At 38.1% G+C, this 71,879-nt stretch overlaps 2 protein-coding genes across 4 annotated transcripts; one reads left to right on the forward strand and one right to left on the reverse strand.

Annotated features, from left to right (window-relative positions):
* The first annotated feature begins 7,375 nt into the window (after positions 1-7,375).
* LOC127064316 (uncharacterized) lies at positions 7,376-55,357 on the forward strand. 3 transcript variants are annotated; one of them, XM_050995247.1, is made up of 3 exons: positions 7,376-7,739; positions 50,571-50,608; positions 54,107-55,357. In XM_050995247.1, the coding sequence occupies exons 1-3, from the start codon at positions 7,649-7,651 to the stop codon at positions 55,040-55,042; spliced, it is 1,065 nt and encodes a 354-aa protein (XP_050851204.1). In that variant the 5' UTR covers positions 7,376-7,648; the 3' UTR covers positions 55,043-55,357. The 3 variants fall into 3 exon arrangements, with proteins under 3 accessions (XP_050851204.1, XP_050851206.1, XP_050851205.1); XM_050995249.1 differs by lacking the exon at positions 7,376-7,739 and adding an exon at positions 32,634-32,747; XM_050995248.1 differs by lacking the exons at positions 7,376-7,739; positions 50,571-50,608 and adding an exon at positions 52,945-53,114.
* Positions 55,358-57,030: 1,673 nt separating this feature from the next.
* LOC127064321 (glutamine amidotransferase-like class 1 domain-containing protein 3, mitochondrial) lies at positions 57,031-58,944 on the reverse strand. The gene is made up of 4 exons (XM_050995260.1): positions 58,699-58,944; positions 57,760-58,049; positions 57,518-57,681; positions 57,031-57,388 (listed from the first exon to the last, which is right to left on the reverse strand). The coding sequence occupies exons 1-4, from the start codon at positions 58,852-58,854 to the stop codon at positions 57,174-57,176; spliced, it is 825 nt and encodes a 274-aa protein (XP_050851217.1). The 5' UTR covers positions 58,855-58,944; the 3' UTR covers positions 57,031-57,173.
* Positions 58,945-71,879: the final 12,935 nt, after the last annotated feature.

Below are 71,879 nucleotides of genomic sequence, written 5' to 3' on the forward strand. Positions count from 1 at the left end.
ACAAGCCATAAGCGACCGGCGTGGTGGTAACGATCTTTAACATCGTGCGGAAACGCTATCGAGACACGCGATCGATATTCTCGAAATGTAAAAGAAAAAAATCGAGAAAGAAAAAGAAAGATAGAGAGAAAGAGAGAGCCTGTGAGTCGATATACAAAATATCTGCAAAAAATGACGGATATGTCGTTGTTCGTTTCGTGCTATTAAATTTGCTGGCTCGCGAACCTCCGTTAGACATTTTTCTTCCACCTTCCACCCCTTATCCACTTCCAATTCGAACGTAAATATCCTCCGACTGCAAATATCGTATCTACGTACATATAAAAGCTCGAGACAAAGGTAATAGTAAAAGAAATATGCTATTCTCGCGAGATCAGAGACGCAAGGAAAGAGGAGAAGGAGAAGGAGGAGGAGGAAGGGGCGGAGATAAAGTGGAGTAGGGGGAAGGTATAAAACCAAGAGCAAGAACGATTCGTGACTCCGATAACCCCTGCATGATTAATGAATCATTGTCGTGGAGAGGGATTGCATATGATTATAGGAGGAAAGGAAAAGGAAAAAGAAAAAGAAAAAGAAAGAAAAAAAATAATGCGATTCACGATGCAACTGTATTTGCTTCTTACCTTTCGTTAATGTTATACTGCATAAACGCATAATCATTATTTCTTTTCTCTCTCTCTCTTTTTCTCTTTTTCTTTCTTTCTCTCTCGTCATCATTGTCATCGAAACGAAGCAGGTACGATCGATCGAAGGAACGATCGAACTGAATCGAGTGACTATGTGTATGTGAGAGATCGAGAAAGACTATTCTGTACGCTTCTGTCAACGATATTGCAAATACTCGACCGCACCCACGCTTTAACTGACAATTTATTACGTCCACCTACGAGAGGTTGATCTTGAAACACGGTTAACGGAGGATCCGGAAACGTTCGGTGTTCGGTCCTGATTGTCAGCGTAAAGGAATCTCATTGCAAGGTCTCTCCTGAATAATTAATGAGAGATCTTATAAATTTATACGGGATCGAGAGACGTTAGTTATCGTTTAATGTTCTTCCGGGTCGATGCTCGATAGGATTTATCGAATATAAATAATATATGTATGTATGTATGTATGTATGTACATATATAGGTATTTACGATCTCACAATCGAAAAACAACGAAGGAGTTTGTAATCAATCCTATTCATCGATCAAAATAAGACGTTCGACGTTAATGATAGAGAAAGAAAAGTTGCTGATGATCGATTTATAGAGATAAATGATTTATCAGATGTTTCTTCTCATCCTCTTTTTATTATATTTTTTATCTTTTATCTCTCTCTGTTTCTCTCTGTTAAGTACATACACACACTTTTTCTATTATTTTTTCTTTTTTTTTTTTGTTCTTTTTTCGCACAAAGAAACAGGATTGTCACACGCAATGAATAGTGTCGCACGGTTCTTTGACACTGCACTTTCGTGGGTGTGAACACACAAGCTTGACGGACGTATAAATTAACGGTTCTCTTTCTTCTACGTTCAAAGATATATAACACGCAAACGTGATTCCCCTTCCTTTTGAAATCTCTACAATAATCGTGCGTGTCCCTTTGGATCGTGACATTTTTCTCTTCTTTTCTTTTCTTTTCTTTTAAGTTTCTTTTTTTCCGATCTCTTTTTCTTTCCTTTCGTGTAGATAAAAAAGTGATGAAACAGAGAAGGAAAAGGAGAGATTTAGATTAGAAATAGAAATGTAATAGAGAATTCATAAAAAAAAATACAATAGATTGAATATTATAGGTGTGGCTTAATACAGACTTATACCCGATAAATTCGACAAGTAAATACTGTTCGCACTTTCACACGATCACCAATGTTACCATCGGTGCAATCGCAACTTCGTTACACGAGTAAAACAATCAGGAGCATACTTTTGCTTTATACATACATACATGTTAGTACCTACGTGTCTCTCGTAATAATCGCGTGAGCTCGAATTCCAGTTGATTTAGCGTGCTATTTCTTTTTATTTTCTTTTTTTCTTATTTTTTTCTCATTTATCTACATTATATATATATATATATATATATATATATATATATATCCAGGATATATGTTCATAAGGATAGATTATGGAAATTTATGTTAAGGACACGTCTTTACAGGATCCCTTGAGATGCGTTTGATCTTTTTGATCATAAGGAGGTAGATTGTGAGACGTGGATTATAAACGCGACTAGGCTCATATAATCGATATCTATAGCGAATCGACGAATAAGCTATATTAAAAGACGAAGTAAAGAGGTGAACATATATTTATGTCTCTCTCTCTCTTCCTTTTTATTTCTCTTTCTTCCTCTTAAAGGAACACTAGGCGCATGAAATTACAGCTTCACGCTTTCCGCAAATTAAAGAGCATTAGACATTAAGGAGACGCACTTCATCTCGGCCCGGTAGAAGTAAGAACTACCGCAGGTGCCTCTCGTAGATGGTCTCACGACTTGCGAAATCATTTCGAAAGGCACACTAAAGGTTTCACATCACAAAGAAGTATTGCGATCGTTTCGTTCGAATCGAATTTGCGAAAGTGATGCAGAAAATATCTTAATAAAATATTATCGATCGTACTTATGTGAATAACTTGGACTATTTCGCTTATTTAGGAAGATATGGCGATACGATTGGAGGTTACTCAATGAATTCAAGTGCAATACTAAAATTTATTGCTACGAGCGATACGCGTTATCGCGTTAAAGAAATCGAACATACATATGTAATATTCATGGTTAGTGGACTATCTTCGGTGGTTCAGGAATGGAATCAGGAAAAAATTGACCAAACGAACAACTCTTAAGAATATAGAAAGCGTTTCGATCAATGATTTTTGCGATAGCATTGAAATTCAATTCGAGATTTAGTACGTAGATATTGGTACGTAGATACTTTCGAATAACAACGACGAACGACAATAATTCGTAATGAAAATTTCAAGCTAATTCACGTTCATTATTCGAAGACAGTACGTTTTAATTTTTTTTTTATTATAGCATAACGAAACGTTTAACAAGCATTTAGAGCTACTTCATCGTCACGATAACGTGATTGCAAGGTATATTTTTAATGCGTGGAATCCGTGTACTATTCGCGAATTAAATGCTGGTATCGCTAATGGCCGTAATGATCGTAATAAAAGAACTGCGTAAAGACATTTGTACCTTTCGCGCTGAAAGAAATAGCAAATTGATCTCCCTCGATGACGCTCAACGTTGAGATTGTTTTTGACGTTATCGTTCGATACATTATTCAAGAGAACAATGATTGTTTTCCGACTTTATATATATATGATGTGAGTTATTGTTCGGAAGAAAAATCAATATAGAGTATCTATCGTCTATTAACGTAAAATAAAACGCGAGTTATTAAGAAAACTCGGTTACGTCGTCCTTCATAATCGATCGTACGAGAATACAATCGAGAATACGGCGATGATCTTTCTATGATCTTACGTAGAAACGCGTCTCGAATTGATCTCGATAGGAATGGGCATGAAACGGATAACGAGCTTATTATTCTCGTTCATGTCTTAAAAGATAAATTGTAACTTTCTATAACGTTAGCTCTTCGTAAGAGAGTTGTCCTGTTTCTTTTTTCTTTTTTCTTCTTTTTCCTCTTTTTTTCTACGTTAATTAAGACCAGGGTCAAGCACTTTGACAGTCACACGAACGCATCTTGCGAAAGTACTGTTGCTCCTTCATAATTAAGAAGAAGAAAAAAAAAATGTATGAACGACCGAAAGTTAGGAGTGGGAAGAACGATAGCGCGAGGATCACAAGGATTTCATCATTTCCCGTGATACTGCTAATTATTAAGGATGTTTGCACCACCTGAGATTAATGCGTCGAGCATCGAGCATGCCTCGTATTTATGCTCGAAGCTATAACGAAAAGAAAAGACGAAGCGAGAGAAATAGAGAAAGAAAAAGATAGAAAAAGAACGAAGATATTGCGAGGCAAGATTAGATGAGATTAGATCAAACTTTCCAAATCGATTATTATTACTTAATTAACGAAATAACGAAATAATTATTAAACTCTATAATCATTATTCTTCGTTTTTCCTTTCTTTCGTATTTTATTAAAGATAATGATCTACGATCTTAAACTTAGAAATATATATATATATATATATATATATATATATATATATATTTTTGCTTTACCTTTCTGAAAGATGTTTGAATGAATGTACGATAATCTTAACGTCTCTCGATGAGAAGATATCATCGTGGACATCGTTCACTCGAGGCCAAACAGATATTGCGATCGTAAACTTCGTGCTCGATTTACTTTTCATTTGCATGAAAGAGAGAGAAAAAGAGAGAGAAGAAAGAGAAAGAGAAAAAGAAAACTTGTCTCTATGGAGATCAAGGAGATCTCACGGTTTCGTAGCAATCTGTTGTAGTTTACTACAAGCTTAGAGAAAAATAAAGAATGATTTCATAAAAAACAACGACGGAGTTACTTTCCCGTGAAATCGATCCTTCGGTATAGAAATCACGATGATCGTTCTTAAAATATTATATACCATTATGTTGCATACACGTTCAATGATAATAGATGAAGAGTATATACCTGTCTCGTTATTAAGTATGCTGTGCCATCTAATCGACTAGAAACCACATTGAACGAGTGTCGTGGGTGTGATAGATCGAACGAGATTGATCTAACACACGACACGATCGTATCGTCGTTGCATCAGTAAGATCATCGCATCTTTCATCGTGTCCTGTATACGAACACGACCAGTTCCAATTTACACGTCTTACTATATATAGTCGATTTACTTCTCGATATCGACGATACTGTAGATACGATGACGAAGAATCGATGAACAGTACGACGAGAACAATGCTAATGATATATCTAACTTTCAAAATATATACGATTTTTAATATTCAAAGGCTGGATTCATTCTATCTGATTTATATATATCGATAAATCCGTGTAATTGTGAGTTCCTAAGATTTATGGTGGGTGTTAACGTATGGTTAATTTTCAACTGGAAGGTCAGCTCCTTCCGTAAACTGTGATTGTGTGTATGTGTGTGTTAAAGAGAAAGAGAAATAGAAAGAGAAGAAACGAATCGCGTTTTATATGCGGAAACGAGAGGATCGAAGGATCCTTCGTTTGATATTTAAAAGGACAACGAGTCTACCTTCTTGATAATATTTTACAAAGGATAGACTACTTGAGAGAGTATACGGGACCGGTTTGATCGAAACGACGAAGAAGGCGAAAACGTTCTACGAGGGTTATTCTACGTCCGGCTGATAATTAATGACACAATTAAAAAGTTCGAACACTCAGTGCGAACGATCGAGTTCAGTCTACTCAAAAAGGAGATCATCATCGACAAATCTTAAATAGAGGATCTCTGACTGGATCTTTTGACTATTTCTATTCACGTATCTATCCCTTTCTCCGTCTCTTTTATTTTTCTCTTTCTTCTTTTTTTACTCCTTCTCTTTTTAGCCTGAAAACGTTGAAATATTCTTGACATTATTGCACGTTCAGAGCACGAAAGTGACCCATGGAACGTAGAGCAGAGCGCGACTTTTACGAGTTAGAGAGACCGCTGGTAACCATAGTAAGTCCCCGTAAGACACGCGTTAAGCAATGCAAAACGTATTCTCGAGCGAACCGACTCGGGAGGATCGCTGAGAAATCTTGCGAAACGCGACGAACGAATTATGTCCAACGAGCGTGGATAATGATCTCGAGCGTAATAATGCTTCATCTCTCTTGGGTAAAGAACGAGGCGCGGACAGTGATTCGAACCGACTATCCTGAACCCCAAACGTCACTATTGGATGTTGTATCATATTCGTGAGCTTAAGTATCAAAGAGGAAGCGTCAACTATTCGAGTGTTAACGAGTGTAAAACTCGAGTGTTCTGAAATACGCTTCGGCCAATCGATTACACAAGCTCGAGTTTGACCGAACGTTTCCGGTCAAGCGAAATTATTTCTTGAACAGGACGCGCCAATTCCCTGTCAGTTAAGTCGAAACACGAAAAGACGTTTTTGAAGTTTGATCGAGGAAAAAAATCGAGAGTTTCCTTTTCTTTTTTTCTTTCCGATCGTTCTCACTGCAGAACTCTCTGTAGAAAGACCGGTCTGTTTTCTGGCCCTGAATCGTCCAACATCGATCGTAACTCTCCAACGATTTTACACGATACATCGATTCATATTGCCATCGATAAGGCCAGTTACGATAAAAGTCGATCGAAACGGACTATCGAGTTACTTGCGTCAAACGCGTTATAAATTGTTCTCCTTGTAACGTACTATTTTTTTCTTCCTTTTTCTTTTTTTTTTTTTGCTTTTTTTCTTCTTTTTCTCTATCTCTTTCTCTCTTTTTTCATTGAACCGTCGGCTGCTTTTATCATGCATATTTCTAATAAATTGTGGGGATATCTTATCGGCGGATCGCTACAATACTATCTACGCGTGCGATACAACGCTACTCTTTTGTAAGAGAACATGATAGTATTTTTAAAAGCAGACTAGTAAATAGTCTACACATTTGGGAGTAGAAGATCGATAATAGATCGATGACAACTTCATTGTTCGCCCGATGAAAGGAGAAAGGTGCTGTCCATAAAACAACGATATAGATTTGCGTAGCGTTATGATCTTTATTATACTTTAGTTACGACGAATGAACGTGTTCGTACAAATCGCACGTACAACTCTCTCGGTATCCTGGGAAATTACCGGTATAAATTGTTCTTGACATTTCCTATGATATTTTAACGCAATAGAAGAACTATTGTTTCATGGCCCATCCTTAAGTCTCGAGGAAAACGTAGTCCTATTATTATTGAGCTAACTGTACTGTAAAAGGCATCGTAGAAAGTTATTTCCACGTTCTTCCGTGAAATCAAGCGGGAGAGCTTGATTATCCGTTTGAAAATATATTGGAAGAGAAGTTTTCAAACATCATTCATCATTTCTACGATAATACTTTTACGCGCTTTTTTTTTTCTCTCTCTCTCTCTTTCTTCTTTTAATAGTCCTCAATGGCGTTGTTCAAAATGAAAATCTCGTTGCTGTATCTTTTCTTTTCTTTTTTCTTTTTTAAGCGTGAATTTTTAAGAGCAAAAAATCTTTAAGGATCGTCGAGGGAACTTTAGTCTCACATTAGAATGGAACGCCGGGAATTTCTTGCGACAATGACAATAGATAATGGAAGTTGTAGTATAATACGCGATGGTGGCTTTGCGATGCTCGCAGCTCTATGGAATCCCCCTTCCAGAAGAGGTGCTTTCCTGCGCGCCGTATAAAACCGGTGAAAGCGCCAGTCGGCCCTCCAGACTACCGCACAGTACGACAGCGACAGGAGCTCAGCCGTGGTAGATTTCACGAGGCGGACATTAGATTAACACAACAATCGTATATAATTGTAATAAAATCTCGGAAAAAAGCGTGATTTGAAAGAACTAGCCAAAAGGAACGAAAAAGAAAAACAAAAAAGAGAAGAGAGAGAGAGAGAGAGAGAGAGAAAATAGAATTATAATATCATAGAACAAATATCGAACGTGCTTTCGTGTCTATTCGTTTCCGCGATTTTTGTGATTAGGCTAGCTTAGGATCAGGTGTGTCATCATGAAGACTATCCTTTCGAGGACTTTGATCGTCGCTGTGATTCTTGGGACAGGAGTAGTGGGATATCCTCCACAGGAGAGACTTATGCCAGGTAAGCTACGAATAGTTCGTGATTTGTAATTTTAAATAGAAACACTTTCGAGACCATTCTCACGATGTTCTTTAACTTTTTTTTTTATTTTATTTCCTTTTTTTATCTCATTTTTTTATCCTTTTTTTTTCTTATTTATTACAAAATTATTCCTCGCTTTTTAGAAAATTGATCCCACGTGATAAAGAAATTTCATTCTCTTATACGTCAATAATAACGAGTATAATTTATTTTATTTATCGATCAATAATAACATCGAATGACATTTATAAAATGAATTTTATTACCCTTTACTTGCCGTTTTCTCTGGTCAATGAAAACGCACGGTTGGCTTTGGCTCGTTTATCGTTGTCGATCCTAAGTCATACACTGTCGATGAATTAAAGTTCACGGCTATCACTTGCACAACGTGTTCCTATAGTTCGAAGTTGGACGGGCCGTTTCCTACGGGCTTTGCCATACGTCAATTAAAAAAATATACTTACGACTGCTCGTCGATGTATTGTTTTCATTAACCGCAATGATTTTCTATGAGATAACATAAAAGTTTCGAAAATAAATTTGTCTTTATCTCAAATTAATATTTTCTTTCACATGGCATACTTTTAACGAAAGTAGAACGTTTCCTTTTGCAGGATAACTAATCTTAGTAATCACGGAGAATGTAAGTACCTTCTCCTTCATGAAACGTGTCAGTATTTAAAACTTCTGTAGTTCAAGCGTATCCCGTAGATATCACGTTTTAAACTCTCCCTATGATCTTTGCAATCTCTCGGGAATTGATGAAACTAAGGTGCACTTTCCTTAGCCACACCTTTCGAATCTTTCATTTCACGTTGGTTAATGAATAATTAGCGAAAGTTCCGTACGTTCTCAAAGATCGAGATTGAAAAACTTGAATGTGTACGTACTTGTATGTGTGCGCGCGCGCGCGTGTGTATTGAGTTCTTTTTTTTCCTTTTTTTTCCTTTTTTTCTCTTCGTCTTAAAATCTTTCTTACAACATCAATTTATTAACGCGATACAGTTCGTATTTCTCCGTATACGTACAAGAGTGATATCGAATCGAATCGAATCGAACGTCGAAAGGAAAGAATTTCTTCTAAGATAGTCTAGAAATAGAATACCATTGATCGTCGATGATTCACAATAATGAAGAATCCATCTCGGTGTAGTGCCTTTAATTGCATCGATTGCACCGTGAATCGAGGAAGGTTAAAAAATCATTAAGGAGTTACGGAATCTATTATCGATTGATAACTTGGAAATTGATAAACTTATTGAAGACATTTGTTTGAAAAAGATTTCTTCAATGGATACATACAAAAAAAATAAAAAGAAACAAAAAAAATCACGTACGTTTGCTTGTTTTTTATTTTCATTTATTTGCGATATTACAACTTTCGCGTTAACAATACGTAGATAAAAGAAAATAATAATAGATTATTTTTAATATAAATAATAATAGTTATTATTTTTTTTCTTATATTTCCACAAAAAGACTTTCGACGTTCATTCGTTCATATTTCGCTATTTGTATTTGCTATTCAACTCGGTCGTACTTTCTCAAAGGAAGATAATGGAACCATCGTGATCGGAGCCGCGGAGAAATGTGAAGGTCTTTCGAGCGCAGCACGTGAACGTGCGAGATGATAGTCGAAGGAAACTCGTGAGTTTGCACACGCGTATGCACACGAACAATCTTCCTCCTACAATCGCAAAAGAAATGTCGACAGTTACGAAGACATATCTACGTTAATAGGTGCGAATAATTGACTTGGTGACGACGATGTGGAGCAATAAAGGAGAAAATAAAAATTAAAATAATAATAATAATAATAATAATAATAATAATAATAATAATAATAATAATAATAGTAATAATAATAGTTTAATTTCTTCGACGAGCGAGAGCACCGGAATCACGTGTGGCACGTGAATACACGTGCTTTTGCACGTGCCGCCTTTAAGGTCGCAGTATACGCGAAGAATCGAAGAGAGCTACGAGAGAGAGAGAAAGAGAGAGAGAGAGAGAGAGAGAGAGAGAGAGAGAGAGAGAGAGAGAAACAGTACGTTGTTAAACCTTTTCCTCGTACGGATTAAACCATCGAAGGAAAAGTCACGTGCTTGTGGACTCGGCCGACCGTCTGAAATCACGCGACCAGAGTCTTGTCAATTATCGACGAAGCTCGTCTTCTTTAGCCGTTATACATCCGTGATGTGGTCCATGAAGGCCACGACAAACTCGTTTCTACGGGTAACATCTTCGTTTTTACCTAGAAAGGACATATATTCTGTCCCGTAATTCGATATGTTGTAAAATGTTGATATTTAAATTATTTTATACATATTCTCGTAAAAATAATGAAGTACTTTTATCTTATCAAATTGCGTTATAATTATTATTAATAAGATATATATGACATTGACATTGACCGAGCATAGATTGACTCATAAAAAATGACGCACACAGATACACATACGCGCACAGAAATAATTGTTAGCTCGCCGGTCTTTGCTTTGGAGAAAGCGTTGTTAGAAATGACACATGGGAATAATTGCAAGATTTATATTATAGCGATTTTTGTTGTCCATGGTACAGCGTTGAAAAGATCGTACTTACATTGCACCAACTATACTTCCCGTCATTGACACTGATTCTGTTCCTTGTCCTGGCACGTGATATCTAATTAACTGGTTTTACGCGGCGACTTCAATAATTATGGGGGCGTGAAGTTCAGTTTTACGACATTCGTCCATAATATTATACATGTCTATTTCTTTCAAGATTTTATCGATTTCGATCCGATCGATCTTTTTGTATATAATATGAAATATAAGGTATTTCTTTATCTCTTAACGAACCTATTTCAATCGGAATATCTAAAGTTGTAACTAATTATACGAAAATGCAATATCAAGAGATTCCCGTAAAACGTCCATTTATATTTTCTCGTTTATAACGAAACGCGTAAATACATACAGAATACATATTAGAAAGATCACATATTAATTCCATATTTATTAGCCTGTTTCAGTACTTAGCGATCGTTCGATCAAGTTTCCGTGGTTTTTCCTATCCAGCTTGCGTTGTATTATACGTCGAAAGGAATTCACAGAAATTCTCGTTAATTAACCCGCTCATTGTTTTTACGATAAAACGAAATCGACGACAGAAACGAGATCGAGTTCGATCTTCCGGTATCGATTTTCGTGGAACACGAAATGTCGTATGTCCTAAGTAAAAAAACAAGAAGAAAAGGAAAAATTCAATTTCTAATGCGATCGTCGTGGGAATCATGTTGATTTAAACGTCAACTTTCGAGCGACAGTTCGAGCGTCGAAAGTGTTATTAGAGTCCGCAGGGCGTATGTTAATCGTAGCAAAGCGCGACGTTATAAGAGCAGAGTAACCCCTAGAGATTCGAATCCAGCTTCGAGTCGAGCAATTAACAGTCGTCGAGTCGTTAAATCGTATCACGTTTTGTACGCCGATATATCTCGTAATTTCGAGATCCTATAAAGATAGAGATAAAGAGAGAGACAGACAGAGACAGAGAAAGAAAGAAAGAAGGAAAGAGGATGGGGGCGAAACGGCACACGTCCGGTAACAAACTTTTTCGATCCTTTCATAAATAGAAACATTCTTTGCGACCAATTATGAACCATACATTAACCAGTGCTCTCCATATATCGCCAAAGGCAACACTCTTTCTTTCCTTCGAGTTTCTTTTTTTATATAGAAAAAAAAGAAAAAAGACATAAAAAAGAAAGAAAAAGAAAGAAAAGAGAAAACACATAACGCGTATTATATCTTGTCAACGTAACAATGATACCTTAGCAATATTTTAAAAATCTACGCTCGTATTTTCTCGTTAAAAAGAAAAATGTTTGCTCAAGTTGAAAGTGGTTACACACATATACCCACGCATATTATTGCGCACGGCTAATCCTCGCTAATCCGTAATATCACGGGAATGAAATACCTAAGTTGAAATTCGCGGATAAGAAATAGCTAATCGGGTCGAACGTTTTTAAGTAATTAAATGGACGTGTAGTAACAGAATTTAATGATTTTCGTTTCGGTTATATTACGGATTGTTAGGATATATTGCATGATCTATCATGCATCCACACGTAATAGATGTGGTTGTTTCTACCCTCGGGAGTCTAATAGAAATCCAATGGACATATGTAGGACATCGAGCTATCTTTCTCTCTCCCTCCCTCTCTCTCTCTCTCTCTCTCTCTTTTTCTTTCACGTTTCAACGAACGTGCCTTAGATTTCTAGCGGCTTCTGACGTTCGATCAACGTCGATCTCGACGTTTTCCTACTGTCCGGTAGTTCTCGATCGCGCTTTCGGGCGAAAACTGAAAGACAACTACGAGGTGAGAACGCTCGTGAATGTTTTTCAGTGATTCGATATATGTATGTACCAATCGTATATCGATCTTTGTCGTCGTCTTAGTGAGCTCGATTCGCGCCATAAAATCGCGTTCTCCCTCGTGCACCATTATACAGAATTCACGTGCTCGAGAGCGTGGCGGCCGGTGCACCGTTCTATGCACGTGACGCACGGTGCAACGTGGTCACGTGCTCACGCAAGGCACCGGCCTTTGCTAGTGTATAGCTCGAAAGGGAACGCGATAGTGTCGCGACGGGTTAACCGCGGAACGCTAAGTGTTTCCTTCCTTTTCCGACTAGCCGCAAAGATTTCTTACCTTTCTTTTTCTTTTTTTATTTTTCTTATAGATAGCTAGGTAGCTAGATAAGTAGGTAGGTAGGTAGGTAGGTAGGTAGGTAGGTAGTTAGCTAGGTAGGTAAGTCGGTCGATAGATAGATAGATAGATAGGTACTTGTAAATCTTTAACTATGAAGCATGACCGTGATTAGTACAATATAGATATATTTGTCTACACAAATGGGAATATTTATTATAGATCCTCATAAGGTATATAAGATTATATGACAAATACAGTAATGACAAATGGTATTAATGATCAATTGCAAATTAAGTCGCATTGACATCACGAAAAAATGTTTGTTTCTTTTTTTTTCCTTTTTTTTCTTTTATTTTTCTTTTCTCCAAAGTCGTCAAGAAAATTCAAACGAGATTCTTTTCTTATACATATCTCTCTTTTTCTCTCTTACTCCCTATATTACTCATATATGACATTTTTATATAAGAAAAACGAGTTGAAGGCATTAGGAAGCGTACGTAGTTCAAAGTGTCGGCCAAGTACGTTATAAGATACGAACCGAGCGAGTCCGTTTTCTAGGTCGGCCTTTACAACGCGCCTAATAAGTAATTACTTTTATTGAGCGCTTAGAGAAAAGCCGACGTTGGGCTGTTCAACGATCGGAATGCGGTCTTATTCCCTGTCGATCGTCTAAAAGCAGTAAGAGTTCGAGCACTATTTCCGAGTCGATCTTTCTTTCGTTCGTTCTCGAAACGACAATTGATTTATTTCAGAAAAAGAAAAAAGAAAAAGTTAGAGATAGAAAAAGAAAGAGAAAGAGAGAAGTAGACAGACAGACAGACAGACAGACAGACAGATAGACAGAGGCAGACAAGTAGAAAGAGAAAAATAATAAATATGTCATTTTTATCCCCTCGAGATGAAAACTAGTGTAATTTTAATTATATACCTATATTCGCTAGCGTTATGTTACGTCAATTTCAACGACGAGTTTTCTAAGAGAGCTTAACCATTTTCGGTGGTGAGAACGTGCTGTCGCTTCGTGAGACATGATATGAGAAAGAAAAAAGAAAGAGAGAGAAAGAGAGAAAGAGAAAGAGAAAGAGAGAAAGAAAAAAAACCATCGTTCACCTCTCGCGATCAGAGTGAAATTGAGAGATTACGTGGGATCATTCCTTGTTCGTCTTCTTCGTATAAGACGCGTTCACCATCAAGGAACTTCCCGATATACAGACTTTTCTCCCTTTACGTTACTAACTTCTTGTCTTAGTCGTCAGGTTAGGCGTTGATCCGATTATATGAGCGGAAATTACTCAAATATGTGTTGACCCGATACGATCGAACGCTCTCTTTAAACCATTTTCGAACGTAAATAAAGAGGGAAATGTATCATGGTTTTTCGTGACGTTGGAGTTCGATGTTCCAGTCATCCTTGAATGCAAGGATACGATCGTCACGTGCTCAACCTGAACAAAGAGGTGAAGACGACAATGAGCAAGCTGTTGAGCATTCGAAAAATTCGCACCCACGGTCTTTCTCTCTCTTTCTCTCTCTCTCTTTCTTTCTTTCTTTCTTTCTTTCTCCCTCTCTCTTTCACTTTCGACACGACGAAAGGATTCTCTCTTTTTTTTTTTCATTTCTCTTTCTCTCTTTCTCTATCTCTATCTTTCTCTGGGACATCTTGTAAGACGACATTCCATTGTGAAAAGATAAAGAGCGCGAAAGGCGATAACTTACCAAATTTATAAGCTGATGATCGTGGGCGAGTATCAGCTTGGATGAATCGAGTTACGAAAACAACTTTAAGAGGAAATTTTAAGATTCGAAATCAAGAATAAAATTGGTAGAAAGTGTAAGTCTTAACGTTCGCTATCGAATTAGGGAGAAATGATTTTACGAGCAGAGTAATTATATCGGTCTTTAATGAAAATTAACGAGCGGCTATAAACGCGTAAATGTTTTCTTGTTCTTTTTTTATCTTTTTTTTTTTCTGTTTGTTGTTACAACGAATACGCGAATAGAGCGAGTAATAAATTTTGCTACGTAAATGATTTTTTTTTATGCGGCATACGCACGCAGCATCTTTCATTAGTTAGTTCGATATATTTAACTACTCGCATTCAGGTTTTAATTAATCTATGGATTGAAAGAATCTATTAGGAATAATATCACGAATCGATTAGATTCTAATCCTCGGATTTTCCACGATCGTTTAGTATCAATATTACGCTATGGATCGTTGTTCTCAGAGATGCAGCGCATTTACCTAATGAATATTAATTAATTTCTGGTAAATGCTCGTTCGTCTTGCTTATAAAATAACCGCAAATAAATCGTCGGTTGACCGAAAGAAAACCCATAAAATAAGTTTGATTCAGTCAACGATCGAATACTTTTACCTGTTCGGAAAGCGAGTACGAGTGACAAATCGTGCTTCGTTTTACGACAGTTACGATCGTGATTCGTGGTCGATTCTCGTACACGTTTAATTAGTATTACTACTTGGTATAGTCGGGTTTCCTTGACGATGGTTTGCAACTGTCGAGATTAATTGTAAGCATCGAAAGGCATAAGCGACAATCTCGTGGTTGTAGATATCTTTTTCTTCTCATTGTTTTTCGTAAAGAGCGAATTATTTCTAGGTCAACGAACGTTGGCGAGCGAACGAACGAACGTACGTAAGTAATACCTTTTAAGTGCTGGAAAATCGTTTCTTATTTCTCAATTAACTCGAACGGATATAAGGAAAGAGAAAGAGAAAAGAAGAATGTTCGAAGCGATCGAGCGGCGGTGGTGCGGTATATATTGCTTTTTGTTCGTTACAAAGGCGTCGCGCATTTCGATGGTGAGAGGAAAAGGAAAATATGTGAGAGGCGAGAGTGTCCCGCGTGAGAGACATGAAAAATGGTTTAACAATAAGAAGAAACTTGGACGTGGTTTTCGGATTAAAAGAAAAAAGAAAAAAAAAGAAGTGGACGCTCTTTTCCCTCTTTCTCTCTATCTCTATCAGTTTGCAGATCTTAGGATAAGAAAAAGAATAAGCTAGAATTATTTTTATCTTTAACGCTTTGTGGCCACGAAACCGTAAAAATATTTCTCTAAATACATACATACCTCCGTACTTCTCGACTCCACGGCAAGATACTTACTGGCAAGTCTAAGCGAGTTTCTCTCGAGAAGTTTCAAGTTGTTTTGATCGTATATTTTTCTTTGTCCTTTCTGATAACAAGGCAAGGTCGTGTTCTTCGCGAATTTACAAGTGTTTCCAAGTAAGAGTTTAATAGATTGTTTTCCTAGAAGGGAATAAAGAGCTACGACAGTTTTTATTTTCGTGAAGGTTATTGTGCTGTGTTGTATGTTGTTTATGAAATGTGTCGTGTGTTATATGTTGTTTAAGAAATGCGATCGTTTATATACATTAGGTACGTATGTAAGTATGTTGTGATCATAGTTCAAATACGTCTTAAATCAGTTGAAGGTCCTTAGAAAGTAAAAGCCCTGTGGATATCGCCAATTTATAATATCATTTTCTCTCTCTCTCTCTCTCTCTCTCTCTCTCTCGTTTTTCTTTATCTGTATAGAAATGTCGAAACGTTAGCAGAATTTCTTGAATTACGAGACGATGTTATTTTAATGTACAAAAACAAACGCAGCATTAAAATGTTCTCGTAGCGTATCGTATTATAACGTAATAAATTATGTTAATTTAGGTGTTACTAATTCGTTCGTATATTTCGCATATAAAAAATTTTTAACGTAAATGGAAATCGATAATTTATAAGAAGGGTTATACACGCTCATTCATTCGTTGTAATTGAAACGATCTCGTTATCGCGACCCTCCATTATCTTCCTCCGACTATGTTAGTAAATACGATGATATAAATTATCTTTGTACGAGTATCTCTTGACATGATGAGATGTTTCCTCTGGCAAAATGTTCTCGTTAAGAGCATCCATGAGAAAATCTATACCGTTGAAAATTTATTAGAGGAATTTCTAACAGGACCTGCAACCTTTCGATTTGAGCATAATATCTGTTAGTAAATGAAGCGTAAACGAGTAAGGGTATTAGGTGCGGGCGTGCGTACGCAAATAGGTACATTTGTATGATATCGAATCAGAGCGATAGTACAATCTACTTACATACTTATACACACATACACACACATATATATATATATATATATATATATATATATATATTATATGTATATATGAGATATAATGCGCGGCTAATAATTATAAGGACGGTCCACGTACGTATTCCAAAACTATGACAAGTGTTCATAATTTAGGAAAGAGAAAAGAAAATTCGTCAGATTCGGAGAAACGTTTTTATTACTACATGTTTGTTTTTTTTTCATTATTACGTACAATCCACCCTCGAAGTTACGCTCGCGTATTACGCCACATCCTATATATTTCTCGCTGTGTACAATAAAGCGCCGATAAGAAAAAAAGCATCCGTTGTCTCAAATGGAAAAACTAAAATCGTTCTTTCGCAAGCACACAGTTAAAGCGGCGTCGCGTTCTCGGCTCTATCGTATTTTTACCCTTCCGTTGCTTATTTATTACGTACACGGAGAACGTTCCACGCGCGTTTGCCACCGTGGGCACGCTTTTATTCGCTCTCGCGGACTTGATCGATCGTAAATTCGAACACAAGGTGCTTCGAATGCGTTCGACCGTGCCAGATTTGTCCGCTTTTATAAAAGTTCATTCTTCCCCCTCATTTCTTTTTCGATTTTATCTTTCGATCGTTAGAACGTGAACTTTTCATTATTTTCTTCGTTATTACCGTGATGAATCGGCACTTTCTTAAAGCATGATACGTGCTCCAACTACGATTACATGTATAATTACTCTGGCGCGTGATTACGAGCATTTTTTCTCTCTTTCATTTTTATTTGTTTTTTTTTTATTTTTCTATCTTTTTTTTTATATTTCTTTTCTTCTTTTCCGTACATGTAATTATTAAAAGCAACAAAACGAAATATTGAAGGAGGAGATAACATAAACGGAAAAGAATCGGAGAATAAGTCGCAACGTAGAAATCACATGAAGATCAGCGGGAAACTACGACGAGTTGAGCAAGTCCAACAAACATTGCTACACATAGTACTCTCTTGTAATTATACGAGGATATAGGCTCCGGTTTCAAGTGTGTCTAGAGCCCGTCGCGCAATAAAGTATCATCGAGGATTTATAACGGCTTGCAAAACGATCAACGCGGATAAGCTTCTTGGAGAGTATCGACGTAAGGAAAGAAAAAAAAAAATAAACGAAAGAGAGAGAAGAGAGAGAATCAGGAGGAGAGAAAAAAAAAGAGAAAAGAAATGGATTCTAATCTTCTAGCTCGTTAGTTCTACCGAAGTAGACCGTAACGTCGTCTTAATTATGTCGTCAAGTGAACTCATCATTCTTCTGGCATTAATTAATAAGAGTAAAAGGGGGACGATTTTAAGACACGTCGTTAACTCGTACAAAAAGAAAAAGAAGAAGAAAAAAAATATCATTGAAAGTCACGTGACATGATTCGTGACCCGCGTAATCCTTCTCACAGCTAAGCAGCTAATTGGCAGTAATGCCGAGATAACAAAGTCGCAAACGTTAGAACGCAAATCCTTGCTATATCAAAGAGATGAGAGAATATCGCGTGCCTCTTCACAGTTGTAACTTCTATGGCGTTTGTTAACACGAAGAAAAAAATATGGCACGGCATGGCACTTCGGGTCGTTGCATCGAATGCCGTGAGCGTCGTGAACTTTAAACGTTCCCTCGCGAGTTCACCAAGTCCTTGAATCGAATATTTCTTCGAGCTAACTATTCGTGACTCGTTTCTTTCGATGACCGTCTGTAAAAGTCATCGCGATCTAAACACCTTCCACCATTTCTCTTTCACATTCCTTTTTCATATTTCCTTCTTTCTTTTTCTCTATCTCTAATGATTCGATTTTCTCTTTTTACAGGACCCTTCTACTCTTTCGATTAAGAGAAAGAGAGAGAAAGATTCAATAGGAATATATATATATGTATAGAGAGAGAGAGAGAGAGAGAGAGAGAGAGAGAGAGAGAGAGAGAAGAAGGAACGTCGAGCACGCTTATCCTCGTTCTCAAGCACCTTTAATTGGCTCGAAGGATAATACCACCACCGTGATATGTTTTGCCTAACGATCGGCATTTGTACCTACTCGATTCATCGCTTTCCCATTCGATTCAAAGATTCGAAAGATTCACCGATTTTGGGGAGAAAGAAGGAACTTGTCTATTTCTCTGTGTCTTTCTCTCTTTCTCTCTCTTTCTCTTTCTTCCAACAAGAGATTTACGTTAGGCTCGTAGACCTTACATAGTACTTTAGCAACTCGGTCCTTGAGTCGAACCTATGGAATGTCATGCACGTTGCATTGTTCGCAATTCCTGTCTCCTCGAGGGAACCGTAAAAACTATCTAAGAGATTTATGTACTCTCGGTTAACTCTAGCCCTCCTCGCTTGATCGACTATCGATCGATACGCTCGACGATCCTCGCCGATCGGATAGATCAAAAAGAATCAGTATTGTTCAGGAAGGATTTCAGCGTTCTTTATCAAAGCCCACGTCGGATAAGACAATGATCTGAGCCGCTAGAGATATCGAAAGTCTTTAATCGATATATACACAGATATATATCGTTGGTCTTTTGTTATGTCTTGCAGTCGATCATGATACAGTACCATGTTGCAAAGGTACATTTAAAAGGGATATTAGACGAAATCTTTTTCTCTACTTCTAATCGTGATAATTGAGATATTTAATATCAATGAAAAAACAAGGTACAACGAAACGATTCCTAACAAATGCATACATATATTTAAATAAATACTTCATCGAATATTTTATCGATTTAACTGAAATTATTTTTAATCGGTCTGTGTATGTTTTAAGGTTCATTCGCGCGTGACACCAAAGGTAGTAACAATCACGAACTCCGTAAGCCACTGTTTACAGTTAAGATAGTATATTAAATAGTAGCCGCCTTTATGGTATTACGCTTATAAATCAGACCTCCCACACTCGTTACACTCGAAGATATTATAATTCAATGACTAAAAATCCGACCGTGTTAATCAATTTACGAATAAATTCTCGCTAAAGGAGCGTAGCAATGGCGCGTGACGATATTCTTGGTTAGAAACGTAATCGCGTTTGTTCAAACGGAAAGTAATAGGAATAAAAAGGAAAAGAAATAAACTGTGCCACCGAGTCACTATGATCACAGTAACTTTTTCTATTTTCCAAACTCGTAACATTTCTTTCGAAAGTAATTTCGGCATTGCGACGAAAGCGATCGAACTTTTTCTAACGAATAAAAGCCGACGATAAGTTCACCCAACGAGCAAAATACGATGGATCGATACCAGTCTTTCTATCGATAAAAAGTCGTGCGTAGTTCGGTTTCGCGAGTCTGAAATCGAAGCCTATCGTAAAACTACGTACTTAGAAGTAAGTTGTGCCACCGATAGGAGCGACCGAACGCAACGATTTATCTCGTAAAATCTTAACTCGCTTTCGTCGTGTTCTCCTTCTTTCGAATTTCGTTGGATACAGCATTGATCGTTTCACAAATTCTTCAACGGATCGCGGTTTGGCCAGCGATCGAATTTCACTGGGGTCTCTCTCTCTCTCCTCTTGCAAGCCACGTTATCGTTCGGTGGAATGATTTATCGTGGTGGTTTTCAAGAATGGCGTGGATATCGATCCCATCGAATCTGATCATGGATATCTATCTTCGAATTCTTTATACTCAAGCGATAAAGAATCCAAACGTACATACGTATGTACATACGTACTTACTTACGTTCGAACGAATGCGTCGTGTTTTATACGAAAGAAAAAAGAAAGAACCATGTGAAAAAAAGAAAAAAAATAAATAAAAGAGAGAGAGGGAGAGAGAAAAAAAGAAAGAAAACACAATGTCCAAGAGAAAAGTTACGTCTATGTAACGTCATATCTCTTAAGAGTAAACCGCGTTTTATTTCTCAACGGCGACTTCGTGCTTCGCAGGACAAGTTTTTTTTTCTTTTTTTTTTTTTTTCATTCGCCTTCTAAACTCGGGAGTCAGGGACCATTTCGGTATCGGAACGAAGTTTCAGCAATCGTCGGCACGTCCAACGCTTACAGATGGATAGATACGTTCGTTCGAGCTCTCGACAAGAAGAAAGAACGCCCACCGGTCGAGCTAAGGTACGAAGGAACGAACGTTAGACCCGCCACCAATCCTTTTTCCAATTGGTAGCAAACGTCCCAGATCGAGGAGGCACGTGATCGATCGATCACGTGCGACACGTCGGAGGTGCGTGTGCGTAAGCGCGTGCGCTTTCCTGCACGCTCTGGTGAAGGGTTCGACGAACGTGTGCCACGATCGAAATACATCGGATTTAATCGTATTAATTTAATTTCATGCTAACACCTAATACGTGAGCTTCAATAAATTCGAAATAATATTTTCCGAAAATATGAGATTTACCTTTGAATTCAAGCATGTATAATCGTTTTGCAATTATCGCGTACGTGCCACCGATGGTGGTGTGCCACGTGATCGTGAAGGATAGAAATAATAGTCGGTCAGTTCGAAAATGATACCACGATATTAACTTTGTCTTTTTTTCTCTTTTCCTTTTCCTTTCTTTTTCTTTTTTCCTTCTTTCTTTTTCTTCGTTCTTTCACTTTGATCTCACGAGGCCTTGAAAGTTTACGCATTAATATATCTTAAAAAAAAAATGCAACATAATTTTCTCTATGAGTAAGGATTTATCTTTAATTTCGAACGATCCCCTTCCACAATCGTAAAATCAATTAACGAGTAATTCCCTTAGAGCGATCACGTACCCGTACAGAGACGAGGGCTTAATGAGACCCTTCGAATCGAGACAAGAGGCCGTGGCGTTTACATCCAAGCGGATTTACGTACCAGAACAGAGCATACGTCGCTCAACGTGTCATAGTTCGAGAATGCGAGTGCACATAACATATGTACGTGTACGTTCAATCCGAGAAGGGATATCGTGGTTGGACTGCTCCTACTGTTTGCATAAGACTCGTTAGATTAATGATCTTCGCATTGGACGTCTAGATACGTACAGTTAAACGTAAAATTGCAAGATATTATTAGAAACCATAATCGAATAAGGATTGGACAGTTAAGAAAAATGAGGAACTTTTTTGCTTTAACATATTTAAAATAAATAAATAAATATGTATAATATATATATATATATATATATATATATATATGCTATCGATTCATACTTTCAATAAAACCAATAGTTATATCTAAGCTTGAGCTTAAAAAAAATTTTTAGAAATCGAGATACACGGATTATCTGTATATAAAAGGACATTTTTCACACCGATCAGAATAGCACGCTCGGATAAACTTGCTTTTAATTGCTACCTAGAAAGATCTCATCGAGCGATTCATTCCTGTTAGCGCAATTCGGTGATAAATCTTAACAGCCATTCCTTTATTTTCGTTTAAGTGCTGCGACGTAGTCTGTATTTTTCTTTATTGGACGAACACATAAATCGTTTCGCGGTGTCTCGCCATGGTACGTAATAAAAATGTTATTCATTCGTCAAATTTCTCGACGACTAAAAGACTCCTTCATTTTTATAGAGCCATAAGACGATTGGTAGTTCATAAAATATATCGTACCTATGTTATTTCATTATTGTTTCATTTGTTCGTCTGTCGTACAATAAAATACTTACGAAATCCCAATGAAATTTCAACGTTCTTGGTCGAGTCCCATAAGTTTCTTATAGAAGTTCCAAAAGAATCCATGTGTTTTCTCTCTTGGTACCTCCCATGAATTACCGTTAAAGAAGAATAGGCACACTGACGGCAGCAACGTATATGTATTTATGTGGTTTCACCGTAGATACAAGAAAGAGATATGAACTGTTCGATTTCCGGGTAGGTTGTGTACCGTCGAGCAAGCATGCGAGATCGCGCAGAAGCAGAACGCGACGTTATAATTCGCTCGTAAAATTCTCAGAGCCAATCGTCTTCCCTTTTATTTCTCTCTCTCTCTCTCTCTCTCTCTCTCTCTCTCTCTCTTCCTTTATCTCTTCTTTCTTTTTGACCTTTCTTTCTTTTCGACTTTCGTACGAAAAAATGTCAATATAAATATAATATAAATTACACATTCGTAGTATCGTGTCAGATTCATTAGTAGCTTTCTCGAGTGGGTCGCGCAAAAGCATTTGACCTTACTCAAGGAGAAGAAAGAAATGAAAATAAAGAGGAGAAAAAATTTGTTTATATCTGCACGGTACGATCTGACTCTTCGGTGAAATCTTGCCACGTGTACACGTATGTGTATATGCATGTGTTTATGTATATACATATGTACGTACGTACTTACCTATCTACTTAGTTCTTTCATAGCGAGAAATCCGTTCGTATCGCGTAACAGTGATCCGTAGACTTTCCATCGCTAATATTCCGATTATTTTTATTCCTAGGAAATAATTTACGATGGTTAATAGGAAGAATCTCTTACGTCCGGTTAGAATAACAGAAATAGAGAGAGAGAGAGAGAGAGAGAGAGAGAGAGAGAGAGAGAGAGAGAGAGAGAGAGAGTGAGTGTATGAGTGAGTGAGAGAGAGAAAGAGAGAGAGAGAGAGAAAGAGAATGAAACAGAGAGATAGAAGTTTTGCTGGCAGTTATTAGTTTATTTCCCGTTAGTTTGCGTTTGCCTCTTAGAACTGTGCGTTTACCACGTCCGCAAGAAACACGCCCGATATACCGACCCGGATGTAAAATTCACTCGTTGCTGTTATAACCGCCATATTAGTATCAAGCGAGAAACTAACGTCTTACTAGTTATTATTGTCTTGAAAGAAATCCGACATTTTTCTCTCGATTTCGAAGATTAGTTACAGAAAAGACAGTTTTAGAAAAAAAGATATGTTTCAACGTGTACGACTTCTCGTGGGTGATTCGTACGAGAAAAAACACGACAGACAGATGGAAACCGAGAAATATCTACCAGATATTTCAGTCGTTCTCTCTCTTCTTAATCTTCTTCTTCATCTTTTTCTTTTTCTTCTTCTTCTTCTTCTTCTTCTTATCCTCTAGAAAATTTCCAATCTCATCGTTGCGATCACGGAAAGCAGATGGTAAGATGACGACGATAAAATCGATCTCCTCGTTCTTCGTTTGCATTTCTGAGTTCTCGAAAGTGGTCATTAAAAGTGATTAGAATATAAAGTCAATCGGGGGAAAGATTGGTAGAGGAAATTGAATGTATTTTTTAAGATTTCGAGATTGCTCCGGAGAACCGAAAGAAAGAGGAAAATCTCATTTAGTGCAATCTCAGTCGTAATTCAAGGGGTCATTATCCTTCGTGAAATATCCTAGACGATTAAAGAAAAATTGGGAATTCAGGAGACGTAAATAAGTAAGTAAGTACTTATCTAGTGAGTTCATTCCCTCTTGAAAAGTAGATATGTACCTTTCGAATGGAATGATGGTATTATAAATAGTGAAAAGTAGGTGACTTATAAATCGTCATGATGGACGCGACACAATGTATGAGACATTGCTGGACATTAATTAATACGAATTTAAAGTCGAAAAGACTTAGCGTTTCTATGTACGTGCAAGGAGAACTTTGTTGTTTATATTTCTTAGGATCTGCTAGTAAGTACGTAGATATGTGCCAATGCCTCAACGATAATTACATCAATTACATTATATATATATATATATATATATATATATGTATATATATATATATATACATACATAGAAAGAAAGATAGATAGATAGACAGTCATACAGTTAGACAGAGAGAAGAGTCCCGACAAAGTTTCACTTTGATATAAAATTCCATTCAACCGAGAATCTATCTACATAACTATAATTTCATTATTCGCTCGAATACGTGCGTTGTGCAGAACACAAGCACTTGCAAAACTTTAGGAAACGGAAAGACGAGTGAAAAAATTCCCATTCACAGTTTTAATTAACGCAAACTCGTGAGATTTATTAATGACAATCGATTTTAATCAAGGCTGAAAAAGAAAGAAAGAGAAAGAGGAAGGGTTGATAAGGTGGAGAACGATCCAGATCGCGAGAACCCAAAGGAATATTTTGTTTATATCATCTATCTATCTATCCGTCTATCTCTCTAACATGAGATATTCGAAATCGAAATCCCCAATGCGCAATTAGGCTTTAAATATTCCTTCTGTCCAATTATAAGGCAACGTGTGGTATAAGAAGGCCGATTACATCGTACTTTACTAAAGAACTAACTCGGTGTCTAATGATAGACTGTAATACCTAGTGCAAGCCCTGCTTTCGGTGTATCCGCGCGTTAGACTGTCGTAACGTTGCGGTAACGCCGTACTACGAAATTATCGTCGATGGACAACAATGGCGATGGTAATTATAAGTATAGGTACGGCTAGTACTTAGTTACGAGCGTCGTCGCGTGAAACCTTCGTTGTAGGTAGAACATGGCGAACATTTCGGTCGTAAGCAATAAAATTTTTCTTACGTATCGTTTTAAGTCGATCGAAGGTGTCCGGGGTCTTTTGCTCTCTCGTACACCCAAGAAAATTATTTTTCACGCGCTCCCGTTGGAAAGCCAGAGCGTAAAGACTGACATAAAAATCTTTTTACGATGCCACGCTATCTGCTCTCTTAATCTCTCTCAACAACAGCGCTTTTACTTTCTTCAAGATAGAAATGTCGCGGCTCAGCGAGTCATTTTATTATTAAAAATAAATCTGACGTATTTCGTCGTTTTGTTTTTTTTTTTACTTTTTATTTTTCATTTTTTCTCTTAATCTCTCCCGACCATTTTTTTGCATCATATATATCTCTTTCTTTCTTTTTTTTTAGTCTCCTTACCTTTCTCAATTAAAATAGAGAAAAAAAAAAGAAAAAACGGTAAAAAAGATTTTTATTATCATTTTTTTATTTCTTCTTTTTCTTGTAGAAGCATAAGATTCTTACGACTTAAAAAAAAAATGTTGTATAAAATTATGACCGCCCCGAGAAATCAATGGTGGACCGTCGCACGAAAATGTTTCCAAAGTAACGATTACAATATCTTTTTCATGCTTCGTTGTTCACGATTCGCGATTGAGACACCGATCGCGGTTTGAATTTTTTCCTGTTCTGTTCTTTTCTTCGTTTTTTCTTTCTTTTTTTTTTTGTTAAGGTTCTTAATTAAATCGAACCATGGTACGATTTCCGAGCGATCGCGGAACAATAGCCGTGTAACGCTTTCTAACGTGCCTTCTTTTTTCGTTTAACGAAAAGTAACGACGTAGGACATTATCCGTTCCTTTTGTTTGTCGTGTTTCTTCCGTGAAAACGTCGCTTTTTTCTCTCGATTCGATCGAATTAAGAACTGTCAGTAAACAAACAGACAACGTCCATCACCGTCTACCGTGAAATAGAGACAATGTGTCGTCGGTATAAGTAACAAATTAGATAAATCCAAAGCGAACGAACGATCGGACGTGTTGCGAATAAAGATGACGTCTTTAATCGTCCTCTTTCCGCTTCGCTTAGTCGGCGAGCTCCTTTCGAAGCAACACTTTCTGTCAGTCATATTTCAGCGAGCATTCGTAACACTACCCACGCCTCGTCTCACGATGTGGGTAATTCATCGACGATAATGTTTCGAAGGAACGAAGGAAAGTGATATTCTGGAACTGCTATTCTGAATTCGTTACATACAAGAGTTATTCGTGCGAGAAACGCTTCCAGATCTATCGTCGATCTATCACCATTGCAAATCGATCAGTTTGCCGAAGCATTTCTAAAGCTTCTCGAGCGAGATCATAGCTGCTTGAACAATGATCAACTGAGAATTAATTACGGTTCGTAACAACGAAACACGCTATTAGGTACGGTTATCTTCGCTTTTCCTTTCTCTGTTTAATATACACGTATACACGTACATACGTCTAAGCGGATCCAAGATGATCATCGTCGTCGTCCTGCATCATCGTTGTCCTCGTCTAAATTCTCGCGTTTCGTCCGATCGTGCAGACGAATCGTGTCATGAATCGCAGTTGCTAAACCTCTTAGTTTCGTGTCGCCTCGGTGATTGGCTAATCACGAACAAGCTGTCATCGAGTTTCGCTATGGGAGTGGAGTCGATCGTTGTTTTCGGAGAAAGTTCATTTTTCGAACGAGCTCGACGATCGAGATCGAACGTGTATCGACCTCCTTCGATGCTTCTCTCTCTTCTTCCTCCTCTTCTTTCTCCTTCTTTTTCTCTCAAGATCCCATTTTTCTTCTCTTTTCAGTTGGAACGAGTAGAGCTACCGTGTTTCGTTTGATCTCTTAATCGCGATCTCGCAGCTCCTTGTCGATAGGCTGACTGACACCGGTGTAATTACCATCTAGAGAGTTATGTGCAGCGTATAGTGTATCTTGGAATAAGTTTCATATCAGGTAGCTCGTATGAATAACAAGAGAAAACGAATAATGACTTTCTTTCATTTTTCTTTCTTTCTTTTTCTTTTTTTTTTCCTGTACAATATTATAATAGAAAGAAGAAAATTTATTTTTTTAATAATTTATCTTTTTCTTCTTTTTTTTCCCCTTTCTTTTTCCAATTTATAGGAAGAGGAAGAAATGAAAGATAATCATTTTTACGGATAAAATTTTCTGCATACTTACATACAGTATTCCGAGAAATTAATTTAGAGGTGACATAGGAACGACAATTTCATGATTCTCATCATCTTTTTCTTGAAAAAAAAAAAAAAAAATCAAGAATACGTGCTCTCTTCGAGGATTACATACTTTCTCTTTTTCGACTTGCATACTGTATCTTTGTAACTATGTACGTATACGTGTACGTCTATATATGGAGATATAGGAAAGAAATTACAGGGACAAGACGCGCATCTATCCAAGAGCTGCTCCCTGCGTGTCGTTAAGATCGTTAAATCGAAGAGATTATATTTAACTATTATAAAATTATTTCGTTTCTTACGTTGAAACGAAAATTTCATTTGCGATCCATTAACTTGCTTTGTAACTTCCCTACTTCGTGATTTAGAGTTATTAAGCTTTCAGGAAGAATGAAAAGACTTTCTCTCTCTCTCTCTCTCTTTCTTTCTCTTTTTGAACTATCGCGTTACGCACAATACAACCACGTGATACAAAAATAAGATGAATCCATGCGAGACCGGAGCGATTATCCCAACTTGGTTCAACGATTACGGGATTAGAAGTAGAGCGCATTATTACCCTGTTTATTTTATTTCTAATCGGAGGAGTGTGCAGAATAAAAAAAAAAGAAATTCTCGAAAGTCTCTCATGATCCTCCTCTTTGCCTCGGGATTTCACTTTCTCCTACTACTTATCAACGAAGACAGACATAATGACGGCTTATCCGACGAATGATTATAAGCTCGTTTTAAATATTATACATAAAATTTGTGAGAGTATTAAGAAAAAAAAAGAAAGAATAATACGTATGAAATTGATTCGTCGTTTAAATATTTATAACAAAAATGATGATTTTTGAATGGACTCGGCTACTTTGATTTCTTATGCTCGTGAGAGAAGAAGAAAGAAAGAGGGAGATGGAAAGCTGAGAGAGCAATTTATATTTTTTGTTACATATATATATTTTATTTTTAGAATCGTTTACATCGCTTTTGGAAAGTTAATATATACGACGAAACGAGTCTTCTATCCGTCCCTTTCGTTGCTCGTATATTTATAAGTAGACGACGGATAGTTTGGAAACCAGAGCAAACGAGTGTCGTCATATGAGGAAATGATCGGTAAAACCGTGTCATGGATATTTCAAGTTTCGTGTATGTACGTACGACTTGGAAGAAGGTGGTCTCTCTCTCGTTTCGGTTCTGATAGAAGAGAAGAGAGACTTACTTACTTACTTACTTACTTACTTACTTACTTACTTGTTCATGAAATTTCACAACCATGAGGCGAGCGTCTGAAGACGGCGATTAGTGGTCCAGGAAAGAGTATCTAGGTGGAACTCAAGGGGGAAGATCATTCGTTTGTAATTTTACAATCATTACTTTCTCTTTCTCTTTTAGACGTTGTTAACAATAAAAGATTGAGAGAGAGGGAGAGAGAAGAAAAGATAAAGATAAAGAAAAAGCCAACGAAGCGTATCTCGAAATAGACTTTAGATTTAGACAACGTTAAGGTACAACGATGTGTCGGCACGAGAACTGTGGATAGGATGACAAATGAATCGACACTGAGGTTAAATAAAACAAAGATTAATGTATACACTTGAAACCAATTAGTAATTAGACTTAGACAAGTTGAACGGTATAACGATATATACGTGTATAATATACGTGAATGCAAAGGCCGACTAACATGTAGAAACCGTAAAAGCATTGCCAAACGATAGAAAATATTTATTTAAGTGCGATAAAACTTATTTAGCTTTGCAATAACAAAGAATCGCGCTGTTTCGAGCGGTATTTTAATTGTTAGTTAATTATCCGCCGGCAATTAGAGCCGATTCGATCGGTACTTGCTATTATAATTTAGCGTCGTTCGGATAGCTTGTATAAAAAAAATTATATATATGCATTATCGTACGTCGATTGAGAAAATTCCTTTCGATCATCTCGCGTTTTGTCCGTTCGTCACGATTCCCATTTTACAGAGAAAGATCGTGCCCCGATCGTTAGAAACTTTTAATAATACGAATTAAAGTTTTACAATCGAACAACTTGGGTGGTCTTTTAGCCGTATCGCATTTTGTTCATTGCAAGTTCGTAAATCGAATTAAATCTTAAGGAATAAAGGGTGTTAGACATAAATACGTTCTCGCGCATTGAAATTACTTTAATTATCCTTAATAAGATCGGATTACGAGGTACCATCTAAGAAAATCTTACCTTCGCACTTTCCAATCTGTCATTACCAATCCGTTTCTCTATTTCCATTTTTTTTGAAAACCATTATATTATATAAGACAAAGTAATACTTATTACTGTTATCATTGTAAAAGGATCTCTCTTCGTAAAACAACGTTACATATCCGTAAGATTTTACGATCGAAGAACACTACTGTCGGCGAGTTTTCACGCGAGATTCGAAACGTTATTACATATAGGTAATACGTACGTCGATCGTATCGGGACAAATCGATGGGACTGGTACATCGTTAACGATGATGCACTCTTTCGTCATTAGAAAGTGTTTCTTTGACGAGCGAGAAAGCTCTTTCGGGTTATTGCACGAATCGCGTAATTGATCTCTCGATGAATCGTCGTTGATTAGACGACAAAAAATGACAAATTCGATGATGATCTATCAGTGTATGCACGTATTAAAATTAATTTTTTCTTTTGCGATAAGATTAACTACAAAGAATCTTATTGGACTAAATTTATGAAGTTCGTTTAGATTCTAATTGAAATGATATCGTAAAAGGAAATATATCGATCCGTCGTCCCAGTGAATTAATTATCGTGATTTAATATTTTTTCTTCCTAATTTTTATTTAATTTTATTACGATCCAGATACAGTGTTGAACATCGTACGATTAAATAAAAATTATTCAGAACTATTGTTAAGATTGTTTAAATCGACTTTCTTAAAGGATGCTGATAATACTTATATATATACGTAGGTATTACGTAGGTAAATACATAAATGCATGTATCGGATCTGTAAATTAATTGAAAAAGTTTGATTGTTAGTTCTACGTTGACGTTGTCTCGTTAGTTGAGTTTCACAAGACAGACTCCATCGCTTATTCATGGGAGTAATCGGATTTATCGATTCATTGATATTAATTAATCTTCACCGGTTATGAGAACTTCCTGTTCTGAGAAAATGTGTTCGCCTTGTGATTTAGAGTTATTACCGATGATGACCGTCACTGACGCCGACATTCATTCATGTTTTTATTTATTTATTTATTTATTTATTTATTTATTTTCCATTATTTTTTAGTCTTTATTGAAGAAAAACACACTCATTGCCCCACGTTTTACAGAATCGTTCGATAAAAACTATCTGCATTAAAAGATCACGTAACTTTATAATATTTCTTATATCATTAATAACGTATAGTAAAAGACCGTTTGACCGTATAATTAAAATCTAATGATACCCTATACTAAATAGTATCAAATAGGATTAAACCGTTTCCTGCGATTAATATGCGATCCCATAAACTATAATCCTGTTATTCTCGAACGCTTTCTACTAATAACGATTCCGCTTGTAACCATCGTGGTAAAACTCGTACGCACGTCGCTACGGGCAAGGATTGCGTTGTTGGATCTTCGTCCATCCGTTAGGTGTACGCAGACTGAATTATTATACCTTCTCAACGGCAACCATGACCTGCCGTAACAGTATCGCGAGAAGCAACAGGTGCGAGACAAAGGCTGCCTCGAGGGATCGAAGAGAACGCGATCGAGCTTTCGTGAGTCATTTCGATCGGTGAATACGGTTTTAATAGCTTGTACGTACATATGTATATACATATATATCTACGTAAGTACTTACCTAAGTAAGTAAGTACGTCAACCGCGTATCTTCGCTTTATGATATAGCAGGTAATATCAAATTATTTAGTGATTAGACTTTATAGCGATTTGAAGTTCGTACAATTGATTTATACGTGGAGATAAATACTTACTTGGACTTTTCGTATTTTCATTCTTGTCACAATCATTTGATGAGACGTCAGTTCTTGCGTTGAAGTTTCCGAAACGAAATTTATATTCGACAAGAGACAACTTAAAATAAGCAACTACGTTGCTCCGTGAACTAAAGACATTCTCGATCTCGGTGTTAATTGTTTAATAGAAGAAATAATGCTCCGAGGGCTTTTCCGTGATTACACAGAACGTTTCGAAACCGCACGATTCGTGTTATTGTTGCCCAAGGGAAGAAGTTCGTCGTGTGCTCCGTCTAACCTTTGAAGACTCATTAAAAGAAGCTTGCCGTGTCGTTCTACCGTACATTTATCTAATTTAAGCAATACCTTACTTTTAAAAGAATTTACATGTTGGAAGTAACAACCGATCGTAATTCAAATCGAACTTAACTCTGTTTTCTGCCATCTACATAGTCCTTTTTTTCTTCTTTCGTCTTTCCCATTTTTACCTATTCTTTCTTTTTCTTTTTTTTAATTTTATAGATATTACAGACGTTCGTCCTCTCCAATGTACCTTCGATCGTTACCTGATTATTAGTCTCCGTGAATAGCAATCCTCGTACGCGATCGAAAAAAAAAACGTCGATCGTTGATCGTTGATCGTCGATCGTATACGGCAAAGTATTATTTTCAAAACGAAAGCGCGCGAGCAAAGTGCAAGGCATGGTTGCTCTTGCGACACGACGCCTGCCGTCGTCGTCGTCGTCTCCGTGTGCTCCGTTCCGATAAGCGCCTTTCGTGTCGGCGCAGAAGAGCGCCTTTTCCTATTGCAACGCTCTCGTATATGCAATTCGTGCCGCTCGTTGCCATCCATACGTAGTACTTGTTGTTACTCTGTTCTTCTTGGAATATTCGATATATCTATGGAGGTCAGTTTCTTCTATAAAGAAAAAAAAAGAAACACAGAAAGAAAAGAGAAGAAAAGAAAAATATAAACGTGAATATTTTTGTCTATATTTCTAAGACTTTCAAGTATACATATAGTATGTATAACACAGGTTTGCAAAGTCATTGCAAAGTCACAGGTTAGTCCGAACGATTTGGAAAGACTTTTGTTTACTTGTGCGGCAAGTTGGAGCAAAATGGGCGTGTCGTGTTTTGGTCCGTTCAATAATAACAGAGCGATCGTCTGGAAACATAACAGACAACGTTAGACCTACGAAGAGGTATAAGGCTCGCTGACTCTACGACCCGCGTTATTCCTATAATTATTCTATCGAACTCTAATAACTATTTCTCTCTTTATTTTTCTGTTCTTCAGGTAAGGATTAAAGCTGTCTAAGAAGGAGATAGAAGATCTTGCAGTTTCTAAGAAGGCGGTAACGAATAGGGGCGAGAGTTATCTTTTAATTCCTTTGAAATCACGAAAGGTCGTGGTTTCGATTTAAAGTGGCAATTTGCTCACCTCTAATTGGTCACCTTACAACTCGCGATACTAAAACGTTTTCCGCTTTATCGGATCTGTAGCATCTGGTAAAGTCTCCGTAACTTCCATAATGCACATCAAAGAGCTACCTTGGTAGTTCTTAGCAACGTAGGAAGCTTCGTCGATCACGTTCTAGCTCGGTTGTCGCTGTGTTTAAAGTCTACTAAAACTGAAGGCAATTCTCTTTTGAAAGTAAGCCGATATATAGATACCTCGTACATATCCTTCCTAAATTGCATACCGACGAGCGCGTTCTCCATATCGAGTAAGATACGATTACCGATCCCGTTGGCAGTTAACGCGCGCTGGAACTTCCACCGCAGGAAGCTGATGTTGATCGTGGCGCAACGATCCTTTCGCTCTTGAGACTTACCCTTAACAAGGAATATGATCGGATAGATCTAGGTTAAGAGATCCTTCGAATCGTGATGTAAATTTCTTGCTCCTTCCCGTCTATACATTTTAATGAAATTATTTTTTTTGTTACTATTTTTATTATTGTTATTATTGTTATTATTATTGTTGTTATTATAGATCATCGTCATTATCATTGTCATCGTCATCGTCATTATTTTTACAGTATGCATTTCTCAGCTTCGAGATCAACTATGTATATCCGATAATTATTGCAGCACGAAACACATCCTTTTTGATACTCGCAGCAAAGTAAATCGTTGCACAAGTTTCGTTAGATTATCAGTGGCAACGATGCGAGTCGCACGCGATGTGCTCCGGAATTTCCTTTCGATTAATTTAGGCCGATTACGTCGATGAACGTAAGCTATGCTGTTTTCCACGTGTTGCTTTTAGTCGTTCGATCGAAACGTGCAACCTGTTCTCGTTCACGCACGCGTACGCTTTTACTATCTACATGCGGGAGTTCAAACACGATGGATTTTCGTTCTAGAGGCAAAACTCGAACGGAAGTACGAGTGAATTAATCGCTATATATAATAAGACAGAGTGTTGCGTGATATCTCTTAATTTATTCATTTACTTATGTTCTCTCATTATCATTTATCAATTTCATAAATTTACATAACGTATAGATAATTATATCGTGTGTCAAGAAGGTGTACTTTATGTTTATTTAAGTATTTAGATGAGTCATTAAACGCGTCATGATCGCTGGAACTGTTTAGAAGTTCGAAAATTCGATATGTAAATTATTTCGTCAAACGATCGTATATCGTATATATTTCATCGATAGAAGGAAGTATTTAATTCTTTTTTTCTTATTTTCTTTCTCTTTTTTCTTTCTTTTCTTCCTTCAATGGATCGACGTTACATTGAGAAGTCAATTATTTATGTGGCAACATACGCCCATCGATTTATAGACTTATTTAATACGCAAGAACGTAAATAAGTCAAATTGAAACTTCCGCAAAGATCGATATTTCGTTCTTAGATATATTAACGTATGGATATATTAACGAAACACGGAGTACGAGAGATATTATCTCAGATCTATGGAAATAATTTCAATTCGTCCTTTAAAAGGAAACGTTCGTAAGTAAACATAGAAATAGTGTATTGGATTACACGGATACATAAATAAATATGCGTAGAACTGCGAGAGGAACGACGGAAGATGAAAAAAAAAACAAAAACAAAAACAAGAAGAGACAAATAGAACGTTTCGCGATATTTACAATAGAATATGTAGCTACGAGTTATTCGTACGATGGTCGATCGAAGAAGTCGTTTTATAGTAGGAGATACGCAATAAAATAGCTTGCAAAAGATTCTCTTGGGGTTTTTAAGTATATAGAAGAATGAAGAACGAGTTTGAAAAGGTTAATTTAGAACGTCTAATAACTTCGGCTTAATGAAAAAGTAAAGGAGATTCCGGAAGTCTCCTTAAGAGACCACTTACGAAAATAAATTGGCGTAGCAACGATTTTGTTGCTATACCACGGATCGCCTTGTTTCTTTTTTCAACTGGCTTAACGCCTTATCTGCGAGAGAACTTTCGAAATGCAACGAGTACCACCTTCATAATTACGAGTACCAACGATTTCTTTCTCGAAAGTGTGCTCACGAAATGCCAGTGGTTAACAAGTTTACCACGTGCTAACCAATAGTGGGTGCCATCTAAACTCGATCCCTTCGATTTCATGATTACATTTTGCGAGTTCCACGAAGTTGGAAATTCGCAGAACAAGTGTTATAACATCGTTCGCTTTCTTTCTTTGTCTTTTTCTTTTACTTTTCTTTTCTTATTTTTTTTTTGTTTTAACCTTACGAACTTAGAGAGAAAGAAAAAGAAGAAGAAAAAGGTGGAAAAGGTAAAATCAGAGGCTACGACAAAATGGCGAACATCGTCCAGTTTGTACCACCTCGGATAAGCCAGTTCCTCATATCTTCCACCTTTTAAGCGAGCCGACCTGATTCGATGAAGCAACACGTTCCTCGTCACGTTTCTGTCTTTCTCTCTTTTAAACACGTGACGTGTCTCCTTGCTCGGCTTCTGGATTCAGGATCACAGACGGTCAACTTTAGGAACCGACCAGGCGAGAAACGTTCTCCAGCCGTTCGGTCAACGCTTAAATAAGGACGCGCTATTTGTAACTGCTATTTTGTTCGAACACCGATCACCTTTTCGATCGATCGAGATCGATCGAGTCGGTACGATTCGAGTGACGTTATCGATCTTTCAAATAATTTTTCTTTGTCGTTTCGAGATCGTCGCACGTGTAACTCTTCTTTCTTTGTTTCCTCAAAGACACGCGCCATGGAGACATATTTAAAGTCGTAGATCTCGTAAGGATATGTACGAGGAATTTAAAGAAAAGAAAAAAAAGGAAGAAAAAGGTCGAGTAAAGATAAGAATATGCGATGTTCAACATTGACGTAAACTCTCGACAAAGAATAATTATAATAGTTTATCGAGCGTTTAACGAACAAGGATAATTTTTTATTTATTCTAATCGTTCCGTATCGATTTATGAAACTTCCGATCTCTCGAAGTATTCTGTTTCCACGTCACGCAATCCATTGAGATCAAGTAGAAAAAGAAACATAAATATATATTCCGCGGTTCTTGAGTCATTTTCCGGAAAATGCATCAGCCTTGCGCTCGAACGTCCTTTTCGTGCGATTAACGTCAATATCCGCGTACCTTCACGATCGTAATCTCGTATCCGACGAAAATGGCGAATGAAACATTCTCCGACTGTGTTACCTAAGTAAGGACGCGTGATTTGTAACGATCACCAGATGAGGTATCACTCTCTTGGCACGGTCGAACGCGGTAGTTGGAAAACAAGGAAATCGTCGTGCTTTTCTGGAATCTTGCTCTTTGAATATATTTTTGTTAAAAATAAGAAGAAGAGTATATAGTATAGAAAAAGAAGGAATTTAGAAAAAAGAATAGAATATTAATGAATGAACTTGTCTTTTGTATCGTATAAAAGGATATCCTATAAAGAAGAGATTCGAAGGAAAAGCGATCGATTTGAGAAAACTTTAGGAAAACCGATAAAAATGATCGATAAAAGAAAGAAATCCATTACCAGGAAGCTCAACCGCAAATCGTGGTAACAACTATTTCGAGACAGGACGAGCGTTATCTAAAAGTAGCATTATCGCTTTCGAAAGAACGAGCCACCGTGTATATTGGATTCTGACATCGACTGTAACGGATTCCAATTTGTTCCGTGAATTAAGTAGAAAGGGTAGGAGAGGGAGGAGCAAAGAGATTCTATTATCATTTAGAGAGAAAGCTCTATAAACGAATTGGAGTGAATCAATCGGCTAAACTGTAACGTCCTAATACATTATTTCGTTGCGTTACAGGTTCGTTCTATATATTTTTTTTATCTTTTTTCTTTGACTACTATATATGGGGATAATAATAAATTCATAGTCATCATCCTGGAATATAATTATTTCGTTTCTTACGTACGAAATTTTAGAAGTTAGAATTTCGAAGAAGGAAGCGTTTAAAATTTTTCTAAGAGCTACGACGACGATTAGTCATCGACCGTGTTGTTGAGAATGTTGCAACGAATTTAAGACCGTATTACCTTTAAGAATAATTTAACGAACGACGTCGGCGATATTCCCGACGTTAAAAACGATTTCTAAAATTATGCCAATGAACAAAAGAGTTTCAAAAACGCGTAATCCGTATTCGGAACGCGTAACAGGCGAGTAACATGATCGTTGCAAATTGATATGTTCTCTGATACGTCCGAACTTGCACCATTCTATCATATTGTATCTAAAAAGAGTTATTATTTGCTTTCATTTCTTTTTTTTTTTCATTTGTTAGCGAAGCAAACGGAGTCGTCAAGAAATAATTTATAGCGAAACGTTAAATAATATCGAGAGAGCGAGTAGTGCTTGCTAATCGTAAGACGATTTGCAGATACGATGGAGTGGAAGGAAAAATAAAAAAAAAAAAAAAACAGGAAAGATGGAAGGTAAATCGTTGTCGAGGAATGGAAGAATATTAGAGGAAAGTTGTTCTCGAGTGGACGATGAATGGCCGTAGCAAATCTATTCGGTAGATATATATTCTCTGATTCACGGATTCATAATCTTCGAAGAGGAAGAGGAAAAGTCAGAATCGGGAAGAGATCTCAGTGGATAGGTACACGTACTTACGCATGTGTAGAGAAGTGGAAACGATCGGAGGTGCGATAAATAGTCACGGACGAGTTGGATGAGTCGAGAATCCAACACGGAGGCCAAGCCACTTTCTCCGCGTCTCTCTTTCTGGTCAGACCGGAATAAATATCTTTTATTCCTTCGCTTAGTCGAGAATTACTCATCCATACTTTAGTTTACACTGCGTGTTGTTCGTTTCTTTCGATCCGTCGGTCGATCGATCGATCGATGGATTGACCGACCGATCGATCGATCGATTACAGGATCGATAACAAAGAAAAAACTTGATATATAAGTTTGATTAATGGCGCTATTACATTCGCTACTTTTTTTCACACAGGGAAGTAATTATTCGAAGGAAACCGATAATCGTTTTGCGTCATTACGCTCGTTTCTAATCTCTCTTATGCTTTCTATCGCCGCTTCATTAACTCGGATTACGAGTTATTTTGTTAAACCTATTATCGAGATGGAAATGATATGGAATTAGCAACGTCCTATGCGTTATCCCTCTTTCGGGGATTTCCTTGTTAATTTACAAAAAAAAAAAGGAAAAAAGAAAAAAGAAAAGAAAAGTTTCTTCGAGTCTCTCAATGGTACGTAATTAATACGTCTGATTATCTATAGTTTAAAAATCTTCTCGTAAGCACGATTTCACTAATTATGAAAGACTTTATACATCATTCGCCGATGTAACGTTTATTGTATTCTTTCGTGAGAAATACTCACGAAAGCGAAAAGAAACGGCCGTAAAAGTAAACTCCATTTTCTTCCTTATCGTTCAAACAAATCCGATACGTCCGTTCTAATGTTACTACATTGCTATAATATATAATATCTGTATGTTTTATTAAACAGAAATAGAATTACTTATCATATTTTTCTCCCCTTTTTATTTTCTTTTTCTTTTTTTCGTTCTTTTCCTTTTTCATTCATTCTTCGTCACGCAGGCACGCGGCATAACAAGCATGTTTATTTATTTAAAAACTATATTTCAATCGAAAACAAGATATATCGGTGTGGCTCGATAATCGTATTCAAGGATTTATAAATATAACATCCTTTACATCTAAACGTAAAGTAAGGAAGTCGTTAGAGCAACAAGCAAGAAACCTAAGGGAAAAATCAACTCATGAAAGTTATATCAATCAGGAAGCGCTCTCTCTCTCTCCCTCTCTTTCTCTGTCTCTCTCTCTTTCCCTCTTTCTCCCGATGTTCTTCGAATTTTTTTTCGAATGCAACATTTACGTTCACGGAAAATTCCGGACGTACACGAGCGTCGTGACATGGCGCGTGAAAGTGATTTGGCAAGATTCTACGTGAAGACATAAACATCGTAAACGTTCGAGACACGAGAAGAACCCGTTGGTACGGATGGGAAGGAGAAGTAGAGAGTGACCATGGCTACCTTGGCCGTGACGAATGCACCTGCTCTTCCAAGTTCGTCAACTCTTGGACTCGTATATTGTAATTTCGATAGAGGAAAGTTTTAATAGGATACATTCAACTAAAATAATATAGGACGTTTGATAACATAAAAAGATTACTTATGTAGAAAATTTATTACTTTTTATTAAAGAAAGAAAAAGAGAAAGAGAAAGGGACGTGTTAATAAAAGTCATTGATTAGAATCATCCACTTACGTTATCTATTTCGAGGTGAGAGAAAGATAGAAGGCTTCATTCTTACAATGTAATTGAAAGCAATGTGTTATATTCGTACGATCGCGATAAGTTTACAAACATATATACACGTATGAGAATCAAGGTATGTAGCTCGGAAGAAAGAAAGAAAGCGTTCTTTCACGCAATAACCAGATCATTTTTCGTTCGCTTTCACTTGGACCCATTCGTGTACTCTTCTTTCACTTATATACATATGTACATCGCGGGACCTACCTTCTACTTTCATTATTCTTGAATTAATTTAACGTACGTTAGATACGATGATTCGTTCAAATATCGTCCGACTTTTGCACTTTCTAAGACAGTCCTTGTTAATTATACCTTTTGAATAAATTGGTTCTACGTTATTTAGATTAATATAATATATCGTACAACCTATCTCGTCTACTATACTTCAAAAAAGAAACTTCATGTATTTATGACAGAACTCGGTTAATTATTTCATAAATCTAAATAGATATATATGACTTATGCTAATAGTAAATTTTGCTGATATGTTCAAACGTAAACCAAGCAATCGTACTTTCAATAATTTTCTTTAACGCTTAGCCGACCCACGAAGGGATATGAATTATTTCCTTTTTACGCGTGTCGTCGAGAGCACCGGTACTCTGGCAGCAAACAGTAAGCTCGAAGAAAGGATGAAATATGTTCGAACGAGTCTCTTTTATCGGTCGCTTTGTCTTTTGAACGAGAAATGACGAGGACCGTTTCGTAAACCACAGACGGGGCACGCTCGATTTGCATACATATCGCAGCTTGGCGTACTTCACAATATTCTACGCTTGAAATCATGCAGGACATGACTAAAAAGAGAAGAAGAAAAAGAAAAAGAAAGAGGAGAAGAAGAGGAGGAGAAAAAGAAGAAGAAAAAAAAACAACTAAAAGAAAATGTTTCGCGGTCTACGCGTATTGCTACGTGCATAGTATTATTACAATTATTATTATTATTATTATTACTATCGAAACGATTTCGCGGTTATGGGAGCGAGTGATTGATGTCGAAGTGAAACGATTTCGGTTTCTAAGAGAAAGAAAGAGAGAGAGAGAGAGAGAGAGAGGGAGAGAGACTCCTTTCATAATCCAAAGATTTACGTCGTAACGAAACGTCGAAGCTTTGAAAAAAAAAAAAAAATTAAACGTGTTTCTTGACGTCATCAATGTAATCACGTTAACCAATAACAACTATATCGACGGAGGCGATGCGCATACGATTGGGTCGAATTCTTTTCATTGTGACATTTAACGTTTATATGCAAATTAGTTAATAGAAAATGAGCGTGACGATTTACGGGTGGGTTCACTTTCGTTCGCGTAGGATGTTTCGAATGAACCGTGAATGCGCGTTGGTTAAGTTTAGTCTGTCTTGGCAAGAAGAATTGGAGCGCATTAAATCCGCCTCATGTCGTCTAATACCGATCTGACCATTGAACTTCCATGTAACGAGTAGGCTCGTAAAACCAGTATCCTCCTCCTCCTCTTCTCTCCTTCTCTTCTTCACTCTCCTTACAACCTCTTGCTCAGGGCTCCCTAGTTGTTGTCCAACAACGAGCACCCAACCTTGCTACAGGTTGCTGCAATAAAAGACCCCGTCAGGCACGACAAATAGCTTAACTATGGAACTTGGACTACTGTTCGTTATCCGTGGAATCCAAGAATGGAATTTCGGGAGCACCTACCACTTAGAGCAAGCAATCTATCTATAGAAACATCTATAAGATTAACGAGGTAGAGAAGGAGATCTCACGGTTGAAAGAGAGAAAGAGAGAGAGAGAGAGAGATTTCTCCTCTCTTTTACCTCCCCTTTTCTTCAAGAATAAGAAGTAGATTAAGTACTTGGTTGTTTTCGATCATTAATATCGACACGCTTTAGCAACATTTGCATTTCCCTCTCATTAGCAATTATATTAAAGTAGTACGTTATACGCGGTATACTTGTTTCTTTTACATAATTGTGAAATTATTATCGTCGTCGGTATTATCGAGGACGACAATCATGAAAAATAGCGATCGTTGAGGTTCCTTTGGAAAATATATGGTATCGTAAAAAGGGTGGTATTTTCTTGAGGAAACGTATCGTCGTCTCCTTGGAAGTCTTCGTCGTATATCGTTTGGTATGACATTGATTAATATCGTGCACGATGAAAGAAAGAGAAAGAAAGAAAAAGATAGATAGATAGATAGAGAGATAGATAGATAGATAGAGAGAGAGAAAGACAGAGAGAGAGAGAGAGAAAGAAAAAGAAACACGCATAGCGATTCTAGTATTCGTGTCGAAGCTAATTGGTTTAGCTGGGAACTTTAATGATCGAGGCGTCCTTGTTCTCGCATTGGACGAAGTGTTTCAAATCAGCCAACGTGTTTGTTCGATACGACAGGAAGAAAATTGTAACAAGGATGCTGCGAGCTTGTCCTTGGTTCTTCTCGTTCTCCTAGTAATCTTTTTTCTTTCTTTCTTTTTTCTTTTCTTTTTTTACCACTTGTCATTGATACGATACCGATCGAAGATCTGAATCGTGCGAGAGAAACGACCTAACGGTTTTCTTTCATTGGTAAGATTGAATCAATCGTGCCAGGTGGTCTCTTTAAGTCTTCGCAATCCGATCGAAAGTGCTGATTATCTTCGGTTGATCTTCGTCGATCGATTTCGTTCACGAATCGTATAACTTGTTTTACGTCTTTCGACTTTCTTCGATAAGACGAAATGGGAAGAGAAAAAAGGAACATCGAACGACGAAGCGATCGATTAAAGCGACAAGACGTTCGAATCTTACATAGAATGAAGAACGAGGAAGATAGATAGATGACTAGAAAAAGAGAGAAAGAGAGAGAGAGAAAATCGCAGATTCTGGCGCTCTCGATACATCGTCATAATTTCTCGCTCTCGTGCGACCCGGAAGTTAGACGCGTCACGACGAAGAGAGAAAGTCGTTCGCTCATCTGGCTTCGCGTATTACCAACAGTTCTTGCAACGTTCCTCGAGAAAATTGCGACGATCTCTGGTAAACGATGTCTTTGAATGACTTTAGACGACGATGCTATCGAAATATTATTTATAATGTTACCTCAAGAAAGAGAAAGATATATATATATATATATATATATATATATATATATATAGAGAGAGAGAGAGAGAGAGAGAGAGAGAGAGACAACGAATGATCGACGGGAACGTTTCGACAGATTCGACGTTTTCTAAATAAGAAGATCGATCGAGGAGGAGGTGTGGAAAGGAAAGAAAAAAAGATAAAGAAAAAAAGACAGAAAACACATCGAATTTACGAGCATCTAAGAAAAGAACGAAACACTATAAACGAACGGGAAACCATCGAGTGGGCGATTAAAAGTCGTCGAAGTCGTTAATGTTAGTGGACTAAGAAACGATTAATGATCGTAATAATCTATTTATTTGAATAACAAGCAATTACTCGGCCAGAAGATAACGTATTTTATACTTGTTAGCAAAAAGCGACGTTCAATTAGCGAATCGTCTAAGAAATTGTTTATACATCCTGTTAAAAAAAAAGAAGAAAAAGAAGAAGAAGAAGAAGAAGAAGATAACGAGTTTTCTCGACGTCGAATTAACACGTTCCTGACGTTCGCCTAATCACGAAGAAGAGATATATCGATGAGTAACGAGTGGTATGAATCTTAGATCATCCTAACGCATGGTTTCCTCCCCTGTCTTGCTCCCTCCTCGATTATAATCTACTTGTTGTTGATCTCATTTTACGACGTAATTCGATGTTTAGTTTGATCGGTGGTGATAATTTGACGTTGAGTCATGTAACAGTCAACGTTGATAATCTGAGCTAAATTACAGGATCACGTAAGAGGAGATAATTCTCCTCGACATTAGAACGATTAGTATCGCTAAATTAAATAAATGACCGTGTCATCATCTTCCTTTTTCCAATTTATTTCGTATAGGGGCCTTGAGAACCGAGCTTGACCTTGAAGTTTGCCAGAACGAATGACCAAAAATCGTCGAAGTTGTTCCGCGAAATGCATCCTCTCTCTCTCTCTCTCTCTCTCTCTCTCTCTCTCTCTCTCTCTCTCTCTCTCTCTCTCTCTCTCTGTCTGTCTCTCTCTCCTTTCCCTCTTTATTCTTTAGTTATTCGAGCGCATGAAAACGAGTTTCGCATCGAATCGCACCGCCGGATAATTATATAGTTTCGATCGTGAAAGTGGCATCGAACTCGAGCCGCCGACGCTGAGAGAGCCTGTATATCCACCACAGGATACCAACCACATTGCCAAGGCCAATCTTAGCCAGCGAGACAAACCAGAACACGTAGCTCGTTTGAATCAATGAATAACCTGGTCCACTGGATACATCGGTCACGCTTCGAGATTTTAGTCGACGTTCCGGAAAAATCATTCGACGTTTCGCGATTTAAATCTATTTCATACGTGTCCGATTCTTTTTTTCTTTTTGTTTGTTTCTCTTCTTTTTCCTTTTTTTTTTCGTTTATACGAAAGTCGAAACGACTAGAGAGTTATCCGCTGTTCTATCTACAGGATGTTTGCCGGCCGTGGTCATTGTGATTTTAGTCGAGTTCGTCGGTGAAACGGATTTAGAAAGCGGATGCGAGAGTGCCAACTACAAAGAGCACCACGAATTAGAATCGTCGAGGCGAATCGTCGTTCGGAAATAAATTTGTTGTTCGGTCGATTTCCATTTTTCTTTTGGTTTTCTCGAACGATCTCTGTAAATACACGAACGTTGTTTATAGGACTTCTCCCATAGATTTTAATATCGATCGTTTCGATTGGTTACTCTGGATCCAGAGGTTCTTCCGCCCTCGTATCGATTTATATAGCTATATACGTATATCTGCTTGCTGTAAGCCAAAGGCAAGATCCGTGAATTTTATAATTTTTATCAGAGTTTAACGAAGGTAATGTTTAATTAATTAGTCTATCTCACTCTCTCTCTGAGAGAAAGTAAAATCGAGGAGAGGATTGTATAAGCTGTATATATACCAAAACCGGTAATTTCGTCGCGTTTGAATAATTTTTCTTTGATAAATTAAACTCGTTGATTATTATCGTTTATAAGAAATATAGTAAAACGTTTTATCGAGCGTTAGTTGAGAGCGGGCGGTAAAACGAAAATGTACTTAAATTTCCCTTTCTAACACGAAATATATCTCTCTAATTATTTCTAAATTCTCGTTTATCTCTTCCTCTCTTTTTTCATGTTTTTTTTTTCGGTGAGATTGTCAGTGAACTAAGCCAATAATTGCATTGGATAGAAAACAAGAAAAAGAAAAATGATGGAACGTGAGTGCTGCGAATGTTAGACTGTGATACGTATTGTACGAAGATTAGAACTATGCTCGTTCGTGCCGATCAACGTTACTGCGTTGGATAATGCCCTCTGATTACTCCTGGAGCGAGTCTTATTATACAAATTGTCGTGGTCATAGACTTTATCCGTGTCATAGTTAGTACCATACCTATCCGCGTAACTTCCACGCGTACTTATCTACTCTTATTCGTTTAAAATGAGTAGGTATGTATATCAAATTGTAAAATCCGATAGCTTTCGTTCGATATTTCGTTCAATAGAATAATTTGTACGATACGATAAGTAGCTATCGTCTTAGAAAATTATCCGAAAGGTTTCTCGCCCGTTTAAAATACAAACGGAATTACACGTTCGTATATTTTTTGATCCTTTTTTTTTCTTTTTCTTTTTTCTTATTTTTCATCGTAGAAAGAAAAGAAAAAAAAATGTAGTGTACTCGACGATCGACCCAATTCTTCGACCGCAAAAGAAAGAGGGAGAGAGAGAGGGAGAGAAAGTTCCTGATTGGGATCCTCGATGGTACAGCAATAAATTAAACGAAAGTTTAAAGTCGTCACGATCCCTATGAACCGATCGAAGCTACCTCATGTTTGCGAGTTCTCCGTTATACGGCCGGAGGTGGTTCAACCGTATATCGTATTATCGCGAGCCGGATGCTTTCACTCTCATGAAATATTTTCGAGGGACGTTACTCCGTTCCTCTTACTTCGGAGCCTTTGAGATTACTCGTCCCTAGTCAGTTGCAATCTTCCAACGAAGCAAGAAGAAGGTGTGGCAAGCTTCCAACTCCCACGTTCTGTATCGAGTTATTCCCATGATACAGGGTACTTAGCAGCTAATTTTCGAACATCGATGCGCATTTCCTTATGATAATTGTTCGAGTGTTCTCGAATATTCAAGAAACATTGTATTAAAGTTGAGAGAACAAATCGAATAATTTTTCTTCTTATCATTTTCGTTTAAATCGTTCTTTCGAGATAATCGAGAAGTATCATTGACTTTCTCCGTGAGTGGGTTTGGATCGATCGATCGATCGATCGATCGATTGATTAAAAATAAATCCTCTCTCTCTCCCTTTCTCTCTCTCCCTCTCTCTCTCTTTCTTATTGTCATTCCTTTTTCAATACTATTGAATCACGCGAGAATCAAACTTGCGCAAATGATTTCGACATATAACGGAAGGAAAAGATATTTTTCGAATGCAATTGCTCGAAACGGTAGATCGATGACTCCTTCGAAGGATGAATCGATAAAGATAAACGTGAATCTTTCGAAAGAAAACGAATCTATAAGATTTAAAAGCGAATCTTAAATCTCGAGGAGCGAGCAACGAGCGATACGTTTTTCAATTCACACGTTTCTCGTTTGATTTCGATAAAAAGAAAAAAAAAGGAAAAAGAAAAATCTCAAGACAGAAAGCCGTGACGGAGACGAAATCGAGAAGATAACTGCGCTCTAAATTTCACAAATCGTTTAGGTGTATGCACCTAAGAAAAGGAGAGAGGCGAGAGAGATAGGAGTTTAGGATTTTTAAATGATTTTAACGAGTACTGCTTGCGCATATATCTGCACGTCTGAATCGTTGCAATGAGATCGATGGACCGATCGGTCGGTTGGTCGATCGATCGATCGATCGATCGATTGATCGTTAAATACGACTTATCGTCGCCATTATGTACATCCTGGGCGATTGCGATCTCGTCGTTTAAACGTCGAAAGAGAACTGTTCGGATAGACCGCAAGATTCCGTAAAATCAATCGTTTCAACGGTTAACGAGATAGTTCGCGCTAGTTCGTAAACGTTACTTCCTCGAAATGCAATCGTTATATATCGTCGTCTATCTGGCCGTCGATACTACCGAGAGATTTGCCGGAAGACTCTCTCATTAAACGTTATTCCCGTGGAGATCGCGCATTCCCCGGAGAAAGACCTCCAACTTGACGTTTTAGAAAACGTTTCTTGGATTACGGAACCTATCTATACGTAGTAAGTAAATACCACCTATATACTTACTTACGTACATATGTCAGTCGAGATTACGAGAGCATAACGACGATCTTGAATAGATACCTATATCTCTTATTCGTATCGTTAAGAGAAGATAAACGAAAGTAGCTTAATTAATTACAGAATCCAATTACTTCCTTCGCCATAAAATATAGAGTTATAATGTAATAGAAATAGTAGAACGAGATAATGGCGGATTTCTGTTTGTCTGTTTGGCCGAGATCAGAACGAGATAGATGAAAAAATCGAAAGTAGAAAACGATCGGAAAACGATTCGCGGAGATACAAATTTTCTTGCGGTTTCGTTAGCACGATACGTAATTCAATGGTTATTTCTCGTTGGTCGACCAGAGGGCGAAAAAAGGAAAGGGAGGAGTCTGCGGCCTCCACTTCGGTTCGATGGTAATCGCTTCCTCGTCGTTCCTTAGGTCGAGCTATAAGAATCCGGTCCGATACGCGATTTGATTATGTCGTACGTGTACCTCTACTACTGCCCATTACAATTTCAAACGAAGCTCGAGTTAGAAACGAGGGGAAAGGCACGATAAACCTACCGATCTACCTTTTCCCTTCGCCAGCCTTACCCCCTTTTCTCTGTTATATGTCATATGTTTTTTTCTTTTTTTCTTTCTTTTTTTCTACTTTTATTGTCGATACCTCCTATGGTACCGACCGTCCAATTCATACGGAAAAGTAAACGGATTTGCGACTTACAAATTTCTTTGCTTTTTATCGCCCTCGGATATATGTTACTATCGCGAATAAGACACACTTGATGATTGTCTAAGATCATACATACATACACGCACACACATATATATATATATTGTAATTGTCAATGAATAATTTATATATGAATCATGGATGAAGTACGACGCGTTAGAACAACGTTTCACTTTTGTTGCATATTTTACTACCGACGAATACTTTCATATCTAACGTGGAATAATAATCTTATTTTTAGATAACAGTGAATTCATCAAGTTCTTTAATCCCGGCATAAACTTAAGTACCGAGCAATTAACGCCTTTTCAGGCGACGATGAAAATATTCGTCATGCGTTTCACATCGTGTCGTGGGTTGTAAGTCACGCTTTTAATTAATAGCTTACGTCATAAAGTATTCGAGGTTCTTCGTTCTCGTAGCTCGGAGCGTTGAAAAAGTAACATCGAGAGTTTTCCATCGCGATCTTAATAATCCTCACGAGGTATTGCGATGAATTATTATGTCAATATCAAAGAGAGATTGACAATACCTTAATGATGGGACAATTAAATCTGAAGAACTTTATTAGACGATTAACGCAAGAACGAAGATGCAATCTTATGTAAATGCGTTCCAATGCATTTAAAACGAAATGTCAGTGTGCATTGACCACGCAGGAAATCGTGATCTTCGATTATAATCGGGAAATGTGTCGTCTCCGGTTTCTTTGGAAATTACGGAAGCTCTTATTATCTTGGTTATCATCATTGATTATTATTGTAAAAAAAAGTATTCAGACAACGTCTACGTCCATTTGGCGTAAGATACAACGTCATTGGGAAACAGGGTCACGTCCTCGTTGTATTAACATTTAATAACGAATGCCTCGCCATATAATGCTAGGGTACGATGGAAATGTCGACGTACGACACGGCGAAGGCATCCGCATGCGTTTCTGCCGTTACGCGAGAGAAAATATTGCACATTGTTCGTCTAGGAACTCGGTATTAACGCGCGATTGTTCCCCTAATTGCACATCGTTACCTATGCTATATACAATTGTTAGAAAATAGAGAATGTTGGTGCGTAACGTGATAGAGACGTCTTGAAGCGTCAGCATCTTTATTAATCGTTCGGTAATACACTTTATTACGTGGTTCGATCTCCTTGAAATTTAGATCGCAACGTCAGTTGGTTTAATGCGTAGTTCGTGATTATCATAGTGTAAGATCTTGGAAAAGATTTTGCAAGATATTCGTCGTACGAACGTTCACCATGTAAATTTCGTATCTAGTAGTAGGCAAAGTAGTAGGTATGGTTACGAGTTTCAAATTCAAATCGCAACGTCAGCGCTCTTAATTCTTCCGATCGTGGCGAGGCATGATCAGACAGAAGCGTTCCACTCGGTCGAAGTTTGAACGGGTCCGTTTAAAATTACCTTTCAACATACGCAGAAGTAACGCACTATTGTATGTACAGTACCGATCGGTGCTTTTCACCGTGTCACACGTAATTGGGAAATAGAATGGATTTGATGCGGTCAAGAGAACGGATTTAAGATATACGAATACGCATATATATAAAGAGAGAGAGAGAGAGAGAGAGAGAGAGAGAGAGAGAAAGGTATATAGGATTGTGAGAGAACGAGTTGAATTCTCGTCGCGGGAGATCCGAATCCATTTGCAACATTTACAAGTAGTAATTAACTCGATCTCATTAATGGCACATTTTCTCCATTAATCATAGGACGAAGGGGAGGTCTTGCCAAACTGAACCATCCAGGGCCAGCATTGCGATCGGAATGCCATTCTAATTGAATCTCAACCATAATAAGAGAGTCTACGAATACTTTTTTTTTTCTTTTAAAGACAGAACGAAAGAACGACGTTTTACGAGCGATTTTTATTTTCCTCGATCTCTTGAAGTATCAATCTCACCCAAGTATATTTCTTTATCGGATATAAAACATTAAACAGGTTCGAATCCTTTTTACTTTCCTCTACATTTTTTCTCTCTCAATAATATATTACCATTTTTAGTTATCATCAAAGTGTCAACATGCAATTACGTATCGAATTATCAAAGTTCTTCTTACAAAATAAGCGTGAAATAACGCTTGTGGGACGAGCACCGTCTTATCTTTATATTCGTCAATCGTATCGATCATAAATCCAAGAGCTGTTTGCAACTTTCTTGTTTCTTGCATTAGCGACACTTTCTTCGCTTACGTAAAAACTATTACACAGAGATATTAATTACGTCGAACTATGCACGATATTTCCATTCAAGTAAGGACGACGCTAGCGGCTTCGGGAGAGCAAAAAAGTACGCGTCAGAATGTCGGAAGTGTTCGCGAACCTCGCCGTGTTCTCGAAGACTTCAACGACGACGATCGTTTTAAAAGAGAAAGAAAAGAAAACGAGAAAGAAAGAGTGTGAGAGAGAGAGAGAGAGAGAGAGAGAGAGAGAGAAAGAGAGAGAGAGACGAGAAGAGGGTGTTCGACATCGACAATGCGTTTGAAACGTGCCAAATAGGTAGAGATTCTTGGAAAAACAGGAAAACTCCGGAGTCTCCTTTTACGGTGATAGTACGTGCGACATCCTTGAGAGGTTTTATACGAACCTACACGTTTAAAAACTATTTCACTCCGATGTATCGCTCGGAGCCATCTCTTATTCTATTACAAAGCCATCGCATTTAACGTTCTTTCTACTCCTTTTTCTTTTTCTTTTTTTTTTTTCTTTTTATTCAGACTCGACCGATTCTTTTTTCTTTTAAGTTGTTTCTAAGGTAGCAGGTGTTTGCAATTTACGCGCGGGGCCACCTTTTAATCTTTATCTGCCATTCACTTTTCGTAATCGACGTAATCGCCAATAATTGACTTTCTCTGAGAAAATGAAAAGAAAATTGCCGATAAAGAGATTCCTATTAATTAAGGACAACGTCGACCTTCGCGAAAGTTAATTGAAAACAATTCGCGTATTTCTAAAAATAAGGAAAAAAGAAGAAAAAAAAGTAATTCTTACTTTCTCGTCGTGATTAATTCCTTGTCTCGTACAATGTTTCGTTCTATTGAAAGAATTTATTCTCCTTCTATTTTCGATTCGTGATCGGTTTCAATTTCGTGACAAGTTATTAAATCGTTAATTGTATGCTTACGTATATGATGAAAGTATATATACTTTCGATATAATGAAGGAGAAATAACGATAAGGAACGTTACATGGAAAAAATTATGGTTTTAGAAGACATAATTAAGTAATTTCATCATTTTAAAAGGACGATAGACGATAAAAATATCTTTACCATAATAATTAATCGAACTTGAAATATTTAATTTGACGTGAAAGGAGACGCAAAAGAACGCAGAAATGATAAATACGACCGGTTAATCGATTTGCATACGAGAATAGTCGTTAATTCGCCAAGTCCAAGTCACTTGAAATCATTCGAATACCTGCCTTTTCTCTCTCTCTCTTTTTTTTATCCTTTTTTTCTGCTTATCTTTTGGAAAAAAAAGTAAATATATATATGTACATATGTATCGAGAAACCTTCGAACGTTTGATAAAAAAGCTTGATAATCCGACCTTCGATGTATTCCCATTGATTATAAAATTCGATCGTGTTGCATTTAATCCGAGTCTTATCTATACAAAGATTAACATGAGTCGGTCTCTCTATTTTCAGATGGTGCACCGGTTCCCGAGGACGCTGTCGCCCACGAGGTGAGAAAAATGGTGAAAGTTATTTCGAGGTTCAAGGACGTCGAGACGATGAAAATTTTCGAAAATCTTCGTTAGTCGGTAGAAGTAGAAAGTACGAGAAAAAAAGGATCTAACCGATTAGTATTTTTTTAAAGCTATAATTCTACCATAATTATCGAGCAATTGCATTTAGTATGTTTCTTAATACTTAGAACGCGAAAACGTAAATCCGATATTTCTTTTTTCTTTTTCTCTTTCCTTTTTTTCTTGTTCTTTTTTTTGTTTTTTAATGACTTAAACGAGAAACATTATCGCGATCTATGTACGAACTTTACGTCAGAAATAATTTCTCGAAAAATTAATCTCGTCCAGAGACCGGATCCGTGGTCTTTAATCAGCGTTAAGATAAAGACAGAGAAAGAAAGAGAGAGAGAGAGAGAGAGAGAGAGAGAGAGAGAGAGAGAGAGAGAGTGTATGTGTGTCTCAGATTTTATCAGTAATAACAGGTACCTACATTACGAGCAACGTCCCCCCTTGAAAATGCGTCTCATAGCATTATAACCTTATAGTAATTAATCGCACGTAATATAATGCATTTAACGAGGCGCGACATATTTTTGGCATTTAACTACATACACACGGGTATATATTTATCTACATGCATGCAACTCGTTGTGCGAGATCAACGATCCGTATCTCAATCAACGACACGAGACGACTTTCAAAAGGGACTCTAGATTTTTACTCCTACTTTCATTTTTAAATTCGCTCCTTAGCGCATTATTTCACGAACGTATTCGACGAACTAGAACGGTGAATCAAAGGAGGATTAGTTATATACATATATATATATATATATATATATATATATATATATATGCATGAATATCTATGGGAATCTTCTCTTCGTGATAGAAAGGACTCATAACGTATCTCTATCTCGCTCGTTCATACAACCGATCGTTTATTCGACGAGTTGATTGCCCTTAATTCACATATAATTCATACCGAGTCAGTTTGCCGCTGGTGGTACAAAGAGAGATAGAAAGAGAAAAAGAAAGAGAAAGAGAGAGAAAGAGAAAGAGAGAAGGAGAGAAAGACGAGACGAGTAATACATGCACGACGATGATGCTAATAGGGGAGCGCGTGCGCTCGCAAACGTGGAGGCTAATAATATTATCTTCGCTCGTAACGCGCATTTTGCGAGATCGCCGTGCGAGACTAATTTACGTCTCCGTAATCGCGTAATAATAACGTTTCCTTCTCCTTTTTCCTTTCGCGATCCGTCTTCCGTTCTCAAGCTGGGATCGTCTTCGTTCTCTCGTCATTCGTAATATTCTAAGTGTGCGCTTTGTTTTCTCTCTCTTTCTCTTTCTCTTTCTTTTTTTATATATCTTGTCCGTCTTTTCAAGTAGACTTTTGCAAGAACCTACCTATCTATCTTTCGAATAATTGCCTATTATTCTGCATTAAAATGCTCGTTAAAAGAGTAATCGTCCTCATGTCTTTCTCTTTCTCTTTTACTCTTTCAATTTTTTCCTTTTTTTTTTTATTTCTTTTCTTATTTTGATGTTCGTCTTTATGAAAATAGTTTGTAGTATTTATTATTCGGTATGTCGTCTCGTAAGAGTTCTGAGAGATAATTATCTAAGGATAGGATAAGTATAGAAAGTAAGGGTATTCTAATCACTCAGCAGAAATACTATCGTTTCATTTGCCTAGATGACGACGACAACGACGACGATGACGATAGCTCTATGCGTTCTTTCATTTTTTTTTCTTCTTTTACTTTCAAGATCTCAATTATATTAATGATTTTAAACCAGCAGAAAGTTAAGAGCGAATGATTTACGATTAGCAATAAAAAAGAACAAAGCATTTCGGAATAATTTAACGAGTAACTCGTGCTTTTTATGTTCGAATGGAGTTTCGTGTTCGTACCATACGGACAACGAAAACGATAGATTATTAAAGGATTACTAAAGGTAAAAGAAAATCGTAACGAGGTGATTCACTTGGTGATCGTAAAATCGTTGTTCTTTATTATGCATAACGAGCAAAGTATTGCATTACATGTTTCCTGCTTGGATAGTAATTAATAAGTACTTGTGGGACGTCTTCCTTTGATAGAGATTATATTTTTCATCTATATTACGTTATTCTTTTAATGTAGTATTAATATAGTATATAAAAAAAAAGAATAAAAAAAAAAAGATAGAAAGAACGTTTATCTTTTAGGAATAGTTTTTGTTTAGAATTTCAAAACGAAGTAATATTGCCATTCAAAATATTGCCATTCGTATTCATGTATACACGTGAATAGTGGTAGTAAATACGATTGTTTACACTGCGTAGTCGTAGATCTGACTCACATAAATTCGTAGAATTCATATAAGCCGGTGTCTCCCTTCCGAGAACCTTATATAAGCAGATCATCGATGTAAACAGTTTTTATTTACATTGAAACATCTCATTGAGGCTTAGTATTCGTCGAGACTTCGAACGAGAAACGTTTTAAAGGAAATACGTACGTACATACATATACATTTCTATATCTTTTTAAGTGGCAAATAAATTTTACTGTAATTTATCGATCCGTCTCTGGTTTAACGTAAAAGAAACTATTCGAATTATTCGCTATCAATTTTTCTTATCGTTTAATCGAAAGTTATTGGCATAGTAATTAATATCTATTAATATAATTTAGAGAGGTAAGAAACTATCGATAGAGAACGTAACGTAATTGACCCAAGATAGTTACATAGGTATGTAAGTGTGTCTATATCGGTAACAATGCTAGGCGTGTCGTCGGTGTGTCGCAAGTCGACTCGCGTGAACGCACGCACGCACGCGCGCGCACGTGCGAGAGAACACGGAGAAACGCGTGTTGGTGGCCAGTTTAGACGTGGGTACCTACACCGACGCATAAAGTCGCCGAGCCGACAAGATAACTAGTTTCGAAGGCGGTCGCTGCCACGAAGATGCCTTAAATGTCAAGGCGAAGACATCGTGGGGCAGCATCGTTCTTCAATGATCGGATGCTGAACTCTGCTGTGTTTTTCACTGATCCTCGAGCTCGTAGAAAAGATACTCGTTCTATAGATCGTTGATTATAATTTAATCGACGTTTGTTTAATAGGATACTTACGTATGTTTGTATATAGAAAATTCGAACGTGTTTTCTTATTCTATTATTTTTTCTTTTTTCTTTTTTTATTTTAGACACTCGACAATTCAATATTATCGATCAGAAATATCAATTGCAATGATATCATATAGAAGACAAAAGACTAATAATCGATTGAATTAATTCGCGTTATTAAAATCAAATTTATTTTGTTGTAAAGATCGTATTTATGCGTGTTTTATCGTTAAACAAGTAATGCAGGTATTTGTAAATGAAGCTTTCTAACTCGTTGAACTTTCTCTGACTTTTAAGGTAACTCTTATCGTTAGAAAGGCAGAACCTCGTAGGAGAGAATCAAGGTAACGAGGAAATAATTCTTCTTCCTTTTTCAGGATTCCATGGCGTCCGCGTCGGAAACCGGGGAGGATTATGGGGAAGTCGATGATTCTGATATGTATATGGAGACCGATGGCGCGGAAACGATGACGGATCGCGTCGAAGAAAATCGTACGGATAGGATCGAAATCGATGGGACGACGATGGCAAACGATGATAAACGTAATGAAACGAGTATAGAGGAAGAGAATGCGAATGATCAGGAAACGAAAAATACCGAATTGTCGCCTCAAACTCGGCCAACCGAGACCGTTGATAAAAGTTTAGAAACCGAAAGTCAAAACTTTTTCCCGTCGTTCGCTGAATTATTTAGCAATCAAAGATTACCGTTTACCGATCAGCAACAAAGATACAGGCCTAACAGGTTCCTGAGTTATTTTCAACGGGATCGTGGTGTATATCAAACATCTTCGACGTCTTCCAAAGAGGTTCAACATCCTCTTTTGGGTTCCGGAAATTTCGGAGTTATTCGTGGTGGAACTTATTATCCCGAAGATAGGGAGAACGAGGAGTATGCCGTCGAAGATAGTCTTTATAATCCTTATTATCACGGTGCGACTGGTCGTGCTCGTGCCAATTATTATAGGAACCCTAAACCGCAGCCGGTTCGTGGTGGAGATTTCTTCGCGAACTTCCGCGATTTCGCCGACATCACGGCACCGCCGAAGTCGAGTTTCTCTCATCTCTCTGTGGTTTACGCGAACAAGAATGGCAGTACGACGGGACGTATCACGGAACCTAGAAACATCATCGAAACTCTAAGGATGTTGGAGGAAGAGGAACGTAATAACGAAATGGAAATAACAACGACGGAAGTACCAAGGAAGAAGCTGAGCAAAGGAAAAAGGAAATTGATCAAGATGAAACAATACGAGGAGGACAAGGCGAGAAGATCTCGCGTTACAGTCGAGCCTCTTTTAGCTTTGAGTTGAGAATAGACTATGTACTTATTAGTGTGTACGTTTTAGGGGACGTTTTAGAAACTTTGGGGATCGTTACGTCCTACGCGCAAGTAATCTGGCCCTCGCGAGATCGGCAACCAAAGTCACTCCAGTCCTCTTTTGATTGTCGGAGGTAGCGAAAATGCGTGTGAAAGTTGGTTCAGTCGCGTCGAAGGAGATGATAGCTTTTCCTTTTGTATTTTTCTTTTTTTTTTTTGTCGTACAATTGGTCTTTCCTCGAAAACGATTCAACGAAACAAAACGCGAAAAAATTTCGTTATCGATGATAAAAAATATATATATATATATATATAGATAGATGGATAGATAGATAGATAGATAGTATATATAAGATAGTAATAGCAGTAGTAGTAGCAATAATAAGTCTCATTGACGAGTTAAACGAATTCGTAGGAAATATCTTGCTTATCGTGCGTATCCAAGATTGTCATCCAAGATGTCATCCAATAAGAGAAAATCTAATGATTATTATTGACCGATTCATGGGCACGCGCCAAATTGATCGTGCGAGAGTGGCGCGTGCACTTTCGTTACGCTCGAGTAAGCCTGAATACCGGAACGAGTAAACGAGTACGGAGAACGACGACGAGCTCGTTCGCGCGATAAAACGTGGGCCTTCGAGACTAAACACAAGTCCGGACAGACGCACGCGACTTCACGTAGTTCTCGTGACCGCTCCTACAAGAAAACAAAAACCCTCGGCTATTTATTTGCATGCATGCCACCATAATCCATTGGTTACGCGCGAAACTTCTTCTAATGGAATCGAGAAAAAGGATATATGGTATTGGAATGTACAAGCGAGAAAAAAAAAGATACAACGATCGACGAGAACGAACTTTACGACTTTTACGAAATTCTGCCTTTTATCTTACTTTCGCGTTTCTTGTCTTCTGCGATTAATATCTTCTTCTGCGTCATACGTGCTATTCGTAAGTTGTATCTTTTATGTTTTCGTATCGTTTCTTTTAAGTATCGTACCTAATAGGTTCGTTATAAGTACGCCTTGTTTCACTATGAGTCTAGAATAAGTCAAGTCGCGATAATTTAATTTAATTTTATTTTAATTTAATTTAATTTTATTTTATTTTATTTTAATTTTATTTTAATTTAGGATATTAGTTTATTCCAGCAAGTAATTCTCGCAATATTATTCTGTTTTATGTCTGAACATCGGTACTTCGCCAGATCGTCTTTATTGTTAGATTTATCAACGTTTAAGTTAAAAGAAAAAAAAGAAAAGAGATAATGAAAAAAAAAAGAAAAAATTAAGAAACAAGATAAAGGAAGAAGAGAAAACGATTACGTACGCATTCGTAGAACCACTAAAGACTGCCTATTCTCTTACAATCTTCGTTGATCTACGAAAGTAATGCTAATTATTATTATTATTATTATTATTATTATTATTATTATTATTATTATTATTAGTATTAGTATTAGTATTATTATTAATACCATTACTATTATTATTACTATTATCATTATTATTATTATTATTACTATTATTAATATCTTTTCTCCTTGATGAAATTTTTCACTATCCCGGATCTTCCTAAGTATAAATTTATTTTTTTCCTTTTTTTTCTCCACGATTGATCGTGACGCGTCGGGAATCACGAAAGCAACGATTTCTTCTTTTATATCGAAGACGAAATTCACGGCGATTAAGGATATCTTCGATTCTTCGCCGTAGATCTCGAACGCATTGTTATTTCATTTGTTGTTGACTATTATAGCTTTATCGATAGGTTTAGTCGATCGATAAGGAAATTAAATATAAAATGTATTCGTGAAAATTCGTGTCTCTCGTCCTCCCACTCTCTACTTTGCGAGGACATGAGCTAAACAAAAAAATATATATATATACACATACATTAATAAAGAAAAGAATAACGAAGTTCGTCTTTTTACGAAAACTTAAAAAAAAAGGAAGTAAAATGAAAAGAAAATGTCACTCGAGTAAAAATACCATTTTTTATTACATTCAATGTACACGCTCATATATACGACGCAATTAGAAAAAAAAGAGGAAAAAAAAGAAACAAAAAAAAATAGTATAATCGACTCAATCGAGCTACTTTCCATCACTCGAAGACTTTCACTGACGAATACATTTCTTTAGCATTGTGATGAGTTTCCCGATGGCGGTATGTATATCGCAGTACGTCGCAGGCTTGTACATCCAAGCAGGCGTACTAAAAACGTTGTATTTTTTACACTTCGTTACACCTTTCACGTCCTTCATATCCACCTTCGCACCCATCTGTCTAATTATTTGAATCGCTTCCGCGTACGGCCACTCATCCGGCGAGCCTAACATTGTTTTTTAAGTTTGTAGTTAACAAGATAAAATAAGAAAAGGAAAAAAAAAAGAAGGAAAGAAAGGGAAAAAGGGGAGAAGAGAAGGATAAGATAATTACAATTAATTGCAATTGTACTTACAGTCTTTACCGAGTGTAACTTTAACACCCTCTAAAACTCGTGCAACGAGAACACCAGCGATGCATATAGTACCTATTGGCTTCTTTTCACAAGAGAAATCTTGAATAAGTTTTTCTAAGTCAGGTATCACTGTACAGTCGCAACCTTTGGTAGCAAAGTCGCTCCTATCGAAGAATTAAAAAATAACGACGATATAAGAAACATACCGTTAATGAAAATAACGTAAAATGAATATTACTAACAATGTTCTAACAGCACCAAATCCTCCAGGAATAATTAGTGCACCGAAATTACAGGCTTCGCAATCGCATAATGGTTGTATACAGCTACGTGCCAATCTAGCAGATTCGACTAATGCATTCCTTTGGCTGCAACTATTATCGGGTTCTTTTGTGTAATGATCGATCACCTCGCAAATGTCAGCGTCAGGTGCGAAAAATACTGGTATCATTCCCTTCTCAGATATGTGAATCGTCGTCGATATACATTCGGATATTTCCGAGCCGTCGAGATAACCGCAACCAGAAAGTATCTGGAATTAAAACAAAAAGAAAAAAAAATTGTCCGATTATCGTGGAACAAGATCGAGGATCGTAGAACATTCGCAAAAATCGATATCGTTTTCTTTTTGTTATTAAAACGTGACGCTGAAAGAATTTCGAACGTATACACCTATGTAAGATCGAGAATAGTTGCTACTCCAATATGCCATTCTTTTTTTATTATCTTTTTTCTTTTCTTTTCTTTTCTTTTCTTTTATTTTATCTTTCTTTTCTTGTATTTACCGTTCACGTAATATACAAATACGAGACACAGGCAAATAATTAATAGCCTCCCTCGTAATGACTTTCGCGGGTACGCGTCGCTACGTTTTCTTATAGTATCGCTATATAAAGGGAAACGTTAACAGTTTCTGGCTCGGGGCATCGAGAAAACGTCATGTTACATCACGATGCGAAAGTGCATAACCGATATACTTTTTCGTTTGCATGCGAACCTAAGCGGTAAAAAGATATCTTCCATTTAACTTGTCATGTGTTGCAAAGTATTATCGAAAAAAATATTTCTGATTATAATACAGCATGTTAATTCGTTGTGTTTAGTCGTCGACGAGCTAATTCCTAAACTCAAATATTCAGGAAGTAAGTCAAGGAATAAAAATGTTGATATTATATACTCACTATAGCGATTTTAGGAGGATCGCAAGATTTATCACTCCTTCTTCTTGACAGTCCTTTTATATTGAGAAGAGATGACGTATGAAGGTTAGATGAACCAAAATACATAAATTTGGAAACATCACTTCGGATAAATTTTAATAATTGTGAATGCAACATGGTCTATTGACTGAAAAAAAGAATTAACTTAATATATAAATTTGAGTTTTAATCACTGGATAATTTAGCAAAGAATATCGAAAGAAGACATTTGTCACGTTCCTGCGATAGACGATTTTCTTCTGATAATTTTGATTAGAAAAAAAAAGAAGAACAAAAATTAAAAGATTGAATCTATGGGATATAATTTGATATTTCTAACTGATCGACTGTGTATGGTGTACATGATATATACCGATGGTAACTCGGTAGTATATATAAAGAAGAGAGTTCAGCATCCGTACGAGAGAGTGCAGGACCGTTCGGAATTGCGATCAGTGCCCTCGGTGTTCATCTAAAGAACTTTTCGACTCTACAGGTATATTATATCGACATCAAAGAATTCAAAGTCTCTCAAATCGCATAGAATTTTGTTTAGGGTTGATCTCAAGAATTAAATTTTGAAGAATAAAAAATGAAAGAGTGAAAAAAAAGATAATAGAAAAAAATGAAAGGAAATGAAGGAGAAAAAGAGAAAATAAAAGAAGAAAAGATTAAAAAAGAGAGAAAAAGAAAAAAGGCGAATCGAACGAGCGTAAAGTATTAAACCCTTGTCTAAGTTTAACTGATGCGTATTGCTTCAAATAATAAACATCCACGAAATATGTTCGACTCAAGTTTATGACTCGTATAACGTTTATCGCGCTTTAGGAGGTATTTTTGCGCAGACTATGAATATCAAACGCATAATCGTCGGCAAAGGCGAGATTTAACAAGGCGTACGAGCTCGAGAGAAAAATAATAAATTTCTCGGGTCCGAAGAATAAAAAGAAGAAGAAGAGGAAGAAAAAAAAAGAAGAAAAAGAAGTACGTAGTATGTACTACTACAACATCGTCGAATTTTTACGATCATGCCTTCAGTATTTTCTTCGATCCCACGTAGGTGAATTCATCTTGGGGAATCAGGTCTCCCTTCTCAAGTTCAAGAAAGAAAGCGATCATATCACGTAAGAAATAAGATAGACACGCAAAGATCTCGTCCCTCTTATCATCAATGTCGTCGTCTTCGTCGTCATCGTCGTCGTCGGCGTCGTCGTCTTTACATGGTGCCACTCGACGCGTCATATAAACTCACTTTATTCTAATTATCAGTCGAAGACGAGCGCACCCTTGAGTGCCGTTTCGTCGCTTCGCTATCTCGACGATCCCTTTTCGACGAGGAGTAGAAGGCAACGAAGGCTTACGCATAATCTTATGTAAATCCTTCGTTACCCTTATGCCTGCACGTTCTTCCGAGAAAGAGAGAGAGAGAGAGAGAGAGAGAGAGAGAGAGAGAGAGAGAAGTGAAGAGAGAAAGAGAGAAATGCAAACTAGATAGATAGATGGATAGACAGGTAGATGGAAAGAGAAAGAAAGAGAGAGAGAGAGAAAGAGAGAAAGAGAGAAGGGGTTGCTTCTCGAGTTACACGGCGAAAGGGACACACATAGTTGAAGCGAAGCTGGGCTACGGCTTGTGCTGCTAGGGCGCGAGACTTATATGAATGTTAAAATAAGTTTGAAATTGTCGCGGACAAGTTCGTTCCCATGGGACATACCCCACGAGTAATTCGACGGCGTTGGCGGTTTCGGCCTTTCGCCGAGTTTGCGACCAGCCACCGAATTCGCCTCAACTTCCGCGTAGAACCATACCTATAGAACTCGCCGACCAACCTCTCAACCTCTTTTCCATGAACATCTTTGTCTTTATCTGTACATCTAGGATACGTAATTTCTCTCTGTATCCATAGTAAAGTAGAAAGAACTTGTGGCGGTATTCGTTCCTGAGAAAATCTTATTATATCGTCGCGTGATTGCTTCGTTCCTTTCTTCTCCTAAGCTTTATAGAATCTCCTGGCTAGCTAGATGAAGATAGGGTGGTGAGCGAAATAAACTTATCTCGAAGTTGAACGAGCTAGACTGAAACCAAAGTAATATCTAGGAGAGGAAAGGAGAGAAAGAGAGAGAGAGAGAGAGAGAGAGAGAGAGATAACTGGAGTTGTTCCACGGGATGACGTCTTGTACACATCTTTGTCGTTATTAGAAAGAGAAAGACAGAAAGAGAGAGAGAGAGAGAGAGAGAGGGGGGGACAGAGACAGAGATATAGATCAATATGAAGTAAGAGAGAGAGAAAGAGAGAAGTCTCTATCGAGAAGTCGAAAGTTCGTGTCACGAATTCGTGAAGCACAGAAACGACGACAAGTTCGTAGCATGTATACCCTCTTTATATCCTTCACCCCTTTCCTCTTTTCACCCTCTCTTCCTCTCTCTCGCTTCCTCTCTTTCTTTCTCTCTCTCTCTCTCTCTCTCTCTCTCTCTCTCTTTCATAGACTGACGAGATAAATGCGATGTGATGCGAGTAACTGAGTGACTAATTGAATGAGGCGTCTCAGAGGACCTTCATGCGCGTCACACGTCAGAGTTTCGTTGGCGCACCGGGGAAACGCGAATAACTACGAGCTAACCGCGACGCGTGCCAATCATTTCGGAATAGCGAGAAATCATCGCTATATTCGGTGCCACGATAATACGTCGATCTTTTCTAGACAAAATCAGAAAAGAAGAAAAAAATATATATGAGAGAGAGAGAGAGAGAAGAGGATAGGAATACGATCGTACGTTTCACGTTTGAAATCGTTAGACACGTGCCCTTCGATATCGAATCTCGGACTCGAGTTTACTACCCTGGGATTTTAATTTGTTTAGTTGGTAAGACGAGTTAATTCCTGGTTTTGAAATATCGTCCATCGATGACCAGTTAACTCGTCGGAAATATCTTATAACGTGGAAACATTTCTAAAAAAAAGACATTTGTATGTCCGTTTATTTATTTATTTTTTTCTATGCTGTCGCTAAATATCATATATACCTTTGTCGTACGATTTGATTGAAATTCGAAGAAAAATAAAAAACAGCGGAAACAAGACAGAAATAAAAGATGATTGATTTTATATTATAATCGATACAGAAATATATCAAAATACATCGATATACATTCCAGAATCAATCGTTTTAATGAAATGTTCGTAGATATTTATAAATGAAATATAATATGTCTGTTCGACAATTGATCGAGTTAAGCGAGGGTGGCAAAGACCGTTAACATCATTCGGGAAGTTTCATCTTTCCGATCTTCGATATCACGATCGACAGCGTGATGGGCTTCAGAGCGTTGGCAGTTTTCAGTAACACTTCGCACGTCGCTATCGAAAGCGGAAAGAGGAGTCCTCCTCCTATTCTGCGGCATTGCGGATCGGTAAAGGAGGCTGTTTATGCATTCTTGGCGCGAAGGCAATCGCTGGGGTACCGGCACAGGGGTTCGGATTTCGTGCTAGAAGCAGACAAGAGAACAATTACGCGCCGTCAGCCCCGTTACCGGTAGGATGCCATGAGGTGAATCAAAACTAGGTGTGCGCCATCACCCCTGGGTCACTTCTATCTCTTCGTTTCTTCTTCTCTTCTCTTCTCTTCTCTTCTCTTCTCTTCTCTTCTCTTCTCTTCTCTTCTCTTCTCTTCTCTTCTCTTCTCTTCTCTTCTCTTCTCTTCTCTTCTCTTCTCTTCTCTTCTCTTCTCTTCTCTTCTTTTCTCTTCTCGTCTCGTCTCATCTCGTCTGGTCTCTTCTCTTCTCTCGAAGTCTACGGCTTTTTACTTATCCCAAGAGGAGGATCGAAACTCGATCGGCGAGCCAAGTGCCTATCGATCCGGTCGAACTTGATTTTAGTCAAGAATTTTTTCCATGAGATCGATTTTTTAATTAAAAAAAAAAAAAAAGAAAAATATTTACTGCTTTTAATTGTTAATAGCTCTATTTATTAATTCCAAGGAACATCTAAAAGTTACTTATTTATTTATTCGTCTTTTATTTCTTTATTTTCTCGTTATCTCTTATCTCTTAGCTTAGAAGATATCGTTCGAGCACGACGATATTTCGTTCGTCGAACGCCTCCCTCTCGCGTTCTACTTCTACTTTCCCTCGTTCTACGTTGAGCCCAAAAGGAGGTGGAAAGGAGCGTAACGCTTGACTACAGTTAACCATTATTGGTAAGTAGTTGAGGCGGTGAGTAATGACCGTTGGGAAAAATTCTTCGAATCGGTCGCGAGAGTATCCGAGTTATCCGAGTGGAGAACGCGTTCTTTCGAATCCGTAGGATTTTCTTGGCAAGCGGAAGCTCATCGTTCCGTTAGATATTATATAAAGTCAGTAATAGTTTATTTTGAATTGGAATAACGCGATAGTGAGAATGTATTAGGTCGTTGAAACGATACGACGTGAACGAACGTATCTAATTCGGATAATTACTCGTCTCCTATAATTAGAAACAACGTCGTGACTTAGCACCGTACTCTAATCAATTTCGTGGAAGAGGGTATTTTGTCTTCGGTGATTAGACGAACGCTTCGATCCTCGTTGACGGAGCAGATAATTTCAAAAAAAAAAGAAAAGAAGAAAAGAAAAAAAAAGAGATAAAGGGGATGCTGGAGGAACGCGGATTCGTTGGAAGTCAGAGTGCTATTAAAATCTCCGTAAAGTTCATCTCGTTGGAATAAATGAATAAATAAGAACGTAGGGGTCTCGGTCGACGGTAACTATGGAGCGAAGGTATAAAGCGGTTTACACCATCACCTTTATATCGGGTCTTCTCGCTTCATCTCTCGCGAGAACAAAAAAAAAGGTATCTAGTGAAAACGAAAGAAGATGTCCGAGTTTCGATGTCGAGTTTCGGGGAGAAGAAAGAAGAAAAGAATAAAGAAATATTTTTGGGAAATGTTGGATGCCAAGAAACGAGGCCTCCGCAAAAATAAAAATTCCAAAGTTTTTTGCTAGAGAAAGAAGAAGAAGCAAAAGCAGAAGAAGAAGAAGAAGAAGAAGAAGAGAAGGAAATGGAAGAGAAGAGAAGAAAGAGAGAGTTTTATTGTATTTTTTTCATTAACAAGTCCAGCCGGTACCCGAGAGACCTGGCAAAGTTGGCTGCGAGTTTTAGCGAGACTTTTGTTAATGTTCGGAATTAACGGAGTAAGGAGACTTTAAGTCATAAGGTCCCATGGGAGCACGAGGTTCGACGCGAACTTTCACGATTCTTTATTTCTTTATCAACTCCGAGCCCTCCTCGTTCCCTCAACCTTTTCCTTCTTTTACTTCCTACTCCTACTCACTGCGCTTCATGAAACGCTCGCCGATCCAACGAACCGACGTTTTTTCTCGTTGCACACCGCGTTCCATAATTACTTTCTTCGACGCGTTTTGAAAACTCAAAAAACAAAAAAAAAAAGAAAGAATATACTACGTTCGCGTTTATAAACTTTTTTTTTTCAAGAAATATTAAGATCATTCACGAACCATGTTAGATAATTATTTATTACGTTAAAAAGGGATAAAAAAATATTTCACGTTTGTTAATTTTATTCGGTATCGCATGCTCTCGCATCCATTTGATTTACATAGATCCTAATTAGGCTTTAGCCATCAAAATAGACTCCTAATTATGGCAACGAAACACTGGAGACGATGTCGAACGCGATCGTCGTCGTCGATTGGTATGCCTTGCATCGAACTTGGAAGCCTCGTAGGTCGGCAAAACGGTACGCGTCACGCATAATGCAACATGACCGCATATCGTGTTGGTACGTTTAGACGTAGAATTAGCGAGAGCACTTCGCTCGACGCATGCATCATAGCATTGACGGACGCGGTTCGATGCTATACGTGTACACATATGTGTATGTTTCTCTGTGTCTCTGTGTCTCTCTCTCTCTATCTCTCTTTCTCTCTGTATCTCTATCTCTATTTCTATCTCACATATACACTCTCTCTTACACATCATGTAGTTGCGTAGATCGAAGAGAGGGTAGAACGGCGTTACTCGCTCTCGTGTAACTAATCAACCGGCTGTCGTGCCAAATCGAGTCCTCCTTGTGAGAATTCCCTCCTCTTTCTCTCAATCAACCTCCCTTTCAAATATCCATTTTCAAAGTTTACTCGTCGATCTATCCATTTCTTTTTTTTTTCTTTCTCTTTTTTCTTTTCTTATGATCCTTCGATGATAATCATTAGAAAAATGTAACGAATGTGATCGAAAAAGAAAAAGCAAAAAAAAAAGAAATATTATTGCTTTATAAACATATTTTTTATATTCTCCTAGTGTCTCTTTTTCTTTCGCTGTCCCTGTATATCTATCGTTTTGTCACTATATAGATGATTCGACGTTCGGACGATTTGCCGTATTTTTTTCGATCACCGTTTGCCCGATCGGCCAATGGTAGAAGCTATAAATTTCACCGACCGATGGCATTTTTTCGCGCGTTCACGAGAGAAACGTGATGTAGCGGGCCGATTACGCGACGGAGCCGTAATTTTTCGCGAAATAATGAAACGCTACTGAACCACGTTCAAAATGAAAAGGGAGTTGGGAGCAAGAGGAGGACAACGAGGACGAGGAATACGTAGTACCACGTTGTATGTGAAAAGAGGGAAAGAGAGAGAGAGAGAGAGAGAGAGAGAGAGAGAGAGAGAGAGAAAGAGAGAGAGAGAGGAAATGAACGGTGGAAAAAGGGGACGAGAAGAATGTATTGCCCGAGGGGAAGTATTTCAAACGTTTTTGATTCACTTTTACGCTGAATTTAGTGTTTACTTCTGACATGGTAAAAAAGTGATAGAAGCGTATTATAACGAGGAGAAGTAACTAAAAGAATTTCAAGGGCGATGGTTTTGCGGTCATTGAATGGATAGATAGATATCTCGAAAGATATATTCTTGACGGAGTGTACGAAGTCAGAAATCGAATGAAAAAGCTTGCCGAGGTATTTTGTTAATGAGGCGAAAATTGAGACAGCTTTATTAAGTCGAGGGAAGAAGTTGCTGCTGATTAAGTTACAAGACGACCCTACGGCCGACCACCAAAGTCACCCTTCTCTCTGCTAATTTTATTTATTACTCAATTTAAAAATCGATACCACCGATACGTAACGATAAGCCAACGACGTTATGAATCATTGCTTGCAGTTGCATCTATGCGCGAAATTCTTTTATATATATATATATATATTTTTCAGATAATTTTAATTCTTAATCCTTCTTCTCGATCGTTCGAATAACATAAATAGGAAGTAATTTAATAGATACATCGTTGCTAAGTACCATCAAGATGACGCGTATTTTGCAGTTCGTCAAGGCGCATGATTTTGCTTCCTTAACAAGTCGCTAACTATGGGGATATAACGGCGAGCTGCCGCGAGCTAACCGAGTTAATCTAATCCGATTAACCGAAGACTAAGGGGCTGACTTGTTTCGGAAGGGGGAATGCAGGAAGGGAGGTAAATAGCTACGCTGTCAGCCTCCTTGCTTTTTAATTAATTAACGGTCAATTTGCAGGCGAAGCACGGTACGTCGAAATTTCAACGCGACGCTAGTACATGAACTCACGCGTGAGAAAAATAACCTTTCCCTTCGATATAGGAAAGTGTTACACTTATATTTTAAAGAAAGAGAAAAATTAAAGGGTTTGAAGAGCTATAAACGTTTCGTTTTAACGTTAAGTAATAATAGATATATTTTCTTTTATTTATCTATCGGATAGTTCCACGATATCACAAAATTTTCAGATTATGATTAGAGCTTAAGAGATACGTAGGTAGATCGTTGGATCTTCAAATCACGAAGTTTCCCCGTGAAGCACGTCATCAGGATGGACAGTGAGAGCACAAGAGAAGATTGGATCCTCGATTTAGTGAGCAGTTAGCAGGTAGCGCGAGAGTGGATTACAAAATTAGTCCGAAAGAGCAGCGTCGCCGTTTCAACCTTATACCTTTCGGTAGTGTAAAATCCCCTGGTGTACTGTCAATCTGGAACATCCTTCAAGGTCGTGCAGACCACGTTTAAGGATTCCGTCGTAAGTTCAAACGGTTATTAGTCTCGTCTCGAAGGTACACCCTTTTACGGATCGCGACAAATTAATATCTGATTTATAATTGATCAAGCAAAATGAGATTGATGGGATAAAGAATTTGAGGAATAAAGAGGAAGAAAACTAGGCCACGTTATCGAAGAGATATCGTCGTTGACTGACGCGTCCAAGTTCAGGACACGCGCAGTCGGTTACATACACACGCGTAGAAACATATAGATGGATACACTGATACATCGACAGCCAGTTCCTACATCGTGGGTAATAAAACATTTCGCGTGCGAGGGTATAATTGTCGGGGTCGGGCCCGCGTGTGCGGTTTATACGGCGCTGGATACCAGTCGAAGGGGTGGTGAGGGGTTTGTAGTCTAGCTTTAGGGGCCCCGGGAGGGCACCGCGCCCCCTTTTTCATCCTGTAGTTATTTATCGTTCTGCCTTCCTCTCGCTCTATCGCCGTATCTCTATATCTCTCTCTTTCTCTCTCACACTGTCTCTCTCTCTCTCTCTCTCTCTCTCTCTCTCTCTCTTTCTCTTTCTCTTTCTCTTTCACTCTCACAGCTCTCCATGCAGCCCTTCGTTCGGTGGATGGCAAAGGTGGTATCACTCGGTGATAGACGATGGATGTGTGTTGGTACGACGTTCTTGATAGTAATACTCCAGTGGTAGTATTGTCGATGATGGTACTATGGTTACTACTGGCTTAGTGGTGGTGATAGTGGTGGTTGTGGTAGTGGTGTAGTGGTGTAGTGGTAGTAGGTGCCGTGCGAACCTTCGTCAAGTCGCTCTTTCGACCTTCCCGTATCAAGAATTGCTCGGCACGCTCTTCGTTCATCCCCGAGCCCTCCTCACGATCGGTTAGTCCCTCCTCTCTTTCTCTTTTCCCTATACTATCTTCCTTCTCCCCTTTTTTCTTTCTACTTTTTCTTCTTCATCCTTCCCCGAGTTTAATGCGAACTTGTAACGCAGTTTCGCGCCTCGCCGAACGTCTCGTCGCTCGAACGAACTTGAAATTGGCCCAAAAAATATCCCGAAAACGTTCTTTCTATCTTCTATCCTATCGGTATCGGTTCGTTGAAGTTCCTTTTAAAGATCATTATTATTAGAACCGATTAGATCGCACTATGATCTATCGGAATATCGATTGGAAAGATCAGTCGATAAGTTTTCGATTAAGAATTTTCTCGCGAACGTTTTACGAGCCGCGGACAGAACGTTCTAGACAGGAAACTGACGGATTCGAGTGATCGAGGGGAAACATCTCGTTCAGGTTGCAACGTTCTGTCAGAATAGAGCGAGCAAGAGACAGAGACAGAGACAGAGAGACAGAGAGAGAGAGAGAGAGAGAGAGAGAGAACTCGGTATTCCGGATACGTAAGTGACACATTGACGGGAACTGACCGCCGCTTGGCAGCCCTGACCGTTTCCCCAGGGTGGCTAGTTACCGCATGATTGGCCCTCCATTACCATATACCGTGCGCACTAACGTGCTTGCGGTCCTCCACGATATCCGTCCGGCACCTTTGGAATGGCCACGATCACAGAAATCGAGCGAAAGGAGCCCGAAAGATGTTCCTTCGGGAGAAGATACCGTCGAATCGGCGTTCTTCCTTCTTCCCTCCTTTTTCAAGCCCATTTTCACGAACGATTGTCATTCGTGGAATCGAAGTTCTCTGCAAAAATTTTACGATTTTCATAGTCCTTTTTTCTTTTTGTCAAACCTCACTCGTACCGAATTTTCGAGATACGTTCTCTCGATATTATCCTTTAACTTTCTCGTTACTTCCTCTTTTCTTTCTTTCTTTTTTATTTCTTTTTTCTTTCTTCTTTTTTTTTTTTTATTAATCCTTCCACAGATGTCTCTCTTCGTATGAGTTTTAATGTAGATCTTTGTCTTTCGTCGTGACGACGGCAAGAAGAAAGCTTCGTATTTGGAAAGAGTGAACAGAGATAGAAGACAAGCGTAGAGGGAAATAATATTGATAAGAAGAAGAAGAAGAATGAGAAGAAGAAGAAAACGAAATAGAAGAAGAAGAAGAAGAAGAAGAAGAGGACGAGAGGTTCGCGAGCGGCGCGGAAGAACGTAGCGTGCGGCGTCGGATCCCGGCGGACATCGCGAAGCTGAGATTTTTCTGCGCGTGCCGTTAAGCGAGTAGAGAATAAGAGGTAACGTGAGTAAATGTGTAGGTAAGCTACGTATGTACGTCGCTCGACCTCGTTCGAGGTTTCAAAGCTTTTTGTGGCCTTATCTCTCTCTTTCTCTCTCTCAAACTCTCTCTACTTCTCCCTCTTTCTATCTCAGTTCTCAGTTTCTCTCCCTTACGCGTTACTCGTAGGTAGGTACATATGTGAAAGAGTAAGAGAGGGTGAGAAACAGAGAGAGAGAGACAGAGAGAGAGAGAGAGAGAGAGAAAGAGAGAAAGAGAAAGAGTCGACGAAGAGAACAACCCTGCCACGGTTAGATGGATAGACGCGATGCGAACGTACGTAGACATGTGAGGGTGCACTCGCTTAATTACACCGGAGCCCTCGTGGGATACTCGGAGGCTGAAGCGACCTTACCCTCCTTCTCTTCTCTTCTCTTCTCTTCTTCATCCCTCTCTCTCTCTCTCTTTCTCTTTCTCTCTCTCTATCTCCCGTTTCTTCCTCACGTGACGTCTGCAACCTACCCTCCAGACGTATCGCATCTCCGCGCAGAGATTTCCAAAGCAGGAACGGCCGCTCGTACCTAAGCTGCCATTTCTCCTCTTCCTCTTGCCGTTGGTGTTGCATCCCTCCTGGGGACTCCTGGCCGGTTGCAGTCGAATGCACCGCTGTCTGCATCGTTGAGGAGCTCTGCAAACGAAGCACGGCTCGTAATGGCTCAGGAGTAATTTCCCGTATCCGACGCTTCGCCGCGAGAAGCGAAACAGCAAGTCTTCTCTCTCTCTCTCTCTTCTCTCTCTCCTCTGTTTCTGCTTGTCTCTCTCTCTCTCTCTCTCTCTCTCTCTCTCTCTCTCTCTCTCTCTCTATCCCTCTTCTCTTTGACGATTCACCCAAAGTCCGTACACGCTCGAAGCTCGATTATCATCGGATCGTTGACAGCTCGTATAATGGATTCGTTTCCTCTCCATCCTGGACTACACCCTTTCGAAGAAGCATTAATAAGGAGCCCTTAAAAACGAAAACGTTTGCGTGACGTTAGGTAGTTTGCTACTCGTGACCGTCCACAGGTGTCAGAAACGTGTCGAGAAAGTTTATAAACGTTAATAGTACCATCGAGCATGGTCAGGGAGGACGTGTATGTGTGTGTGTGTGAAAGAGAAAGAGAGAAAGAGAAAGATAGTCATTTCTTATCGGTCCATCGAGTACACCTCCTACTCGCAACTTTATTACGTTCACCCTCTACGAGCCGGTCGTTCGTTTCCGCGTTTACTCGATTCGTTCTCGATGCATTCGCTTAATTAATTAATTTGTACAATACGAGTTTCGAGCCTAGTTCGTACGAATATATGCGTGATGAGATAGGTTGATACGTTCTCTATGGATGTATATACGTATCTATGTGTAGATATATCGTAAGTAGGTATATGCATGTACGTGTTCAAGAAGTACGTTTCTTCGAGGCTTCGTCGAGAAGCATTCATCATTCCGACGCCTGTTAGTGCCGCGGAACGTCCTACACAACCGGTCTAATCTCGCGCACATAAATAAGATAACAATTTTTCATCCGTTCCCTACCTCTTCTTACTCTCTCTCTTTCTATTTCGTTCCCTCTCTCTCTCTCTCTCTCTTTCTCTCTTTCTCTCTTTCTTTCTCGCTAGCAGCGTTTTCTTCATCGAAAAGGGGACGCGACCCCCGTGAGGAGAAACGAGAAGAGGTGACCGAGAGAAGACTCGAGGGAAGAGTCGACGGGTGGGGAGCTGAGGCAGACAGAAAACCGGGAAAAGTTTGTAACCCTCGTTACTCGATATCGAGTTCCAATTAGATGACGATCGCATTTCTAGCCGAAGACGTTTTTGCGCTCCGTACCGTACCGTACCTGAGACGAACGGCTAGAACGAGTCGACGAGGAGGACGACTTTCATCTCCCACGGGGAAATCAAACGAATACTAATTCGCGCCGTTTTGGGAGTTTCCTTGATTCGCGGCTCGTTTATTTCTCATCCGAGCTGCTCCGCTCGATTATCGCCTCGATCTTTCGATGTAAAGAGCTATCGTTCGTAAAGTCCCTACTAAGCGAATTACTTTTCTTTACAAACCTTTGGAAAAATAAGATCAGTTACGTTCTTGTTACGGACTTAGGCGAGATATATTTTATTTTTCGAAAGAATATTCAGAGGTTTAATTAGTCTAATTATTTCAATTTCTTTGTTTTCTCTTTTTTTTAGTTAACGTTTAATAATTGTAAACTATGTTGCGATTAAAAGGAAGAGAAAGGAAAGAAGTGAATAAACGTCACGCACCTATCCAATATTGTGCCCTTGTTTCGTGCAAATGAAATTGTCGTTGAGCTCGTTAGCGATATGAATCTTTTTATAGGGAGCACGAAGAAATAACGTTGATAGAGCTTCGGAAAGTAAACTTAACACGAGGTATCCTCGTTGAATAAACTAGCCGAACTCGTATCTCGGAGTTTAATATTCAGAGACACGTTTGAGAAAGAGAGAGAGAGAGAGAGAGAGAGAGAGATGGAAAAAGAACATTTTCGTAATAATTTCATGATCCGCTCTCCGGCTCGTGCACATACTCGGTATCGCTCGCTTGCAAACTGTTTGGTAGAGGAAACGAGCGTAACTCGATACGGAATATCGAAGTCAACGTATCCTCTCGAGAGGTTTAGAAAGCCACGGTATGTAGCTCGCGACTCCACCGGAAGGAAGGCACCAGAGGATCCTAGGAAGAGCGTGGCTCGGTACGGTGAGCGAGAAGGAAGAGGATAGTGTGTAGAGAGCCGGAGGATGCACTCCAATAGGTCCCGCGACAAAGAGCAAGATCAGTGTGACTCTCAGCTTTCCCTTGGGTTTCGATCAAGGTTCCCACATGTGGTTCTCACCTTGTCCTTACGAATATTCAAGCTTGCGGATTATAAAGTAAGATGGTTTCGAGTTAACCGAGATGCTTCTTTACTT

The sequence above is a fragment of the Vespula vulgaris genome, chromosome 5 (assembly GCF_905475345.1).
Source record: "Vespula vulgaris chromosome 5, iyVesVulg1.1, whole genome shotgun sequence".
Taxonomy (NCBI): domain Eukaryota; kingdom Metazoa; phylum Arthropoda; class Insecta; order Hymenoptera; family Vespidae; genus Vespula; species Vespula vulgaris.

What these genes read in the sequence shown, in the direction of transcription:
- LOC127064316 (XM_050995247.1), top strand. Translation starts at nt 7,649, where the DNA reads ATGAAGACTATCCTTTCGAGGACTTTGATCGTCGCTGTGATTCTTGGG. An exon ending in ACAGGAGAGACTTATGCCAG is followed by an intron (nt 7,740 to 50,570) that starts GTAAGCTACGAA and finishes CTCTATTTTCAG; the next exon opens with ATGGTGCACCGGTTCCCGAG. An exon ending in AGGACGCTGTCGCCCACGAG is followed by an intron (nt 50,609 to 54,106) that starts GTGAGAAAAATG and finishes TTCCTTTTTCAG; the next exon opens with GATTCCATGGCGTCCGCGTC.
- LOC127064321 (XM_050995260.1), bottom strand. Translation starts at nt 58,854, where the DNA reads ATGTTGCATTCACAATTATTAAAATTTATCCGAAGTGATGTTTCCAAA. An exon ending in ATCCTCCTAAAATCGCTATA is followed by an intron (nt 58,050 to 58,698) that starts GTGAGTATATAA and finishes TTTTAATTCCAG; the next exon opens with ATACTTTCTGGTTGCGGTTA. An exon ending in TTTGGTGCTGTTAGAACATT is followed by an intron (nt 57,682 to 57,759) that starts GTTAGTAATATT and finishes ATTCTTCGATAG; the next exon opens with GAGCGACTTTGCTACCAAAG.